Source organism: Ricinus communis, chromosome 7 (assembly GCF_019578655.1).
Source record: "Ricinus communis isolate WT05 ecotype wild-type chromosome 7, ASM1957865v1, whole genome shotgun sequence".
In the NCBI taxonomy this organism is placed as follows: domain Eukaryota; kingdom Viridiplantae; phylum Streptophyta; class Magnoliopsida; order Malpighiales; family Euphorbiaceae; genus Ricinus; species Ricinus communis.
Window position 1 is genome coordinate 15,332,932 of NC_063262.1, and position 72,089 is coordinate 15,405,020.

General features: G+C 36.3%; 1 protein-coding gene and 2 non-coding genes across 3 annotated transcripts; 1 reads left to right on the forward strand and 2 right to left on the reverse strand.

The window, feature by feature from the left end:
* Nucleotides 1-13,328: 13,328 nt before the first annotated feature.
* On the forward strand, nt 13,329-13,434 carry LOC125370752. The gene has a single exon (XR_007216855.1). It is a non-coding gene; the product is annotated as a small nucleolar RNA R71 (small nucleolar RNA).
* Nucleotides 13,435-23,531: 10,097 nt separating this feature from the next.
* LOC8259922 (ferrochelatase-2, chloroplastic) lies at nt 23,532-32,124 on the reverse strand. Its single transcript, XM_002513236.4, has 10 exons — nt 31,643-32,124; nt 31,269-31,551; nt 30,998-31,141; nt 30,704-30,805; nt 29,475-29,578; nt 29,267-29,393; nt 26,651-26,803; nt 26,155-26,255; nt 25,801-26,002; nt 23,532-24,015 (listed from the first exon to the last, which is right to left on the reverse strand). Exons 1-10 carry the CDS (start codon nt 31,732-31,734, stop codon nt 23,791-23,793), a joined length of 1,533 nt encoding a protein of 510 aa, XP_002513282.1. The 5' UTR covers nt 31,735-32,124; the 3' UTR covers nt 23,532-23,790.
* Nucleotides 32,125-44,010: 11,886 nt separating this feature from the next.
* On the reverse strand, nt 44,011-44,117 carry LOC112533874. Its single transcript, XR_003078227.1, has one exon. It is a non-coding gene; the product is annotated as a small nucleolar RNA R71 (small nucleolar RNA).
* Between the last annotated feature and the right edge of the window lie 27,972 nt (nt 44,118-72,089).

The window sequence follows — 72,089 nt, forward strand, 5'->3', positions numbered from 1 at the left end:
GCCTACATACAGGGAGCTAACTTTGTTCAGCACCTTTTGGCTTCAGCCGGCTGTTAGGGATCTTACTTCGCCAAACACGGTTTCCTTCAGGGTGACTGGCAGGACTTACAGGATGTCCCTAGCTGAGTTTGGCATAGTTTTAGGGATATGGACTAGAGCGGAGGTGGACTCCGATTTGTTTGATCAGGCAGTTAGACATTTGGGGACGGATATAGACTCGTATTGGGAGGATATTAGGGTGGTCCGGCACTCTTTCTCTTCGAGCTGGACCAAGGCTTCATGTATTTCAGACAGTTTGAGATACCTCCATAATATATTGGCGGACACATTGGCTGGTAGGGGCGAGAATTGGGGAGCTCTCAACAAGCTTGATGTTGCTTTACTTTGGCATATTCGGCAAAGGACTTATTTGGATTCAGGGTTTCTGATAGCTACACAGATGGATAGGATTCAGAGATCGGTTAGGAAGGAAGTTATTAGTTTTGGACCCTATATGACTACGCTAGCTAGGAATATGGGGGTATTGACTCCACCGGGATTGGGTTCTATCTTTGTTAGGACCTGACGGATGTACAACATGCAGATTGTTACTCGGACTGAGTCTACCTTAGGCGGTTTCGAGTACCACTTGATAGGGTCCACTTCAGCTAGCTAGACGAGTGGCGACGGTGCTGATGAGGGTAATGATGATGATGTTGACATCACCGAGGAGCAGCTTGTACCTCCACCACGTCCTTCATTTAGGCCCACAGATGTTCCTGACCCATCTATGTTCTTTAGTCCATCAGCAGCTGGTGCCTCTTCTTCTTTTTCACCAGGCCCATCAGTAGCATCTAGATTGGATAAGATGGAGGCCCGGATGACCCAGTAGTGGGATCTTACACAGACCTTCCATACCGAGGCTAGGGATTCAGTGAGAGCCTTGTGCGAGATGCTTAAAACACAGTCACATGCGACCCAGCTTCTTCGGGATGACCTTGTGGCCTTGCGCACCGAGATGAGAGAAGACCATAACAGTTCTCATTTTTCTTTACAGGATATCTTTCAGCAGTTGGCTCAGATGCGAGTATCCAGTTCTCATGTGCCACCACATGCGCCTACACCTCGACCACTGTCTGTGCCAGTATCATCCTTTGACCTTGAGGGTTTCTTTGATAGTTTTGGTGATCCCCACTTGTCCATTACTTCTCCTCCACTGCCACCTGCTCCAGCTCCAGTCCCGAGTGTTTCTACCAGCGTTGATGCCCTGATGTCTCCTTAGCTTGATGATCATTTGTTTACTCCGGATTTCACCCAGCAGGACTAGGGTGGCCGGGTTGATCGTGCTGAGGATTGAGGATCCTAGTTTTTTATATTATTGGAAAATTTATTTTCTTTTTGTTTTTGTTATGGATGCTATTAATTCTATTTTAGTCTTAGTTATTGAATGTTATTTTGGACAATGTGGGGTACTATACCTATTTCAAACTGAGGACAGTGTTTTTCTTAAGTGTGGGGTAGGTACCTTAGTTTTGTGCAGCTACTGATTTTGTTATCTCGAACCTCTGTAAGGATGGTATTCTGCTTTTTTTTTATTTTGTTTTCATTTTTCTTATTGATTGAGTCTGTTCATTCTTATTGTCCTTATCTTGAGTTTTGTTTTAATCGAGTAGTTGATGATTTTTCCCTTTTGAATGGATACCCTTACAGCTTTTATCGAATCTTGTTGGAAGAAGGCAATGAACGAATATCTTAATTTCAATCAAGCCAGGTAAAACTAGTGTTTTTCCTTAATTTTTCCATTTTACTTTATCTTGGATATAGAACACTGTTAATATTGATGCTTATTATTATGATTGATTGTTTAAACTTTGATTTGAGAATTCATGTAATTTTAACCCACTCAAATGGTGAAGTTTTTATGCTCCTTTTGTTTTTATTAGTGAGCATTGTACAAAATTTTTATTTCTAGAACTTGCTTTGTGATGACTTTTGAGATTACATGAATTTTTGATAGTCATGAGATGATTTGGGCACTTAGGATTTACACAATTTGGCCAAAAGCCTATCCCTGTTTTTCACTTAGTGAACCAATTTTGAGCCTTAGCCTTTTCTTTCACTGTAATTCACCTTTGACACTCATTTTATCACTTCTATTCATTCTACCATTCTTTCTACCATTGTTGCTGGAAATTATGTAAGTTTATACTGCATTTCATTTTGGATCAATTTGCATTCTTTTTATATATATTCTTAGTTGCTAGATTTTTCGTAGATGCTCTCTTCAATCCAAATGGTACATATCGTTTTACTACTTTTGATTGAGCATTGTATTACTTCATCCTGCGTTATCTGTTATTGCAGGAGTAGTTAAAAAAATTAAATTAAAAAAAATTAAATTTCTTTTAGTTCATTTCGAGCATCATTTTATTATTGGAGCAACTTAGTGTTCATTTTTGGTACAACATTTGATCCTTGGCTATTTTCTTGCATTACCTGCATAATTTTCCAGCAGCTTTTAGCCTACTTTCCATATTTCTCCATACCCTACGTTAACCCCATTACAACTTGGCTCAAGACCCTTTGGTCATGATTATTGATTATTTCACAGTAGTGGAGATTGGATCTATAAGCAAGCTTATGGTAAACACCTTTTTCTGTATTTTTGCGTTGAGAGCTTGGCGATCTTCTTTCACCTATATACACTTGTGTGTTTTGAGTGACATCTTATAAGGCATGGTTCTTAAATTCTCAGTTTGGATGGTTTATCATTTTGATTTTAGCAGCTTTATTAACTTTGTTCTCTTTCTCAAGGATTTAATGATTTGGGGATTTTGAGGAAATTCATTACGGAGTTTTGAGATTTGTTTTGAGCTAACCTCCTGCAATGTATTTGATTGAGTTATTTGTTATCTGTTTGAGGAGTGAGTTGTTGATTGCTTGAGGACAAGCAAACGCTTAAGTATGGGGTAATTTGATATAGATGATTCTATGAATGTTTATTGACTGTGTATCAGTCGTTTATTCATGTATTTGAGTCATATATATTCCTGTTTGATCGCACTTTGGTATGTTTATGAGTTTTTCAGGTTTTCAAACTCCTTGATGGGAAATTGATTGATTTCCAGGCAGAAACCAAGCTATTTGGATGATTTACGCATATTAGATGTTTGTCGAATTTGATTCCTTGTTGGCGCGCATTTCAAGGCTTTTGCATGGGCCGTGGCACTAGCTATGGCACTTTTGCCTATAAGTAGGCACACGCAAAATGAGACAGGGTTCCGCTTCTGACTTCTGGACTTCTCTACGTGCGCAACCCCCCACTTCTACACCTCTGTTCTTGACATTTTGGGAGATCAAACATCATTTCAAAGGATCGATTTGGGAGATTCAAGCAAAAATTGAAGGTTCTAGACGATTGATCGAGACATCCGAGATCCATACTTGAGGCTGGTTTCAGAGTTGGTGCTTGCAACATTTCCACTTCGATTCGAGAGAAGAGGGGTTACATGTTCCATTTCCTTTTCTGTTGTTTATTTCCTTTTGTATTTGTTTCTTTCATTATGAGTAGCTAGGGCTGCCGAACCCATTGGGGTTTAACTTTGTTGATGGATTGTGCTTAGTTATTAGATTTTTATTTTCCATTCTTGTAATCTCCTTGCTATTCAGTAATAAAGTTTGATTCAGTTAATTTGAGACGTTGAATTAATTGTCTTTTGGGTTGTTTCTTGACATTGAGAAATGCTTGTTACAATTGGAATTTGAATAGTAAGAATTAGTAATTAACACTTAGAGATAAGGTTAAGTTATTCGCCGGATTAAGAATTAACAACTCTTAATAGTTCTAAATAACGCTTAATGCTAATCTGTATTAATCTGATAGGAAGAGATTCCATTAGGTTAGTGCAGGTTTAGGAACTGGATGAGCTCGAGAGAGGAATCGAGTTCGATTTAGGATTTAGGCACAGGTAAGCAAGATTGGTAATTTATAAAATCAACCTTAGAACTCCATAACTTAGGTCCCCTTTGGGTTTGTTTCTCTTGTTGCGGTTGTCTTTCGATTGTTAGTTGCTGTTCATTTATTTATTTGCATTCATAGTCATTAATTAGTTAATTTAGACTTCTCACACCCTATTTCAAACTAGATAACATAGAAAATAGTAGTAACTCTAGGTTCATCCGATCTCTAGGGACACGACCTTGATACTCACTAGTGCTAGGCCACATTGATAGGTTCACTGCCTTAGGTGTAGGTTGCATCAGTAGTCCATCACATTTATAATTGCTAATTATCAACACAAACACAACTTGAATATAAGAGGATATATCATTGATAATTAACTAATAGTGAAGAAAGGAAAGAAAAAGATAAAAGCAAAGATATACATTACTTCTCCCCCTTTGGCACCAACAAAAAGCAATAAGGCCAAAATTCAAAAATTCATAACAAATGTTCCCAAAAGCACTAAAGCTATAAACATAAAAGGTTGAAAAAGTGCTTAAAACAAGAATAAGAAATTAAGGAGGACCTAGGAATTGATCTTTGATAAATTTGACATCGGCTTGAAGAGTGTCATATTTTTCTTTCAAACTTTCAAACTGAGCATCAAATTCATCAAGCTTGGCATCAAAATGAGAAGTAATTTGATTAACCTAAGAATCGAAAGAAGAAAATGAATCACTCACTCTATGACTTTGAAGGGACTTCCTAGAGGACTCATCCCGCCCTTGCCATAAATTCTCCAAATCTTACTCTTTCCAAATTGGCTCCCCATTAGTATTGAGAAATCGAAACTCGTTAGGGGCCACCTTCTTAATAACTTCCATCTTCACCAAGCTTGTTAGATCAAAGTAGATGTTGTCTCCAAGTTTGATGAGAGGGAAGGCAATTTTCAAGGTGGAAGCACTCTAGAGAAAGAGCTATTCTTGTCACCAAGCTCCCTATAACAATGTCAACTACCTTCTTTTAAGAGATGGAGGAGAGGTGATCCACCAGCCAACGGCTATAAGCCACTTGATGATTATTCTCCATGCACAAAAGGAAGAATAACTCAGTTTTCCTAACTGAGCCATTGCTCTCATCAGACCACAAATGGAGTAAGAAATTAAACGATGGAGGTATTTATGGATAGGATGAAGAAATGAAGAGGATTTGGTGGTTTTGACGTTCCAATTGCCTCTCGACGTGAGTGATTACCAAGCTTTTCCCAATTGAACTCAACTATCTCTCTTTCATTTAAGGTACCCTCATACGGTAATCCAAAAATCGTGGCAAACTGAGAGGTGGTGAGGGATTTTTCTTGCTCTTCGAGTTGGAAAGTCATATCTCCATTGGGTTTAAGGTCAATAAAGGAAAGGAACTCTAGGATAAGTTCTCTATAGGACTCTTCTTGAATGTTCACAAAGGACATCCACCCATTCTAGTTTGGTTAAAGTGACCCAACAAAAGATGCCTAGTGGAGGTGATGATTCTAAGTTTTAGGTGGGCATACCTTTTCTTATGCTCTATATTGAGGATAAAGGAGACGTACTCACTACTTCTGGGTGACTTTCCTTTCTTGGTGGACCATATTTCATTCTGCTAGCCATGGAGGAGATGAAGTTAGGGATTTGAAGATGAAAAGGGAGAGAGAAAAAGGGATTTATTTGAAATTGGAGAGGTAGAACAATGAATTTTGAAATTTTAAAATGAAATATGTTGATATTGAAGGAGTTTTTAAAATAAAACAATAATGAGAGTTGGATAGTGTTTGGAACGGCTGGTTTGAAGAGGATTAAATGAGTTTTGAACAATTTTGAAAGAGAACCATTAGTTTTTATTTTTGCAGAAAACGCAGCATTCAAGCCCGTGAAAAATAGTTCGCGGCCGTGAAAGCCTTGATCACGCCCGTGAAAATTGAAATCACGGGTGGGACGCCTTCCCGTGACTTCTACTATAAAAAAAGATGATGTTTAGAGTTAAAAACTAGATTCACGGCCGTGAAGGATAGTTCATGGTTATGAAGCTGTCTTTCATGGTTGGAAAGATTTGTTCCTAACTGTGAAACAGATGAAAACAGAGAACTTTTTAAGATTTCGAAATCACATTCCAAACATGTTTAATCATAAATTAGACTTCCTGGGAGTTTAAATTTCCATCAATCATGCAAATTTCCCATTTAATGTAGTTCATATATTCTTCATTAAGGGGCTTGGTAAAAATATCCGCAAGTTGATGTGTTGTATCAAAAAATTCTAATACAACATCACCATTTTGCACTTTGAAAATGATACATGTTAAGGAGTTAAATGGAATAAAAAAGCTTGAGAATCAGGCAATGGAAAGGCATATATATCCAAAGTTCAGTCTAACACGGGAAGCTACACGAGCATGTGACCTTCCCGTGTGAGTTGTGAAAAATGGCAGATTGTATAAAGGGTCCACGTGGGAAGCCCACACGGCCGTGTGCTTCCCGTGTCAACGAAATAGGTGAATTTCAGCATCATACAGATTTGATCGCATTAGCTTTAATGCAATTTTTTGTGATCTTAAAGGTCCAGAATTGAAAAGTGTTCTTCATCAATTCTGTAGAGGGCTTACTAAGCTATAATTTTTATGAATGACTCAACTCCATATTAGATTTCTAAAGATAAGAAAACTTAGGTTGAAGTTAGATATCGTACAGTTTGTTTCTGTTTGGGCTAGCCTCAGTGTTTGGGTCTTATCTCGACCTATAGAGAACTAATCTTCAAGAGCTACAACTTTTATGAAGAATATAAGCCTCAATTTAATTTCTATGATGCCCTAAAATAGCCCGCAATTTAAAGAATGGACGAAGACACATATTCAAGCTACAAAAAGCTAAGGATGTCACATTGCCGTGTGGTGCCCGTGTGGTCCCCATGTCAATCATAAAAATACACTATTTAAAGGAACTTCTAGGATTTTTTTAAGGGAGCTCTGTCATATTTTCCTTTTTTATAGAGACTCACCTAGAAACTTCATTTTTCTTTCATTTTTTGGATTTTGATTGGTCATTTCTCAAGCAAGATCATCAATTCCTTCATTATTATCCAAGATTGAAGATTAAAAATTCAAAATTGAAGATTTTCATCTCTACTGTTCCATGAATAGCTTGAGATTTTCTTTCTCTAATCTTTATTTTTTTATTGTGATGTTTAGGAACTAATTTTCTTGCTATTTGGATTTTGATGAATCCTAATTTGTTATGTATGGATTGATTCAAAGTTGATGCAATTAATATTTTCAATGAGTGTTTTATCCCTTTGGTTGCTTAATTATATATTTCAATTGATAAGTCGACGTATTGATTGGGATTTTTTTTCATAAACTGATTAAAGATCACTTTTTCTGAATTGATCAAATCTTAGGGATTGAGGATTGATTGGGATATTAGAGATAGATCTACAAGATCCTTTGGTTCATTTTTTTTTCTTAATCTTAATGTATGACCTATGTGAGTGGATTTGAGAAGAGATTCCTCTCCATCCTCTTAGGAATTAGGAGTTATATCACTTGAGAAAGATTTAAGCCTAATTGTGTAGAATGTCAACTCAACTCTTAATTTGAATTAATTGCTATTTGTTTCATGGAAGACTTCACTTATTAGGGAGATTCATGATAGGCTACTTCTGCAACCTACACCTAACGTAGTGAACCTATCGATGCGGTCTAGCACTAGTGAATATCAATGTCGTATCCCTAGAGATCGGGTGAATCTAAAGTTACTACTGTTTGTTATGTTATTTAGTCTGAAATAAGGTGTGAGAAGTCTAAACTAATTAATTAATGCTTATGAATGCAAATAAAGGAACAACAGCAATTGACAATCAAAAGACACCCGTAATAAAGAAGCAAACCCAAAGGGGACCTAAGTGATGGAATTCTAAGGTTGATTTTATAAACTACCAATCTTGCTACCCGTGCCTAAATCCTGAATCGAACTCGGCTCCTCTCTCGAGCTCATTAAGTTCCTAAATCTGCACTAACCTAATGAAATCTCTTCCTATCAGATTATTACAGATTAGCGTTAAGCGTGATTTAGAACTATTAAGAGTTGTTAATTCTTAATCCGGCGAGTGAATTAACCTTATCTCTAAGTGTTAACTACCAGTTCTTACTATTTAATTTCTAGTTGTAACAAGCATTTCTCAATGTCAAGAAACAACCCAAAAGACAATTAATTTAACGTCTCAAATTAATTGAATCAAATTTTATTACTAAATAGTAAGAAGATTATAAAAATGGCAGATAAAAATCCAATAATTAAACATAATCCATCAACAAAGGTGAACCCCAATGGGTTCGGCAGTCCTAGCTACTCATAATGAAAGAAACAAATACAAAAGGAAATAAATAACAGAAAAGAACAAGTAGATATGGTCAAACGGAAGAGTTTGTCCTCTTCGATTCTATAAGTCCGAAAAATTAAAATTAACCTAATTATTTTTAAGCAACTATAATAAAGTCAAATGAAAATAATGAAACAATCACAACTAATTAAAAACATGAAAGTATAATCCAAGTCGAATGTACAGAAGTGCTTATTTGCAGAGTCTTAAGCGTGACTCATTCGGATCACCCTTTCTGTGCATACAAAGCCAGGTCAACTCGTTGTTCACTATCCAACGAGTTACAATGATATCGCTTTAGCCGATGGCCGTTCACTTTGAAGTTCCCCTTCTCTGGATGATGCAACTCTACCACTCCATATGGAAAGACTTGTCCGATCTGAAATGGTCCAGACCAACGAGTTTGTAGCTTTTCGGGAAACAGACGAAGGCGAGAGTTGTAAAGCAACACTCGATCCCCAACCTGAAATTCCTTAGGCTCACGAATCCTTTGATCATGCCATTTCTTAGTCCTTGCTTTGTAAGTTGAGGAGTTTTCGTATGCCTGCTGGCGCCACTCATCTAGCTCACTCAGCTGCCATTGTCGCTCCTTACCTGCAGAATCAATATCAAAGTTACAAGTTCTAAGGGCCCAAAGTGCCCTATGCTCTAACTCAACAGGCAAATGACATGACTTTCCATAAACAAGGCGATAGTGCGTAAAACCTATAGATGTCCTAAAAGCAGTCCTAAACGCCCATAATGCATCATCTAACGTTAGAGTCCAGTCCTTCCTATTGGTACTAACGGTTCTCTCTAAAATACGTTTAATACCCCTATTAGTTACCTCAACCTGCCCGCTAGTCTGGGGGTGATAGGGAGTAGAGAACCGATGAGTAACTCCGTACCGCTTAAGTACTTTCTCTAATTGGGTGTTGCAGAAATGTGTTCCTCTATCACTAATAAGCGCCCTAGGTATGCCAAACCTAGCAAACAATCGCTTAAGGAACCTGCAGACAACCCTAGCATCATCAGTGGCTACAGCCTGAGCTTCAGGCCACTTAGAGAAATATTCAACAGCAACCAGAATGTACTTATTACCATATGAAGAGGGAAAGGGTCCCATGAAGTCGATGCCCTAGACATCAAAAATCTCAACGACTTGCACACTGGTTTGGGGCATCTCATCACGAGAAGAGATATTACCTGGGCGCTGGCAAGGGTCACAAACCTTAACAAATTTCCGTGCATCTTGGAAGAGCGTAGGCTAATAGAATCCCGCCTCTAGCACCTTCCCTCGCAGTATGGTTTCTTTGCTTGATGACCTCTAGTGGGTCCCTCATGGCATTGCTTCAATATTTGGAGAGTCTCCTCGCCATATACACAACAAATGAATCACCCGATCCGCACATACTTTAAACAAAAAGGATCTTCCCAAATATAGTATTTCAAATCGTTGAAGAATTTCTTCTTTTCACGATAAGTCATACCCTTTGGTAGAACCCTAGCAACCAAATAGTTAGCGTAATCAGAAAACCAGGGAGTATCAGTGTATACCTGAGTGACATACAAATGTTCTTCTGGAAATCGATCATCTATGGTCATCTCATCAAGTGCATCTAAGTGAGGATTTTCCAATCTCGATAAATGGTCTGCTGCCAAATTCTCTGCGCCCTTCTTATCCTTGATCTCGACATCAAATTCCTGTAACAAAAGAATCCACTGAATCAATCTCGATTTCGCATCATTTTTCAGGAATAAGTACCTCAACGCCGAGTGGTCCGTGAAGACAATGGTTTTGGAGAGAACGAGGTATGATCTAAACTTGTCAAAAGCGTAAACAACAGCCAATAACTCCTTCTCTGTGGTGGTGTAGTGTTCCTGGGCTCCTGTCAAAGTCTTGCTAGTGTAGTAAATGGGTTGGAACTTCTTTTCAATCCTCTGTCCAAGCACAGCTCCAACTGCATAATCACTAGCATCGCACATCAGTTCAGCGGCCCCAATCGTGGGAAACCATGATTGGGGCTGTAGTTAGAAGTTTCTTAAGTAACTCAAAAGGTGCCAAGCATGCATCATCAAAAATAAAAGGTACATCCTTAACTAACAATTGAGTGAGGGGCCTAGCAATCTTAGAAAAATCTCTAATAAATCTCCTATAAAACCCTGCATGGCCCAGAAAACTCCTAATGTATTCTTGAACTAGGAGGGGGTAGCTTAGATATTACTTCTACCTTAGCTCTATCCACCTCCATCCTAGCCTGAGAGATCTTATGCCCTAAAACAATCCCCTCTCTCACCATGAAATGATATTTTTCCTAGTTTAGTACCAAGTTAGCCTCAATACATCTAGCTAACATGCGCTCAAGGTTTGCCAAACAAAGAGAGAAAGAATTACCAAAAATAGAGAAGTCATCCATAAATACCTCCATAGACTCCTCAATCATGTCCTCAAAAATAGCCATCATGCACCGCTGAAATGTAGCCGGTGCATTGCACAGTCTGAATGGCATCCGTCTATAAGCAAACGTCCCATAAGGGCAGGTGAAGGTAGTCTTCTCTTGGTCCTCAGGTGCAATAGGAATCTGAAAGTAACCTGAAAAGCCATCAAGAAAACAATAAAACATATGACCTGCTAAACGTTCAATCATCTGATCAATAAAAGGAAGAGGAAAGTGGTCCTTCCGAGTTGCATCATTAAGCCTACGGTAATCAATGCAAACTCGGAAGCCTGTTACCGTCCGAGTCGGGATCAGCTCATCCTTCTCATTCCTTACCACTGTGATGCCTCCTTTCTTGGGTACAACCTGCACAGGACTAACCCATGAACTGTCAGAAATGGGATATATCAAACCTGCATCAAGAAGTTTAATTACCTCCTTCTTTACCACTTCTTTCATGTTCGGATTGAGTCGTCTTTGAGGCTGAACGACCGGCCTGAAACTGTCCTCCAATGAAATCTTATGAGAGCAGAAACTTGGATTTATGCCCGGGATATCGGCTATATTGAAAGCAAAGGCCTTCTTGTACTTCCTTAGAACTTCCAACAGCATGGCTTGTTCTTCAAGAGTTAGATCGGCTGCTATGATTACTGGTAAGCGCTTCTCTTCATCCAGGAAGGCATAAACCAAGTGGCTCGGTAACTCCTTCAGTTCTAAAACTGGTGGGTCCTCGAATGAAGCCTTTACTTTCCGCACCCCAAACCCTGGCCAAGAAAAGATAGGGATCAGTTGACAAGCTCGGCTCGGAAGCCAATAAAGCCGTGAGTTGCTCCAACACTTGCTCGTTGGACAACTCCTCCTCATCCCTCGGCCTAATGCTACTTGCAAAGGGTCAGAACATAAAATTTCTTGTAAATGGGACTCAACCACATCATCAATCACATCAATAGAACATACAGTATTATCATAGTCCAGTGACTATCTCATGGAAGTGGCCAGGTCAAAGGTAATGGTCTCATCATCAACTCTAAGCTTAAGCTTTCCATCACTTACATCGATAACAGCCCTCGATGTAGCTAGGAAAGGCCTACCCAGGATAAGAGGCACAGTGCTATCACCCTCCATATCCATTACCACAAAATCTATAGGAAAGATAAATTTATCTACCTTTACAAGTACATCTTCAACAATACCTCTAGGAATTTTAACAGTCCTATCTGCTAATTGAACACTCATCCTAGTAGGCTTAGGCTCATGCAACCCTAATTTGGCAAATAAACTAGTGGGCATTAAGTTAATACTAGCTCCTAAATCAGCCAATGCACCACTAATTGATAAATCACCAATCATACAAGGGATAGTAAAACTCCCTGGATCTCGTCGCTTGAGTGGCAGTTTATTCTGGAGAATAGCTGAACATTCCTCATTAAGCACCACCTGACCAAGATCCTCCAACTTCCTCTTGTTGCTCAAAATCTCCTTTAAGAACTTGGCGTATTTCGGCATCTGTGAAATTGCCTCAACAAAAGATAAGTTAATTTTCAGCTGCTTAAATAAGTCAAGAAACTTACTGTATTGCTTGTCCACCTTATCCTGTCTCAACCTTGCAGGATATGGTACCGGGGGCTTATGCTCCCGCACAGGGCTCTTTTGCCTGTCTTCTTTCTTTCTCTCATTCTCTACCACCTCAAGGTCTGGTCCTTCCTTAGCTGGCTCGACCTGCACGATTGTATTATCCTTATCAGCTAAAGGCGAAGAACCAGTCAAATTCTTACCTGAACGCAAGGTGATAGCCTTGCAATGCTCTCTCGGGTTTGACTCTGTAGTGCTAGGGAGCGATCCTGAAGGTCTCTCTGAAAGCATCTTAGAAATTTGGCCAATTTGAGTCTCCAAGTTCTGAATCGAGGCCTGCTGATTCCTAAGTGCACTATCAGTCTGCTGGAATCTTGTTTCTGTAGACGTTACAAACTTCATCACGAGCTCCTCTAAATTTGACTTCTTTTCTTGGGGAGGAGGAGCTTGTGCAAGCCCAGCTGGTTGTTGCTGTGGCTGTTGATGAAGTCTTTGGAAACCTGGCGGACCCTGGGCATTATTGTTCCTTCAACTGAAATTGGGGTGATTGCGCCATCCAGGGTTGTATGTATTGCTGTAGGGGTTATTCTGCTGTCTTGGGGCATTCCCCATATAATCAACCTGTTCAACATCAGAAGATATAGTAGAATTAGATGGAAAACTAATAGAAGATGAAGCAAACATACCTCCGTGCGATTCCTTGTAATGCGGGCCACCACAAAACTCGCGACCAACGTTCATTGCATGAATCGGCATCCGAGTTGGTCGATCTTCTTGGCTAGAAGCTCCACTTGAGCCGCCAAGGCTACTTGTAGAGTCCACTTGGTTGACCACTCCCTGTCTTCCTGGTCGGCTCTAGAGGATTGCCACCGATAGTTGTTCATGGCCATTTCCTCTATCAAGTTCGAGCCCGCTCGAGCGTCTTATTTAGCGCCCCACTGCAGCATCCACCATCTGCCTCGTTGCAAGGTTCAACCCGTAGAAGGTCCGAACTGCATCCACACCGGCAATCCGTGATGTGGGCGGCATCTCAAAAGATTTTTAAATTTCTCCCATGCATCGACATGCTTTCATCATCAAACCGCACAAAAGAAGATATGTCATTTCTAAGTTTAGCAGTTTTAGCGGGAGGAAAATACTTATATAAAAATTTTCAGCCAACGCCTTCCGGTAGTGATCGTCATTGTGGAAGAGATTGCAGCCATCTCTTTGCTCTGTCCCTCAAGGAAAATGGAAACAATCTCAGCCGAATGGCATCATCGGTTGTTCCATTTATTTTGAATGTGTCACAAATCTCTAGAAAGTTGGAGATATGTGCATTGGGATCCTCGCTGGGCAATCCTCCAAACTGCACGCTTTGTTAGATCATCTGGATAACATTGGCCTTTATCTCAAAATTGTTGGCCGCTACAGCAAGTCTGACTATACTAGTTTTCGTCCCATCCAAAGATGGTCGAGCAAACTCGTACATCGTCCTCTGATCCTCATCGGCGTGGGGGTCATGGTTTTCCATCGTGTCTAGTCTATCCACAGGTACCTCAACCTCAATCTCCTCCTCTTCTAATTGCAACCTTTTCCTTAAGAGTCTGAGGGATCGTTCTGGATCATATAGAGGCTCTATAAGATTCGAGTTTGAGCTCCTGGTCATAAACTACCTGAAATCGAAAGTCCACACAACCATCGATCAACAAAAATAATATAATAATAAATAATAATAAAAATAAAGAATAAATGAATAAAACAAATAATGACTAAATTAACACAAAAACAATTCACTCTAGTTCACCGTTACAGTCCCCGGCAATGGCGCCAAAGACTTGATGTGCTCTTTATGTAACCTACACCTAAGGTAGTGAACCTACCGATGCAGCCTAGCACTAGTGAGTATCAAGGTCGTATCCCTGGAGATCGGGTGAACCTAGAGTTACTACTGCTTGCTATGTTATCTAGTCTGAAATAGGGTGTGAAAGTTCTAACATACCAGCTAATGGTTATGAGTGCAATTAAGTAAATGAAGGACAACAATGGACGATTAAAAGACAATTATAAAGAGAGAAACAAATCCAAAAGGGAGCCTAAGTGATGGAATTCTAAAGATGAATTTTATGGATTGCCGATCTTGCTTACCCGTGCCTAAATCCTGAATTGAACCCCGGTTCCTCTCTTGAGCTTACCGGATTCCTAAACCTACACTAACCTAATGGAATCTCTTCCTATCAGATTACTACAAATTAGCATTAAGTATGATATAAGACTATTAAGAGTTGTTAGTTCTTAATCCGGCGAGTAAATCAACCTCATCTCTAAGTGTTAATTACCAGTCCTTACTATTCAAAATCTAGTTGTAACAAGCATTTCTCAATGTCAAGAAACAACCTAATAAACAATTAATCCAACGTCTCAAATTAACTGCATCAAACTTTTATTACTGAATAGCAAGAAGATTGCAAGAATGACAATTATAAAAAAACTAACAATTAAGCATAATCCATCAACAAAGGTGAACCCTAATGGATTCAAAAGATCTAGCTGCTCATGTTCATAGTCAAAGCAATTAAAGAACAAAATAAGGAAAAACAAATTAAAGGCATGTACACCCTTCTCTTTCAAGCTGAATGAGAAACCCTAAATTTGCAAATTCAAAATCTCAAACCCTAGTTGCCTCTTGAATGCTCCCAAAGTTTGTCTTGATCTTCAATTCAATGTTGGAATAGTGTGGAATCCCCCCTTCAATTGATGAAAAATTGATCTCTCCAGGTCTACAATTGAGGTATAGGAAATATTTGATTAAGTGTGTGTCTTGGAATTGAGTCCAAAAATCGTCCCCCCTTAATTAGAATTCAAAATCGCCTATATAGTTGATTCAGCACGGCCGGAGTCTAGGCTGTGCTGAATCTGTGGAGTCTGTTGTGCTGAGCCACCACAGGCCGTGCACAAGCCAGTGCTGATCCAACACAGGCCGTGCTGGAGGCCATGGTGGCTACGGAAGTCATGCTGAAATGGCACAATTGGGGATAGCCTCTTGATAATTCAGCACGGCCGGAGTCCAGGCCGTGCTCAACCCTCGGGGTGCTTGTTCTCACCCAATTTGATGGATTTTGCTCCGTAATCACACGTATTTCCCTCTATTACTGATGGTGTCCTTCGAAAATGACCTGAAACGAAAAAGGAAACAAAAGACAGGTGATTCTAGCATAAAACGGGATAATCATGCATAAAAATGTGAACAATCGGGCATGAAAACATGTGTAGTATGATGCTTATCACCTACCCAGTAACAATGCAAAAGTTACAAGGATGTCTAAGACTGTGAATCCAATCCAGGATTCTATGGGACCCATTTTCACTAGAGCTCAGAACGTCCCTTCCACATCTCTCTTTATCTCATCATGGGCTCTTATGACCATGTCTAAAGCCTTCAGATCTTTCAACTCATTCCCAATTTAGGAAGGATGTGAGTAAGACAAATATTGATAGTTGATCCATCATCCACCATCACACATGGAGTTCTCTTTTCTTTTACTTCAGTTGAGCTGTATAGAGCCTTGTTGTAGTCTCTTTCTTCTAGTGATAGGTTTTCATCTAAGAAAGTGATCATCTCAGAGATCTTGTCCATCATGCTCTTGATCATTTCCTCAAAGGTAGTTGATGTACTTATAGTAATATTGGACAAGGCTTGAATCAAAGCCTTTCTATAGTCTAGCGATTGCATCAGTGAGTCCCAAATATTGGTAGTTTTCTTATTCTTTTTCAACTCTTCCAACAGCTCATTATCCTTCGGACCCTCCTCTTCTAAACTCTTCTCTACCAGTTTCAGATCTTGCGAACTCTTGTCACTGTTCTTGGCTTCTTGCTTGGCTTCTTTATCGAAGTCATTGTCCCCCCAGATGTCTTTGGCAGTATCATCTTGGAGCTCACACTTATTTCTAGAATTGTATCAGATGTCAATGGCCATGATCGAATTTCTTTCCCTTTACTTCTATACTTCCATGATGCAAGAGTCACCAATTAACTACTCATCGCTATCTGAACCCCAACCATGATATAATTTCCTCAATTCGGATGTCAACTGAAGGAGGCTTAGAATTAGCTACATTATTCTGAGAAAGTTGCCCCACTCGCCATTTTTCACAGTCTATCAAGTCTTGAATCTAATGTCTTAGGCGATTGCACTAATTAGTGGCATGCCCAAAAATCTGATGGAACTCACAGTATTGATCATTGAGAGGTGTTGGACTGCATCTCAATATCAGAGGCATCAACTTCCTACTTCTTACCAAATATCGAAACACCATGGATAATGGTGCCCCCAAGTTAGTGAAGGTTTTTTATGGGTAGACGTGGGGTAGGTATTCTGGTTCTAGATTAAGTTCAGATTCAGGTTCAGGTGCATGTGTTTATTCTACTTCAGGTTCAGGTACCTCTTGGAAGGAATTTATGATCTTCTCCTCACTGAAATCAGGGTTGATCATGGGGACCTGGTTCAGTGGTGGTGCATTGTTGTAGTTCAGCAATGGGTTTCTTTTGGTATTGGGATGGTCAGGATTGGGCTTTCCAACATTGATTAGGTCTTGAATTTTGTGTTTAAGGTGGATATAGGTGTCAATATGGTTTTTGCATTAGGCATATGGTTTCTATTATGGTGCATTAGGGTTTGTAGAAACTCAAAGTAGTTGGTTGCAACAGGCCATTTGTACCAGTCTATCAAAGATCTTTGAGAGAGGCTGCTTGAAGTTGGAGAATCTTCTCGGTTGCTGGGTAGCATTCACATTAATAGTTCTACTCCCTCTATCACTGTAATTTCCTCTTCAACCAGTTCAGACATTCTTCCTTTTGTCCATCTCAATTTCCTCGACTTGTAGTCCATCATCGTACAAGTCCATGAAGATCTTCAAGTTTATCATCTGAAGCCTCAACCCAAGACGAAAGCATATTTTGAACCACAAAATGAACTTGGTCCTTTTCAAAAGGCTTATTCTTCATTAACCCATCCTTATTCCTCTATCTAGTTAGAAAGTCAAAGAATGACTAATTAGGTGTTTGCTTAGTGGATTCCAAATCTCTAATGGAAACGTCAAGATATGCATTATAATCATATTGTTTTATAAAAGCATTACACAAATCTCGCCACTCAACTTAATAGCCGTTTCTAAATCATGAAACCAGTTTATAGTAGGTCCTTCCAAGGATAGTACAAATAACTTCACAATTTGAGATTTACTTAGTTAAGTAGTTCCCATGATGGCAACATATTGTTTCAGATGGACTTTGAGATCCCTAGTTCTATTGAACTTGTTCATCTCGAACACCTTAAACTTTGAAGGTAGCTTGTCTTCCCTAGCCAGGATTAGCTCATTAAAATCATAGGTCGGGTCCAAACTCTTGATTTCTAGCATTCCTTGCATCTTATCTAGTCTCGCACTCAGGCCACTCACAATTTCATTAACAATAAGAGCATTTTCTTTCTCGGCCTTATTCAGTATGAACTCATCAAAATCCCAAAATTCCCTGAGCACCCTCTTTTAATAGCATCGTTAGCAGCGGCGGCAGCAGCAATAATAGTTTCAGCAATAACATCAATAATAGGATCCATAATGGGGGAGGATTAGGTGTTGTAGGGGTAACCAACGTAGTTAGAGAAGCTTGGTTTGCAGCCATCCCAACTAGGAGTTGCTGGAGCTCTTTTAGAATCACACCCCTCAGGTCATTAATGACAGCATTCTTAAGGATCTCGAAATCTTGTTCATTGGTCCTTTCATTAGCCATTTCAGTTTCTGTAGTAGTTTCGGTCTCAGTTGCAAATAGCTAACTTCTTTGTCTTTTCAAGTATTCCAGTATTGATATGATTTTTGGTGACAATGGAATTCTCTTCGGCCTACCACTCTATTGTCTTTTCTAACCTAAAAGAGAATCTATATGGCTTCAAAACAGAGAGTTAGTGTGATGCATGGTATGCATGATGCACGTGAAATGCACAATACACAGGTTAGCAAACACAAAAGACAAAGAATATACAAGGTACAATCAATCCTTCCAACCTTATTTATCCTACACCTAGTTCGTGATGAGTCTCTTTTCTAGGATTTTTGGACTGGGCTTACTATCAATAAGGGATAGTATACTGATGTGCATGCCAATGGCTCTCCAAGCAATAAACAAACAAGGTGGTAGTTTCCAATAAAAGGGTAAAGCCTGCATGTTAAGGGCCAAGGTCTTCCAAGATGCGGGTGTCAAACTCTTTTAAGGGAAAATACCTCAAATAGCAATTAATTAGGTACCTAATGGAGATTACTACTATCATTACCATGGTTGAGTCTTGGTAAGGATAAAGGCTCCCATAATAAATACTCTTCCTTTGCTAGTCTTCCCACTCAAGAGACCATGTGACGAAGGAAGCTTACTCGATTGTAAGTAATGGTTAGCCAGTATCGTAATTTAGGTAAGAATGGAGCCAAAGAACTATTAACTAATGCCATAGAGGCTTATAGGGACCAATGTGGACAATGTGTGAAAATGGTGTAATGATGCAAGAATAGACTATTAAGTGATAAAATTAAAGGCAAAAACACATTGGAATCAGTTTCTTTTTATCTTCAATGGAGTCGCCACTATTGGCAGAGGTTTCAGGTGCACACCCAAGTGTATTTAGCGACTATGACACTACTATAAAGCTTTTTAACCTAATTGGGAACACGCTAACCAGTTATAAAGACTAGGGCGGAGAAGAGAGTTGCCACTTGGATAATCACCAGGACACTTCTTTTAAATTTGTGGCATAACTAGAGTCCTTGAGGAAGCATCGCCACATACAAAGATGGATCTAGAAACCAACTTCCTTAATTTTGTATTCCCACCTTTAATTTTATTAATTAATAGCCTATTCCCTCTAAATGCAATAAAATTATTTCTATACATAAGCAATACAACATGTATAGGTCCACCTACTTCTAGCCCATTTTTATTATGTTTGGCCCAATCTTTACCCATTATTTACCCTAATTAGTTGTTCATTTTTCATGGAAAAGACCTGCTTAGTCCAGCCCAATTTGATTTATTAAGTCCAAACTTACTAGTCTTTAATCCTAAATAGGCTGCTTTTTAATTTCCTAAGTCTAAATGGATCAATTTGTTAATTAGGCATAGTAAAGCCCACCTAAGTCTAGTTAGGTTTTATGATTAGGCCCAATTACCATCTTCTTAACCTAATGGGCTACAGATTTTATGCCAATGTCCAATTTTAGGCCTAACTCTATGTGATTTATTTTTAAATTAGCATTCACCCATCAATTAGGTATTTGTCCACTACTTTACAAATTACAAAAATATAAAAAATAGAAAGCAAACAAAGCAGGAAAATAACAAAATTACATTCCTCAGGCTTTAAATAATTAAAAACTAGCTAAAAATAGACGAAATGGGTGAAATCTGTCAAAAACTACAAAAACAAGCAAGCTAGAGATAAACAGTCGATCGGCTGTATGCAGAGCCGATTGGCTTTATGACTCCTTCGAGCAATAACTCGATCGTTATCTCGGATTTTTAGCAAAAGTCGCACTTTGAATCCCCCAAACATCGATTCGAACGTGTAGAAAAATAAAAATCAATTAGAAAGGAATTAAAATTGATGAAATAGGCAATCAAATGGTAAAACAAGGGATTCAAGTCCAAATATGAGAAAATAGAAATTTCAGGCAAAAGTTACTGTGATCTAAATAAAAGCAAGTACAAATGTGAAATCCAATGAATTATCATGCTAAGATCAATTAAAAAAAAATAAAGAGAAACTAATAGACCCTATACATGCTGGCTATTAAGCAAAGATTAGCAGATTCATCAAATAATAAATAAAAAAAAAGAAACTTTCCTAAAAACATGCTCTAATAGAACGACAGTTTCAATTTAATCATATTCATGGCAAATTCTATAAATAATCACCCCTAGCATGAAAATCTAAACAACTAGTCTAAAAGTTATCATATCTAGAACCTAGGCATATAGATTTAATCAAGACAAAGCATAATGTGATTAAGATCATATTTAGAAAGCCAGATCAAAAGCCTAACATATCAAGATTCAAGAACAAATCCTAATCATGATTATTTAGAACAAAAAACCACAAAGAAGAAAGGAAGATGAGAAGATAATTAAATTTTAGAAACTTTCAGGTTGTTACTATATTGTGCAGATCTTTGAGTTTTAGGAGTAGAGGAGAAGGTCGATCCAAAAGCCGGTTAGAAATCCATAATGTTTAGGGTATTTGTGTTTATCTTCAATAACTCAGTGTATTTTCCAAAATTCTTACTGATTGTTCTCTGCCAAGATTTTCCAACCCCCTAGCCTAGGGTTTCCTTTTCTATTCATAGAGAAGGTGGGGGAAACCCTAGAGGTCACGATAAGTACCTCTTTAATTATCGATAATTTCCAAGAATTAAAGATAATTAAAAGGACGTTATCAAAATCTTTTTTTAATGATAAATACAAGCTTTTAAAATAACTTGGGATGATAAGTATCCAAATAATAAAAAAAAACTAGATAATTATTGGTAAAATCCTTCTAGAAAGTCAATTTTGATGGTTATAACTGTTTAAAACATAAAAAAAACGACCACAAAAACCGAGTTTTAAGTCAACCGGTACTGCAGAGCCGACCAACTCTGCGCAAAGCCGATCAACTCTGTGTATAGCCGATCGGCTGTATGCAGAGTCGATTGGCTCCGAAGGTTGGCAGAATTGTGAAAATTTACAATCTAACCCCTGAACTTGGCCATTTGATTGATTTAGACTCAAAATTGAGTATTCTAGTCAGTTTAATTCTATTTTAACCACTTTAATTTCAAAAATTAAAATTTGGATCAATCAAGTGTAACCCTAGTCGAGACCTCGATCTTCGTAGCTCTGTGAGACTCGAAAGAAACAACAATTTTTATCATCGGATTTTTTGTAATTTTCTCTATATCTAGATTTGGAAATTGAGGGCTTACAAGTTCATAAAATGATAAATATTTATCTTATATTTGACGAATCTATAAACAATACTTAATGATCTTGTTTTTTATAACTATATTTAAGTAAATTTTTATGAACTACAACTTATCAAATATGAATATGTGTGACAGTAAAAATTCTATATCATATAAAAGATAAATATGATATTTTTTATAAAAATGTAGAATTATTCTTAAAATTTATTTAAAAAAACTACTCATAAAAATGTTTAGATTTATAAATAAAAGTTACTTTGAAAAATTTTATGCAAAATAAAAATTTAATTATTTATTTTTCCATTGATATTATGATACTAAAATTATTATTAAGAATTGAATTAATACAAAAACTCAACCATTACTGTAATTTTTCTGAGAAAATTAAAAATAATTTTAATCAAAGAAATTAAACAAATAAAAAAAATCAACTATTAATGTAATATTTTTCTTAGAAAAATCAATATAATTTTATTTATTTTATAAATAATAAAATAAAAGTAATATGATCTTAATTACAAGTATTACAAAGAATATAAAAAAAAATTAAAAAATTACTTACAAAACAAGCATATCTTATATTTGTGATTTGGTGTTAAACATTGTCGCATCACCACACTTAAAGAAATGGCAAAAAGCATAATGAAGCCCTTGAATTTTAACATTTTTCTTAATTAAGTCCCTCATATTTGAAACGGTTGATTTGAGCCCCTATACTTAACGATTTCGTGTCATTAAGCCCCTAAGTTAATAGTCATTTGTGCGTCTCTTAAGCTCTACTAAAATCGTGTGCAAATAGTTATTTAATAATAAAATAATAAAAACATGATTTATATTTAGAATGAAACCCACTCATCACTGCCAAACAGTTGATTTGGGCCTTATACTTAATCTTCCATTTTTTCTCCTTATCTCAGTATGAGACCTCCTTATCTCTGCATTAAAAACATCTTTTCACAAATTGAATTTCATTATTCACATCAACAGAGTTTATTTGAGACCAACCCAACCTTATAAGCTTGTTCATTTCTCTTACTTTTTGTAGCAGCATCACACTGCATTCACTGAGCCAATCATCATACCACTAAAGGTGATTACAATGGGACTACAAAGCAAAGAAAAAAAAAACATCAGCAAATATAAGTAAAAACTAATCACTTGAATTTAACTTCTAAATTCAGAACAAGCAATTTTCCAAACTTACAAGTTCACGAGGAGACAACCCTAAAACTTTCTCCTCCTATTGTTTTCTATCCCCGCTATCATCTAACTTCATACGTGTTCCACATGGGCATTTCAAGTTTAAAGAATTCCTTACACTATTACCTTCAATGTAGAGAACTCTAAGTTTTGCTTTAAAAACCCGAATTCCTTACATTACTACCTTCAATGTAGAGAACTCTAAGTTTGGCTTTAAAAACCCTAATGCTTTCTAATTGCGAAGGTAGAGAAGATTGAGAAGCCATTGATGGATTATGTCAGAAATAGAGAGAGACATCCCTTACGATCTTTCTTTCCCAATTCTTATATAAATCTAACCCTAGATCCAAATCTCTATTCAATACCCATTTATATTTTTAATTTTTATTCCTTTTCTTTTCAAAATAACAAAAAATATTTTAAATTATTAATTTAATCAGCATCAATCCAAAAATTTAATTAGAGGCTCATGACACTAAATGGTCAAGTATAAGAGCCCAAATCAACCATTTCAGACATAAGAAGCTTAATTTAAAAAAAGGATTAAAATTAAGCAGCTTAATTATGCTTTTTTCCAAAAAAAAATCTACACAAGTATAATATCCCAATATCCATGCATTGCATTGTATCCCCGGATCAAGGATATAATTTGCAGCAAGGAAACTAGTGTATAATGATGCTTCGAGAATTATGTCAGTGGAAGTAGCTAGTACTTTTCTACTTTGGTGCTGAAACTGTCTTGGTAAATGGTGATCAGTAGACAGTAGTGGCCTTCACTTTGAATTGCAGAATCGTGCATAGCAACATCTTAAACATCAAATGCAATGCAATGAAAGTTGAGTGGCCAATTTTTTTGAATAAACATTGTAATGCTTATGAATTTGGAGGATATTGTAACTGGTGGCCAAGGGTCAGTCGCAGCCTCCAAAAGATTGAAACAAACAATAAGAATAAGGGCCACAAATAAGAAAACAAGAAATCTTGGCCATCCCATTGTTTTCTTATGAACATGATAACTGACACCTTAACGCACGTAAAAGAGAACACTGCGTTGTAACCAGAGGGTAACAAAGTAACATAACATCTATGATACAATCTGCGTTCCATCACCCACAATATTATTATTCAGCCTGTATCTATACTATAACCCCCAAATCCAGCATACTGGGATGATGGACAGTAATGCCTCGATTCTAGTTTACATGCTCTAAGTATGACAATTTAATGCATAAGGGGTATCTTTCAGGAACAAAATTTACATTTGGTGTATGTTATGTACATGCTTTTCGTCAATGAAATAGTGGAAATATACCCCACTGGTGCAAAAACCCCTCCCCGGTGGTGACTTCAAGAACCAATAGAACAAGAACTGCCAGCATAGCTGCTCTTCCATTCCAAGTTTCAGCACTTCTTGTCCAACCCCATTCCCACACAGTCACTGGGGGTGGTAACTCCCTGCGTTTTGAATCATAGGTAGCCAACAGCTCCTCCACACTGCCAAGTGGAACTAAAGACTGCAGAGCATTGAAAACCAAGAATCAGGCAACAAATGATAGAAAATGCAGCAACTTCAGTTACAAACGAAATAAGGGAGAAGGACCTCTGTTACATAACTTCTAGTTAACAGGAAGCACAAAACCACATACATTAAATGTTTTCTCTTTTATTTCTAAAGCTGGTTCCAAAGTCATGGAGGATGAACAGAATTCAGTATATCTAGAGATAAACTAGAAGAGAGATTTAAGCTTTCTGCACTCTTGATAGTTGTTAAAATTGAGCCACAGGCAAACATCAGATGCAGGCACTAGGACTAGCACCTATACATGGTCAAGGTGGCCTACCTGAACATTGTTTTATTGCCAAGGCAAATGCCCGTTTCAAGGTCCAAGATACAAAGGCATAACTCTATTATATTTGACTGCCATCATTTATTTTCTTCTGTTTTATGTTTTTCTTTTTAATCCTTAACTGTTGATGTAAAGATGGTATCAGTTGATGATGTGCTTTTGATACACTCAATTAAAAAAGGAAAGCAGCAAAAGAAAAAAGAACAAGGACAAGTGCTAGATAGGTGGGCAACGTAAAAATAAGCAAAACCAAGAAAAAGGAAAGTAATAAATAATAATAACAATAATAAATAAATAAATAAAACATAAAAAAGATGATGCTCCAAATCGGGTTTCCACAGACAGTCCCCTCTAGTAAGGTTAGTCCTCTTTCTCCTCTCTTATTTATCTCTCCATCCTTCTGAATTCTTCAAAAGAGCCCTCTGCTTTTGGCTTTCCCCTTTCTCTAGTCTCTCCCTCTCATCATTACCGACATCATCATTGTCATCTACTGTTCCTTTCTCTTTTATTCACCTATCTTTTTCCTTTACGTTCATTTTTCCCCCCCTGAATTCTAAGAAAGTCCTGCATATTTTTTACTACGTTCCTAAAAGAGAAGCATCAACATCCTTATTCTGCCTCAAATATGGATTCTATAACTTAATGGTCCTCTTTTTTTGTCTTCCTTTTTCTCTTCTTGCTTTCAGCCCTTCATTTAGATATAAAATATGGATTCAAGTAATTCTAAAAGAAATAATTCTAACAGAAATCTTACATCACCTTAAACATGTAGTATTAGATTTGAATTTTCTAGTAAATTGTGTTTCAATCCTTTTCTCTTTTGTGCCTCAACTCTCAAAGGACTACGCCAACACCTTACATTTAGGATCAAGACCATTTTCTACCCTCCTATGCCCTTGTGCCTTTAAGAAATATGCCTATTCAAAATTCCATTTCACTCATCAGTTTTAATCAGAAGAAAAGTAGCCCCTAATCAAACTTCATCAGAAGCTAAGAACACTTCTTATATAATGTCTACAGAACCACGCAACCATAAGCCTTTTCAAAATGCAGCTTCAGCATCCTTCTATTTCTCCTCCTAGCACCAGTCACGACTTCCATTTTTCCACTTCAAAACAAAAAAAAAAGGTCTCTCTCCTCCTAGTATCATTGATGACTTCCATTCTCCACTTATGAAAGCAGAGAAATGTAAACATGTTGTGAACTCATCTTCAAACTACTCTACCGACCAAATAATAGGGGAAGTACTGGCACCCGAAATATAAGTGCATAAACAGACAAGAAAAGAGACATGTGAGTTTCTTTACTATTCCTTTGCAAAGTTATTGCAGTTGGCTTTGCATGATATATTTCATCAGCAAGTAGAAGGCAGACAGTGGTGTCAAAAAGAGTAAACTTCAAACTTCTCATTATAATTATTAAGAAAAGAATAATAGAAGTTAGCATGAGGACCTGTCGAGCTTCAAGATTTGAAACTGCCATAGCTCCAACATACGGAAGAGACTCGATCACAGCATCTGCCAAGTCTGAAATGAAGGTTGGTTCACATCCTAATGCAGGAACACGTCCCCATTTCTCTATACCAGATTTAAGAGCCAACTCTTTATACTCGACGTCAATTTCTTCTAGAGTTTCAATATGTTCACTAACAAAGCTGTGAATCAGACATCAATATTTCAGAATGGAAGGAGTTTCAGCAACCATATTGAGTTTACAATGAATCAACATTCAGCATGTATACAGCTACCTCAAGAAAGGAATGCACCAGATCATCACACCAACAAAACAGCTGACAAAATAAAATACCTAATAGGGACAGCCAGAAGATTTTTCACCCCTTTTCTTCCAAGTTCAATGATTGTGTCATCAGTGTAGGGCTTTAACCATTCTACAGGTCCTACTCTGCTCTGAAAGAAAACCCAGACTATATCAGGCGACCCCCCACTAAGCAGTCTTGAAAGAGAAAAGACCACACAGAAGGTGGAGGCAAAGAAAAGCATAATTAATGTTCTAGCATTCATTCACATAAATATTTAAACCTCTCAAGGGCTAACTCAATCTGTACAATCAGATTCAATATAAGAAAAAGAAAGAAATACAAGTTTCTGTAGAACCTAACCATCACCTTCCCACCATCAAAATGATTAGAATATTAATAACTTCCCCATTTGGATAGATTTGCAAAGGGAGACGCAACAATACCCATATGGATATGTAGTTTAAAATTTTTCTCAATAGGATCTGGAAAAGAATTGATTACTTGGAATAGGGTGAAATTCAGATGATATTAAGACAGATATACCTGATAGGCAAGAGTGTATGCATTACTGATTTTTCTCTTCTCTAACTCTTCTATTATCAAATCTACGCATTCCTCCATCTCAGCTTTGTATGGGTCACCGGCCTCTTCTACATAAGCAAGTGGCACTCCGTGCGCACTGAAAAATATCACAACCTACAGAACACATTGTCCATTTATCAGCAAAGACACTAGGATGAAAGGAGTTTAGAGCTTAATTGCTATGTAGTAGGAAAGAAGATATCTGAAGCACCAAGAAAGAATTGAAGAAGCATGACTTGCTTCAAAGATGTCTCCTTGTTGCATGTATAACCACATATGTGTATGTAGTGCCACTAAGCCATATTTTTAACATCTGAAGCACAAAATATTTAGTCCTGAATCGTTTCTCAAATCCTGTTTATCTCATTAAATTACCAGCCAGAAAGAAATTCATTAAGCAATTCATAAGTTCTCATTTCCTTTACAATTTTTGTAACATCGAAATGTTGCAAAGATTGCTGTACCTATCTAAGTAGCATACAGTGACAACATCGGTTACTTGGAACTGAGTACAAGTAGCTGATATGGGTATTCTGATATTAGGTCGCATATTTTAAATTTTCCACTAGCTAAAAATATCAAATTTTCATATATATGTCTAAGTATTCTTATATAACATCTATTATATATATAGATTTTAAAGCTGAAACAAAGAGAATGATTTAACCACAACTTGCCACATAGGATTACTATAACACAACATTTGTCAATTCTTTATAAATATTAATTTATAAGAAGTTATTCTTTTCTCTTTTAATCTAAAATTGTAATAATAACTTTTTAAATTTAAATTTTTATATGTCCTTTTCTTGTTATTATTTTAATTTATTTATTTATTTTATTTTATTTGTATATAGTATCTTTTACAATATTACAAAATCTTGCTTTAAACCTATTTATTCAGTTGATAATTTTATTTTTATTTTTATTTTTCTTTATTTACTAATTTGAGTTCATTAATAAATTTTGTATTTTTTTTCTATAGTTTAATTACTTTTATTTTTTGGTTTTACTTATTTAAATTTAAACTTTTGCATTTATCTATAGCTTTTTTTTTTTCCAATGATTTTTTTATTTATTAATTGTAGAAAAAATTCTAAATATTATATAATTTTATAACATTTTATAATTTCTACCTATAAACACCTTAAAGAAGAAAAAGAAAAACTTTATTTCAATAAGAAGATATTGAAGCTATTTATGTTTTTTTTTTTAAACCGCATCAACTTTTTTTTTCTCTCCATATTCTATATTTCAATTTTATTTTATTTTATATTACTAAAATTTAATTAGTAACAAATAATTAATTGTATTTGTTCATACATATGTTATATTGTCAACAAAATTAGAGCTTAAGTATGATTTTTTTTAATTTCTTTTTTACTTTTCATAGATTGTCACATTATTGATTTTAGTTTTCAATATTCAAGTCAATAATTTATAAATTGGATAAATAGAACCGAATTGGTTAAAATATACTAGAATCGGCTCAAAACCAGGAGACTGGTCCAAGATCGATTTCCCCTCGGCTGGAATCGGAACTATCATTCCAATTCCAACTCGTAAAATAAAATAATTCATTTTAATTAAATTTTTTATTTTTTAAAAATTGGTTGGAACCAGCTGGAACCGAAACTGTGAACCGGAACTAGCCAGCTCATTGCCACAATATCTAATTTTTATATATGTTAGGTTAGTTATTATATTTATATTAAATTAATATCAATATGAAATATCTAACATATAGCGCTATTAAGTATGTAGTTTATCTTAGAAATTATAATAATCTAAAAAATTTACTAATATATTTATTATATAAGGTATTTTTAGCTTTAAAATATGACTATAAAATTAATTCATAAATAAAACATATATAATTTATCAATAAAATATTAAATTAAATTCTATGCAAAGCGCGGGTATTAAAATAATTAATACATAAAAGTAAATTGAAGAGTTGATGCAACTATTATAACAATATGCAGAGGATCTATGAAAAATTACCTTCAATAAGTAATAGGTGTTAGTTAAATATCAAGTTTATCAAAATAAGAATACCTATGAGATTAAGAGTAATAAATTCATTAGCAATAATAAGCAAACAAATAAAAAACAGAAAATAGAAAAGAAGTAGAGTTAGAGGACATGCAAATGTAGTCTCTCTTGCTAAAATCTCAAATCAAGTACAATAAGGTCGAAGGTCAAGTCTTTGCTATATTTGCAATTTAAGCACTGCCTCTAGTTCCTCAAGGCTATCTACAATAGACATCATAACTCCACATCTTGGTAATTTTTTCAACTTATTAGAGGTAAATTGAGCAAGGCCTAATCAGAATTGTCCTCCGGTAAATTGCTTCAGTACGCTATTTAATCACCTTCTTTTTTCTCTAATGTTATTTTTCACTTTTATCAAGGAAACAAGAGATTTATTAGAGAATAAAGGCTCAAAAAATCAACATGGAACTTCGCGTCACTTCTTAAAGGAAAAAGGATGATAGCAACAGAACAATAGAGAAAACAAAAGAAAAAAAGCAAATTAAATAAACAAGATAAAAGTACATTTAAAAGAGGTAGTACCTTTTCAGGAGAATCAAATTTTTGTAATTCCTTTTCAATTAAATCTGCCATGGCTTTTATGTATCCTTCACGCTGATACCAGGAAGGTATCACAGTGTGTTGCATATTAACAAGATATTCATCTTCCCTGGTGATACATCAGAAAATATTAATTCAGAGTTATTTTTGAAATGTTGAAGTTTACATGTTGCATATACTGTATTCCCACCTAAATATACTCTCCAAGAGACGAAGGCTTGAACCACTAGTGGATATAGAGAACTGTGGATAAAGCGGAAGCACAACAAGTTTTGTGATCCCATCTCTTTTTATCTAACAACCAAACAGATAACCCATAAGTTAGGTCCACAAATCTTCATTGAAGCCCTGATAATGACAGATTGGCAATAATTAACAGCCTTGATTATCAATACCACCTAATACTATAACTGTTACAATTTTATTTCAAGAATAAGATAACAAAACAAGATAATAAATGTATAAAATATAATGAAATGAAGTAGCATGCAGTCACTCATTAATTCAAAGCTGATGTAATATTATTCAATTATATACAACATGCATATCAATTAAGCCCTTGAAAATTAAACACACATGCAATAAGTTTTAAATGTCAAAACAAGGCAGAAATTTCAATTGATGAAAATCTTCTTTCCATGGGAAAAAGATGCTGCAATATTGATTGGACCACATAAACAATCTAAATACATTAGAATTAAACAAATGAACTAGGAGACTTCCAACAGTTCTACAATACATGTATGCTTATAGCATAAAGGAGTTCAAAAACTATATTCATAAGTCAAGTTAGGACAATCCAATTGAGAGCATAAAATAGGATCCCAAGGCAAAGGGTAATTCAATCACGATGAAGTATATAATTGAACAAAAACTGTTCTAACTGTTCTAATAGGCAGAAGTTCTATGTTACTGTAAAGCCTCAGCCTAACCTATCCTTCGCAGAAATATAAGACACCAAGAGTGGACATGAGAACTTAAGCATGACCCGCCCTGGTAAGAACATATGAAGAAATTGAGCCTGCCCAGGACAGAAATATAGGTATCTTAAATATACATCTGCAAGTTTAAGTAACAGAGGTTGCAGAACATGTTTTGAAAGTGAGCCATAGTTCTGGTACTGATGGATTGCATACAGCATTATTCAATAAGTCTCAAAAATTAGTTATTGCTGCCGCTGTTTTACAAAAGCAATTGAAGATTACAACTGATAATGCGATAACCACTGCACTGATAAATATTATAATACACTTCATAGAATATTGTATTTATTTCATATGTTTACAAAAGGAATCTTTGAAACTTTATCTGCATTTGGCAACAAGTAAAGAGAACAACAAAATTACCACTTGTATATCTTCATGTTTCATTGAGTTTGTAGGAAAGACATCAGAATTGAACAGATGCCAAATAGAATACCTGCTCAATGGCTTCTTCAGTGAATGGGTGCCAGTAGCGCATACCAACATACACCTTTGCAGGAACATTTTTTTCCCAAAGTGATTTCCTCAACTCCTCAGCCTTAATGCAGAAGAAGATAGCGTCATAGCGAAGAAGAAAAATAAATCTTAATAACAAAAGAAAGCATTTTTTAGCAAAATTTGTGCATATGAATTAAGGCCTTCCCATCAGCCAATGCAATATGCTGCCATTCAATTAATTTGAAGCTCCAGATAATGAGAAGTACAACAAGGAGAAATAATAAAGTCATGCCTGTGCATCTGTTATCTGGCGTAATGGTGAACCACCACCAATTGAAGCATAGCCTTCTTTACTCTTAGGTGCCCTTACAACAGATATGAATTGAGCCAAGGGCTTTTGAAGAAAACGAAACAACCTTGGCAATCGTATAATGTCCTGAAACACAATAAGGCATATCAATACAAGCTAAATATACCAATTTTTCCAATGTCTCACAAATAATAACATAAATGGGGTCTACAAGTCAATGCCAAAGAGAAAAGGCAAAGGCATGTATATTTACCGGGTCAGCGAAAAGGTTAAAGAGGAAAGGCTGGACATCATCAAGAGTCTCAGGACCTCCGAGATTGAGCAACAAAACACCTATCTTCTCATCACCAATAAGAGGTGGTGCAGTGGATACAATTTGAGTTTTTGAAGTCACTACAGCTCCCAAAGGATTACTAATACACTTGGTAACCTGTTGCTTTGACCATCCAAATGAATTACTATTATTAACATTATACTTGGATAGATTAGATGAACAGCACATCGTTTGAGATGTACAGATTGTCTGCGGCAACAGCCTGTGAAAGCAAATAACAATCAAATTAAAGACTTTCACATAAACCCCGCACTAAAAAGATCTCATTATGGGCATTTTAAAAGAAGACTTACAGAGGGAACTTGGAATTGCGAGAAGATGAGAGACATGGATTGCCACAAACAGAGGAAGGAGTTGGTCTTGCGTTCATTGCTCCACAGTTCATTTTGTTTTTTTATTGTTAAAAGTAAATACAGAAAGAGAGAGAACTAACTCCAGCAGCTTTTAGCTCTACTACTGAATCCCAAAACCTACCAAACAAAAGAAATAACCTGAGGCCCTTTTTCTACACGTTTTCTTCTTTTTCTTCTTATGAAATTAACAATCCACAATCAAACTAAGCAAAGAAGGGGAAAGACAGATAAAAAAATGAAACTGAAAACGGAAGTAGAAGGAGAAGAAAAATCTTTATTTTATGGGAAGGAGAGAAAACAACAATACTGCAGTCTGCCAATGGAGTGCATTTTGTTGAAGAAAATGAGTAAAAATGAGTGACTTTGTGGGGTAGAGAGCGACTTATCACAAACTGGGAAAGACGACCACTATATTATTTCCACCTCTTCATATCATATCCCATATGCCTCACCTGTCTTTCATTTTCTTCCCTTTGCATTTACTGCCATACCCAACCTTTCTTTTTCTGATTGTTGATATATATTAGTGGTTCATCCGTCCATTTCGTATTTCTTTGTTATTATTTTAAAGCTTAATTGTCAAAAATAATTATATATCATATCTACTATATAATGTTCAAAGTTTCAATTATAGTATAAATTTTAATATTGATTTCGATTTTAATGTCCACTAAAATCAATAAAAATTGACAACATGGTATAAATTCAAACAACAATAATAAAAAAGAAGAATTGAATTAACACATTCACTAATATTATCTTCTAAGCATATAAAATAAAGAAATTCCAAGATTAAAAAAAAATTAATTTATGTATAAATAATAATATTTTAATAATAAAATAAATTAACAACTCTAATATTCACTCAGTTCCTTTTTTTATAATAAATATAAAATTTAGAATTTTTTTGACAATTAAATCTTATTTTAATTATAAAATTAAACTTAATAAAATATTTAATATTTTGTAATTATTTATAATATTCTAAAAGTAATAATAAATTAATTCTCTAATTATTCTTTTAAAAATCTGTAATTTAAGATTTTATTAATATAATAATATAAAACTCTATTTAAAAAATTATTGATTTATTAAAAAATCATATAATTAATACTATAAATATAGATAATATTATCTCTTAGAAAAATTAATATATGATTAAAAACTAACTTATTAATTAATATAATATTAAAAGTATTATTTTGTAAAATTAAAATTATTGTCTTATTAGAAAATTAAGTTGCTACTAATATAATATTAAAAATAAAAATAAAATTATATCTTTAATATTATAATATTGTTTAACTAAAAATATAATTTATTAATTAATAAAATAAAAAACTAAAAGATTACATTCTAATTAAAAAATTTATATATTAAAAATAAGTTTACATATTAAAATAAAAATTCTATTTATCAAGAATAGTAATAGATATTAAAAGAAATTTATGCCTTAGAATATATATATATATATATATATATATATATATATATATATATATATATATATATAAATTTTCCAAAGGTTAATGAAAATATTAAAATCAATTAATGAAAGTGCTGGAATTTGGGTCGGTTCGTCCATACCGGATTAACCTAAACCCATTTAATTTAATTAATTTATATTAGTTATTATTATTTACTGCATTAATATAATAACAATAATTATTAATTGTTTGTGTTGGTAACTTCAAAGCTAACTTTGTAGAAGTTACTAAAACTACAAAACAACACATCGTACATGAAACACAAAAAGGAAAGACTTCTTTTGAATTCTTGACAACAATTAAAATAATTTTAGTATTTAGGTTGTGAACAATAAATATAACTCATTTGTGAATTAGTATTTGTGATATAGTGTTAAACAATACTTTTGTGGAATCATCAAAAAGTAAGTATTTTTTTATTTTTAATTCCGCATAAACTACAATTGTATTAGAACCTAATGATGATTCTCATATTTTGTTTAATTAATTTTTATTTTATGGCATGTAAAATTAAAATTTGAAAATTCTAAAATCATGAAAAACAATATGATGGCAGTACTTTGAAACTATATTCTTATTCGAATTTTCTATGTTTCATACCATAAGAATTATATATTCTTAAAATAGAAAATAAGAGCTTTAAATTGGTATATAGAATATAATATTTGGAGTTCTATGTTAAGAGATAAGAGTATGCAAAATTTGGTATTTAAAACTCAAAATCTGAATTTTTTTGTTTCATGATCAACATGGTAACTTTGACATATTTTTTTATTTACATTTACTGCTTTTTGGATTCAATGATTAATATGTGTTTAAAATAGAGAATGAGATCTTTAATTTGATATAAAGAACACTCAAAACCCATTTGTGTAAAAAAAGTTATGATTTTTTGTTTTTGAAATAGGGATGTTAAGAATTAAATTCTGAAAACTCTTTTTTAATTTTAGGATACTTAAGGTTGAAGATAAAGTGACTCACACTCTTCATCTCCGTGATCTTCTCAAATATATGTTTCTAGGCATCAAAATGCAAAATAAATTGTCCATTGAAATCACAACAAGTAAAAATGGGGTAGAGGGAGGGGGGAGAAAAAATTTTGAGACCTAACTCGCACAACAAGGCAGCGCGTCTATCACACGTGCCACTCACTGTGCATGTGGCACCGTTTGGCGACTGAATACTATGCAGTCAACAATTTCTTCCTTCCCCACTTGCACCTGCTGGTGCATGCGGCGTCTCCAGGAGGTTTTGGATACTGCTGCCTCCATTGGACTCCACATTAATTGTTGATATTCTTGGTAAATTAAAATTAATTTTTTCATATATAAAATATTCTTTTTGATTTTCTTTTATATAGAAAATGAAAAATTAAAATAAAACTATTTTGATGAAAATAAGATCTACAAAAAGATGAGATATATTCTAATTAATATATCTGAGAGTGTTAAGGTCCAATGGAAGAAAATAAATGTTCTGCCTATATTTTTTAATTTGTTTTGATAAATAAGTGATTAAATACAATTTTAATTGAGTTTACTTATAAAATTAATTAAAATTCATAAATATATGTGGAAAGTTATTTTTTTTTATTTTCTAAACATTCCCTATGATATTTTTGTTGTGTATTGAATTTTAGTCATGCCTAATGTTGTATTGACTTTGAGATTTTCTCTTTAACGACCTATTTTCATTCAATTTTTCATTAAAATATGTTTAAGGAATTATGTGTCGTTTGAAGAGAATATGAAAACTCAAAGACTATATGAACGAAAAAATGAATAGATATACTTGTAGTGGAAAATGTTTGAAAACCATTCCTATAGCGATAATGACTCGAGTTGCGAGAGAAAGGTTTAGAAAATTGAAAGAGAATCTCGTCGCTTATAGAATACATCCTCATCATAACATTGTTGAACATGTTAAAATTGTCAATAGCATGCTTCAATACATAACTCACAATGGTTATGTGTTAACTAGTGATGAAAAGTTTCATGCTTTATATGTCACTTTGTCGGACCATCTTAAAGAAAAACTTGAAAGTTTTTTATGAAGGAAAATGAATGAAGATTTTTGGACCAAGCCAAATGATCAAAGACATATGATGAATGGAGAAACTAATATCTATGAGATTTTAGTTTACTTATTTTTTGGATGAATACGCTTGGAAGATTTTAAACAAGTCTATCACTTTAGCATATAGTCCCAGTCTCTGGACTACTAGATTGCATGTTCTTAACTTTTTTTGGCTTAAGAATATGGTCCCCACTATTATGGATAGAGAGGAAGTAGAAGAGTTTATTCCTTAAAGATCTTATTTAAATGTACTTAAGATCCATTAGTATATTTTTTTTATTATTTGCTTAGTTATATTTCTTAATTTATTTGTTGAAGTTATAAACATTGAAAATATTATGAAGGTTGATCAATATTTTTCTTCATATATGGGCATTCTAAGGTTGACAAAAAAATTTTTAAAATAAATTCTCATCTAGAATAATAAAAGATACAATTTAAAATTAAAGTTAAAGAAATTTCTTCATTTGAATTTTGAAGATGATTGAGAACTTGGTAAACTTTCAATTCTAATTCAATTGAAAAAATTTCAATAACTTAATTTTGAAATTGTGACTAAGTGATGTGTATATTGACATAATAAATTGGTTTTATATTTAAAATGTCTTTTGTAGTTTTCTTTTTTGTGATTAACATGGCATCAAAGATCATAGCTAAATTTAACAAGGGTGAGAAACTAAATGGAGATAATTATAACATCTAGTGTCACGACCCGATATGTGGGCCCGTGACCGGTAGGGAATGGGTAGATGTAAGGCCACCGAATCTCGTAGTAAGCCTGACACTCATTAACATAATTAAATCTCATCTGATATTACTGATGCCACAATATACCTTAACCATTAAACTCTACATATTTAATTAGGTTTGCCCGAAGAAATAGGCAAGTCTCGAAACTACAATAATTTACAACTGACAAATCTATTATTTCTACTGTGGAGAATCTAAGATTTTACAAGTTAACATACCAAACCAATTACATCACTTGATGATGAAGGAGTCGGGTTGCTAGATAAGAGCCGCAGGAAGACTAACAATCACAGATCTGAAAAAATAGTAAAATTGAGACTGTCAGTCTCGAGAGTGAGTTAAAATCATATATCCAAGGAAAAACAGTTACAAACACTTCAATAACACATTTATTTAATTTGAAATAATTACTAAGTCATGCAAAAATAAACGTGTCATGTCATGCTTAAATGAAATAATTTTCACACATTACGAGACGGAGTACCTCAGCAGAACCCTAATCCCAACACTGAACATCTCGACTCTCTCTCATTCTAACAGAATTGGCGCCTAGAGAGCGAGGCTCTACTAGGGTCCTTAAATCCAGTTCAAACACTTAATTATCACTAACACTTTTAGCCTTTCGGCTCTCTTACTCTAATAAGACTGGCGCCCAGAGAGCAATGCTCGACCAGGGACCTTTACTTTGGCACACTCACTCTACTCAGCCTAGAGAGCAATGCTCAACTGGGGCAAGTCCTAAACTTATCTTTTTTAAATTTACCATTTTACCCTTTTTCTATCACTCTCGGATTTATACCGATGCACTCATCAAAATAGTATATTCTAGTTCCGTCCCATCCCGAGTCATAAGGCAATAATAAATTTTATGATGAAAAATATGATATATATGAATAGTAATCAAATGAATAATTTAAACTTGCAATCAATTAATCATAATAGCTATTTAAAATTTGTGCATGCCACGTGCGTAACAGATATATGACTTTAACTCACAGCTTTGATGACCTCCTAGCTCTGCTCCGATGCTTCGGGTGGAGTGAGCCGAACTGACGGATTTATCGAGGCGCTTGATCGTTCGGTTGACTCGCCTCCAGCTGCCGGAGTCCGATCGATGATCCTAACACACCAACAGACTCGAAACGACGAGCTGATGATGATCCCCGCTTCCGATCTTCCGATCCGACCCCCGATCATCCGGAGAGATTTATGGACGATCTCGGCCGTCGATTTGCAAACAGAGTCTGATCGCCATGAAATCGGTGCCATCGCAAAGCTTGAGTTGAGAAAAGTTCGTATATGTCCTCCGATTATCCATTCCTCACCGGAGCTTGCCGAAAAAGCTAGAAAACGCAGCTACCAACACCTTGCCGGAACTCCCTCCTCCGACCACCAAAGCCGACGCCGCCACTCCCAAAAGGAAGCCCTCAACTCACCGGTCAAAACAAGACTGACCTCGCCGCCGTTGGACGCCGAAAAAGCCCGGAATGGCGGCAAGAAAGCCGCTGCCTTCTTCCTCTCGCTTGCTGCCATCGCCTCCTGCTGGTGTCGCTGCCGTTGCACTCGCCGACACCAGCCGCTTCATCGGCCAGTGATGAGCATAGTTTTACACATATTTGCTTGCATATTATTGCGTATGTTCTTAGCAATTATTGTGCTTTTATTCCCAGATCACCCGTGTTTTGTGTTCTTTTGCATTTCAGGAACATTTATAGGACCATCATCGGTGTTTAAGCAATTATAGATCAATACGTGCGGAAACGGACGAGAATTCATCAAGATCGGACAAGAGCCCGCATACATCGAGCACGGCCTGGACTCGGCCGTGCTCAACCATTGGCTTTGATTCTTAAAATTTGCACTTTGGGCACGGTTTGTAGCCATACCTTCAAGACGGCCCCGTGGTGGCCAACACGGGGAGAAACACTACCGTGGTGAAACCCTACTTGGTGAGATCCACAGTTTCAACACGGCTGGACTTCGTCTTGACCAGACGGCCTTGAACGTCTTGAAGTTAAATATATAAGAAAAATGAATTTTTCTTAGAAAGGAGAGAGGAAAAAAAGAGTGACATAGAGCCCGCGTACCGGTTTGGTTTCGCATTGAGTGCGAGAGAGTTCGCGGAGTAAGAATCCTGAATCGCAAGGTTCCGAGTGCAAAACCGTAGTGGAAGCAATTCAAGAGGCAGTTTGGGAGATTAATCAAAGTGTAGATCCGGATTTGGAGCTGTTTATCCAATTCGAGAGAAAAGGGTGTACATGTTTTATTTTCATTATTCTTTCATTGTAATTGATTTCCTAGATTGTTTTAAACATGAACATGTTTAGCTAGACCGATTTAATCCATTGGGATTTCTTTACTATGTTGGCTTGATATTATATTGTTGGATTGTTTGAGTTGGTTTTGTATTCTTCTTGTTTTCGGTATTAATAAGATTATGCATTATTCATGAGACATTGTGAATTGTGATGTTTAGATTGCTTTATGAGATTGAGAAATCCGTTTGGCAATTGGAATTTTGAATAACAAGAATCGGTTAATAATCGCTAGAGATAAGGATAATTAACTAGCCGGATTAAGAATTAACAAAGCTTAATAGAGGCGGATTAAAGCTTAATGCTAATTTAAGAATCAATCGTTAGGAAGAGATTCCAACTTTAGGTTATTAGGTTTAGGAATTCGGTTATCTCGAGAGAGAAACCGAATTCAGTTAAGAATTAAATCCACGGGTAGCATAATTAGACTCACCGATCCTTTATCTTTTATTCGGTTGCCAACTAGTTTAGATTCCCTTTGGGTTTGTCTTCTTGTCTTGATTATTTCATTTATCAATTACTCCTGCATCTCCTTCAGAACTTAGCTTGTAGTTAATAGTTAGTTTAGAAATTATCATCATCCATTTTAGGTTAATATAACAAAGAACAAAGAAGTAACTCTGGGCTTTCGCTTTCCTGAGGAATACGACCTTGATACTCACCATTAGTGCTAGACTGCATCGATAGGTACACTGCCTTAGATTGTAGCTAACACGAGTAGCAGCCATCAGCCAGCGTGTCGCGCCCCGGCGGTCGGCCACCGACGATCGCAGCTCCGAGTTTCCTTCTCCTCCCGCGCCTTCTCTCTCTCCATGAACTCTTTCCTTTTTCTTTCTTCTCTATAACGACATTTGGTCCCTAAACTTTTCATCTTTACCATTTAGTCCCTCAACTTTTTTAATTACAACAATTTCATCCTGCAAAATTTCCAATTAACCCTTAAACTTTTCTTTAGCTTTTCAATTAAGCCCCTAACTATTTAATTTGGGCCAAATTAGAATTATTGAAAACACACAATTACATATTTACCCTAGGTTTTAAATATAAAATTACCAAAAAGCCCTTGCCGACATATTTAATTATAAAAATACCAAATATACAAATTTTCATTAAAACCCCATATTAATAAAATTATACATTTAATCCTTATTCCAAATTAATTTTCCAATTTAATCCTAACACACAATTAATTTAATTAATCAATTTGCTAAATATTTTTCAATTAAAATTTAATACCATTAGCTAATTAAAATGCCATTTTTTTTCAATAATTCTTTTATAAAATATCCTTTACAAATTCTTCTGTAATTCTCAAATATAGAATTTAATTTATATATATTCATTTGGGGGAAAATTTTGAATAACTAAAAATATAATTTATTTCTCAAATAATTTACTTAATTAATTCTTAAAAATCAAACTAATTGGATATGGAAAATAACTCCTTTATTTGTCTTGCATTAAAATTTCCATTAAATCATTCAAAATTAAACCAAATAAAAATAAAGAAAAATTAATTTAAATAAAAACTCATTTATCAATTATTATTAAAATTATCATTATTAAAAGAAAATTCCGGGTATACATCTAGCATCTGAAAACGCAATAGGTGAGAAACTGAATGGAGATAATTGTAACATCTAGCATCTGAAAATGCACTATGTCCTTGAGGAGCAAGAGATTCTGGAGGCCATCAATAATATTATGGATGAGCCTAAATCTGATAAGGAAAATGTTAATCAAGCGCAACATAGGTGTGACATGGCTGCTTATACCTCATGGAAGAAGAAGGATTCCACCGCAAGAGGAATCTTGTTAAGTTCCATGAACAATGATCTTGTATATGAATATCGACAGTATCCAATTGCTTATGCCATATGGGTCGCACTGTGAGAGAAGTTTGGAAGGACTACTGCTTCTAAGCTTAGACAATTGACCATCAAGTTCGACACTTTCAAGAAGGTCCCCAACAAATCGATGAAACAACATTTGAGGGACAATGTCGAACATGATAACAGAGTTGAAGTCAGCTGGACATGTACTCATAGATGAGTAGAAAGTTCAAGCTATTATATGGTCTCTGCCTAATAATTAGGAGCACATGAAAGTGAATATGACCCACAATGAGAATATCAAGACCTTTACTGACATTAAGCGCCATTTGGAGCTTAAGGATGAGCGCCTTGAGGCTGCAAAACCTAATGCTCAAGCTTATGTAGCTGAAAGCTCCAAGCAAGCTTGTGGGCATAAGCGCAAGAAGTTTGACAAAACTAGAAAGGCAAGAGCAAGATGCATGAGGCTGGTCCGAGACTAAAGAAAGGAAACAAGTAGCACAAGCGCAAAAAAGAAAAGCACGAAGGGAAAAATAATAAGACAAAAGCGACCTGCTATAATTGTGGCAAGCATGGTCTTTTTGCTCACGAGTGCACTGAGCTTTAAAGGGTAATTTCTTATCTCAATTCCTCATATGAGTGTATTGTCTATTCTATTTTATTTTTGTAATTTGGATAAGAATGAGTGAAATACCCATTTTTCAAAATAAAAAAAGGGTTTAAATCTTTTTTTTCGACATGAGTGTTCTATACCGAAAACAATTTCCAAATGATAGAAAATTCATTTATAATAGATAAACATAATACTATCTGGTGTATCATAAGGGACTTACCTTTTTTATTGATTCCTACAGATTGGATCAAAAATAATTCTGAAAGAAAATTTTCAATTAAATTGAAATTTTCTTTTTTTATTTATTTTTTTACCATCTTCCGCATATCTTGCTCATCCGACATGGCATGAATCACCGAACCTTTTTTAAATTTTTATTTCTAGTATTGTTTTGCTCACTGAATCTCATTAATGTGGACTATAGACTCAAGAGCCACAAACCATATAGCTAGAGGCAGAAATGTGTTTGTGAAATTTTGTCAAATTCCAAGATGAACAAAATGGATCTATGTAGGCAACGATGCATGAGCCGAAGTGAAAGGGATTGGCACTTGCAAATTAGAATTGCAAGAGGGTCGAATTCCATTCCTAAATGATGTCCTTTATGCTCCTAATATTTGACGAATTTGGTCTCAGTGGTTGCTCTTCTACATTTAAGATATGGTTTGTTGTTCAAGGATAATTCTGTTAGCATTTTTCCGATACAATTTACTGTGGATGTGGATTTCTTATGGATGGTTTTATAGTTTTGAACACTATGTATTGAGCCTCCTATTGACGCTGCTCCTGCTGATCCACCAGCTCCTGCATGTGATACTACTTCCGATCCTCAGAGAGCAGCCACTCCTCCACCACGGACCAAAGCACGATATACTGCCGATGCACCTCTTTTCACTCCGGAGCCATAGTCAGGGCAGTATTAGTTTCTTTTTCCTTTTTCATTTCTTATATTTTGTACATTGAGGACAACGTGTCCTTCAAGTGTGGGGTGGTGATATTTATATACACTTATTTTCGTGTTTTTATTGTTTTGTATATGAAATTCAAATCCTTTTCTAGTGTATACATCGCATTTCATTTATCCCATCTGATAAGCATCATACTACACATGTTTTCATGCCTGACTGTTTACATTTTTATGCATGATTATCCCGTTTTATGCTAGAATCACCTGTCTTTTATTTCCTTTATCGTTTCAGGTCATTTTCGAAGGACACCATCAACAATCGAGGGAAATACGTGTGATTACGGACCAAAATCCATCAAATTGGGCGAGGACTAGCAGCCCAAGGGTTGAGCACGGCTTGGACTCCAGCCGTGCTGAATTGCCAAGAAGCTATCCCCAATTGTGCCATTTCAGCACGGCTTCCGAAGCCACCACGGCCTCCAGCACGGCCTGTGGTGGCTCAGCACCGGCTTGGGCATGGCTTGGAAGGAGTTAGCATAATAGACTCCACAGATTTCGACCTCGGACTCGTGGTCTTGAATCATCATGACTGGACTCGGCCATCTTGAATCAACTATATAGGCAATTTTGAGTTCTTTTGGAAAGGACACGAATTTTAGACTCAATTCCAAGACACACACTTAATCAATTGTTTCCTATACCTCAATTGTAGACCTTGAGAGATAAAATTCATCAATTGAAGGAGGGATTTCACTTGTTCCAACATCGAATTGAAGATCAAAACAAACTTTGGGAGCATTCAAGAGGCAATAGGGTTTGAGATTTTGAATTTGCAAATTTAGGGTTTCTCATTCAACTTGAAAGAGAAGGGTGTACATGCCCTTTAATTTTCTTTTCCTTTTTTTGTTCCTTAATTGCTTTAACCATGAACATGAGTAGCTAGATCTTTTGAACCCATTGGGGTTCACCTTTGTTGATGGATTATGCTTAATTGTTAGATTTGTAATTGTCATTCTTGCAATCTTCTTGCTTTTTAGTAATAAAAGTTTGATTCAGTTAATTTGAGACATTGAATTAATTGTTTATGAGTTGTTTCTTGACATTGAGAAATGCTTGTTACAACTGGACATTGAATAGTAAGAACTGGTAGTTAACACTTAGAGATAAGGTTGATTTACTTGCCGGATTAAGAATTAATAACTCTTAATAGTTTTAAATCATGCTTAATGCTAATCTATAGTAATCCGATAGGAAGAGATTCCATTAGGTTAGTGCAGGTTTACAAACTCGATAAGCTCGAGAGAGGAACCGGGTTCAACTCAGGATTTAGGCACGGGTAAGCAACATCGGCAATCCATAAAATCCATCTTTAGAATTCCATCACTTAGGCCCCTTTTTGGGTTTGTTTCTCTCTTTGCAATTGTTTTCTTTGATTGTTCGTTGTCCTTCATTTACTTATTTGCACTCATAACCATTAGCTGGTAACGTTAGAACTTTCACACCCTATTTCAGACTAGATAACATAGCAAACAGTAGTAACTCTAAGTTCACCCGATCTCCAGGGATACGACCTTGATACTCACTAGTGCTAGGCTGCATCAGTAGGTTCACTGCTTTAGGTGTAGGTTGCATAAATAGACCATCAAGTTTTTGGCGCCATTGTCGAGGAACAGTAACGGTGAACTAGAGTGAATTATTTTTATGTTAATTTAGTAATTATTTGTTTATTCATTTATTCTTTATTTTTTTATATTATTTTTGATTGATTGGTGGTTGTTTGGTTGTCGGTTTCAGGTAGTATATGACCAACCCTGATTCCATAGCACCCTTATCTGACCCGGAGTGCTCTCTAGATTATTAAGACGACGTTTGCAGGCAGTTAAGAAGGAGGACGGAGTTACAGTTCAGGTTCAAGGAACTGACGCGATGGAGAACCTCAACCCCCAAGCCGATGAGGATTAGAGGACGATGTACGAGTTTGCTCGACCATCTTTGGATGGGACGAAAACTAGTATAGTCAGACCTGCTGTAGCGGCCAACAATTTTGAAATAAAAGCCAACGTGATCCAGATGATCCAGCAGAGTGTGTAGTTTGGAGGATTGCCCAGCGAGGATCCCAATGCACATATCTCTAATTTTTTAGAGATTTGTGACACATTCAAGATAAATGAAATAACCGATGACGCCATTCGGCTGAGATTGTTTCCATTTTCCTTGAGGGACAAAGCTAAGAGATGGTTGCAATCCCTTCCACAGCAAACGATTACTACCTGGAGGGCGTTGGCTGAAAAAATTTTATATAAGTATTTTCCTCCTGCTAAAACTGCTAAACTTAGAAATGACATATCTTCTTTTGTGCAGTTTGATGATGAAAGCATGTACGATGCATGGGAGAGGTTTAAAGATCTTTTGAGATGCTGCCCACATCACAGATTGCCAGTTTGGATGCAGGGTCAGACCTTCTACAGCGGGTTGAACCTTGCAACGAGGTAGATGGTGGATGTTGCAGCAGGTGGGGCGCTAAACAAGAGACGCCCGAGCGTGCTCGAACTGATAGAGGAAATGGCCATGAACAACTATCAGTGGCAATCCTCTAGGAGCCGACCAAGAAGACAGGGAGTGGTCAATCAAGTGGACTCTACAGCAGCCTTGGCAGCTCAGGTGGAGCTTCTAGCCAAGAAGATTGACCAACTCCATATGCCAGTTCATGCAGCAAACGTTGGTCATGAGTTTTATGGTGGCCCGCATTACGGTCGTATCATGCGGGAGGTATGTTTGCTTCATCCTCTACTACTTTTCCATCTAATTCGCTATGTCTTCCGATTTTGAGCGGGTTGACTATATGGGGAATGCCTTAAGGCGTGAGAACGATCCTTACAAAGAATACATACAACCCTCGGGTGGCGCAATCATCCCAACTTCTATTGGAGGAACAATAACGCTCGTGGTCGAGCATTTTATCAGCACCGCAAGAATATCTGGGCTCGCACAAGCTCCTCCTCTACCAGAAAAGAAGTCAAATTTAGAGGAGCTTATGATAAAGTTTGTGACGTCTATGGAGATGAGATTCTAGCAAACTGATAGTGCACTTAGGAACCAGCAGGCCTCGATTCAGAACTTGGAGACCCAGATTGGCCAAATCTCTAAGATGTTGTCTGAGAGGCAGCAAGGAGCGCTCCCGAGCACCACTGAGTCTAACCCGAGGGAGCACGTGAACGCCATCACTTTGCGTTCAGGTAAGTTAGTTTCAGCTCCTTCTAAGCCTGTTTTTGATGACGCCACTATTGATGTGCAAGTTGAGGTGAGCAGTAAGGATAGGGAACCTGAGGGACAAAAGGTGAAATCAATTCCAGTCAGGGAATATCAACCTAAGATTCCTTATCCTGCTAGAGCTAAACAAGTAGAGGCGAAAGAGCAGTTCACTAAGTTTTTAGATATTTTTAGATAACTGCATATTAACTTGCCTTTTATTGATGCATTGGAGCAGATGCCAAAGTATGCTAAGTTCTTAAAGGACATACTTAGCAGAAAAAGGAAGTTGGAGGAGGTCGCCTATGTTCAGCTTAACAAGGAGTGCTCAGCAGTGTTTCAGAGCAAGTTGCCAGAGAAACGTCACGATCTAGGGAGTTTCACTATTCCCTACACTTTAGGTAATTTGTGTGTTGATGATGCATTAGCTGATTTGGGGGCTAGCATAAATGTCATGCCCACTAGTTTGTTCAATAAGCTAGGTTTGGGGTTGGCAAAATCCACTAGGATGTGCATTCAATTAGCTGACCGTTTTAGTAAGCTTCCTAAGGGAATTATGGAAAATGTGCTAGTTAAGGTAGATAAGTTCATATTTTCTGTGGACTTCGTGGTTTTGGATATGGACAATGAGCATGGTGTACCATTAATTTTGGGGAGACCTTTCCTTGCCATAGCTAGAGCTAAAATAGATGTATTTGAGGGGAAGTTAGAACTTAATGTAGGGGATGACTGTGTCACTTTTAGTTTATCCTCATTTGATAGTTCTTCCACCGACCATGTTCATGCCATTTGTAGTATTGATGGAATTGATCTTGCATGTAATACACAACCACAAGATGTACAAATAGATTATGCTATAGATGTTTCTTCCCCTATTAGTATGTGTTATTCATCTGAGAAAAACAACTTGTATCAATATGAGACTTTGTGCTATGATAGACCCGAGAAGGGTAGTTGCAAGTTTGTTTTTGACAAGTCACTTAGCCAGAATACGGAGTGGATGAATGGACATCCCAAATCGGTCCAGAGAGCGCCTCCTTGGTCATCTACCGCACACATCAGACCTTCTCATTGCGCTTATATGCCTCGAGCCCCAACTTATATTGAGCCTACCTTTTTAATTTGCCCGCGATGCAGGAATGCTTATGCAGAGTCCAGCTAGACGACTCGAACAAAAAGAAGCGCCTTCGGGAGGCATTCCCGAATCTATTTTTGCCTTCTGAATTTTTGGACATTTTTTTATTTTATTTTATGTAGTTATTTGTAGTTAGATATTTCAGTTTGTTTTTAGTGAGTTTGATTTTGAGGACATGCTATCTTATTGAACCTTTTACTAGATGTTGCTTGGGATGTGTTTATTCTTGAGTTTTGTAGGAGTTAGCCTACTTGATGCTCGTACGTAATTTCGAGGACTAACATATTTTAAAGCGTTAAAGTACACATCAAGGGCAGTACTAGTAGACTTTCTAGTTTTTATCTTTTTTTTTCGTCTTGTTTTTCTCTTAGTTTTCCAATTTCTTTTATGGACTCCCATAATTAGTTTCATTTTACATATTTTATTCCTTTTATTTTGGAGTGCCTACCTTGTTCACACTGAGGACAGTGTTTTTCACAAGTGTGGGGTAGGTACTGTAGATTTGTGCAAGTACCAATTTTGTCTTTGCTGTTTTTATCTTGTTTTAATTTTCCTTATTGATTGAGTCCGTTCATTATTACTGTCCTTATCTTGAGTTTTGTTTTAATCGAGTAGTTAATGATTTTCTTTCTTTTGAATGGACCCTTATTGCTTATATCGAATCTTTGTGGGAAGAAGGCAATGATTTTCTTTCTTTTGAATGGACCCTTATTGATTGAGTCCGTTCATAATTTTCCTTAGTTTCAATCAAGCCAGGTAAAACTGGTGTTTTTCCTTAATCCTTTCATTTTACTTTATCTTAGATATAGAACACTGTTAATATTGTTGCTTATTATTGTGATTGACTGTTTAAACTTTGGTTTGAGAATTCATGCAATCTTAACCCACTCAAATGGTGAGATTTTGAGCTAATTTGTGCATCACTATTTTTTTGCTCCCTTTTGTTTCATTAGTGAGCATTGTACATAATCTTTGTTTCTAGAACTTGCTTTACGATGTTTTTTGAGATTACATGAATTGTCGATAATCGTGAGATGATTTGGGCACTTAGGATTTACACAATTTGGCCAAAAGCCTAACCATGTTTTTCCCTTAGTGAACCAATTTTGAGCCTTAGCCTTTCCTTTCGTGATAATAATAACAGTGACACTCATTTTATCACTTCTATTCATTTTACCATTCTTTCTACCATTGTTGCTGGAAATTATGTAAGTTTATGCTGCATTTCATTTTGGATCAATCTGCATTCATATATTTCACTAAGTTGCTAGATTTTTCATAGATGCTCCTTTCAATTAAAAAAAAAAATGGATATTCAGTCTTATTATATGTGTCAATAACCAACAACCCCTACATAAGCTGTTGTAATATATATACATAGTATATAAATTGAAAAAAAAGAGTATTAATTTAGTTCATTTCGAGCATCATCTTATTTTTAGAGCAACTTAGTGTTCATTTTGGTACAGCACTTGATCGTTCGTTACTTTCTTGCATTACCTGCTTAATTTCCAGCAACTTGTAGCCTACTTTCCATATTTATCCGTACCCTACCTTAACCCCATTACAACCTGGCTCAAGACCCTTTGATCATGATTATTGATTATTTCGTAGTAGTGGAGATTGGATCTATAAGCAAGCCTATGGTAAGCACTTTTTTTGTATTTTTGCATTGAGAGCTTGGCGATCTTCTTTCACCTATATACACTTGTGTGTTTTGAGTGACATCTTATGAGGCATGGTTCTCAATTTCTCAATTTAGATGGTTTATCATTTTAACTTTAGCAACTTTATTAAGTTTGTTCTCTCTCTTAAGGATTTAGTTATTTGGGGATTTTGGAGAAAATCATTACGGAGTTTTGAAATTTATTTTGAGCTAACCTCCTGCAATGCATTTGATTGAGTTATTTGGTATCTATTTGAGGAGTGAGTTGTTAATTGCTTGAGGACAAGCAAAAGTTTAAGTATGGGGTAATTTGATAAGCATCGTACTACACATGTTTTCATGCCCGATTCTTTACATTTTTATGTATGATTATCCCGTTTTATGCTAGAATCACCTGTCTTTTGTTTCCTTTATCGTTTTAGGTCATTTTCGAAGGACACCATCAATAATCGAGGGAAATACGTATGATTACGGACCAAAATCCATCAAATTGGGCGAGGACTAGCACCCGAAGGGTTGAGCACGGCCTGTGGTGGCTCAAGCACCGCTTGGAAGGAGTCAAGCAGTTTAGCATCGCTCGACTCGGTACCGGTCAATCATCACAACCTGGACTCCAGCCATGCTGAATCAACTATATAGGCAATTTTAAGTTCTTTTGGAAAGGACACAAATTTTGGACTCAATTCCAAGACACACACTTAATCAATTATTTCCTATACCTCAATTGTAGACCTTGAGAGATAAAATTCATCAATTGAAGGAGGGATTTCACTTGTTCCAACATCGAATTGAAGATCAAGACAAACTTTGGGAGCATTCAAGAGGCAAATAGGGTTTGAAATTTTGAATTTGCAAATTTAGGGTTTCTCATTCAACTTGAAAGAGAAGGGTGTACATGCCCTTTAATTTTCTTTTCCTTATTTTGTTCCTTAATTGCTTTAACCATGAACATGAGTAGCTAGATCTTTTGAACCTATTGGGGTTCACCTTTGTTGATGGATTATGCTTAATTGTTAGATTTGTAATTGTCATTCTTGCAATCTTCTTACTTTTTAGTAATAAAAGTTTGATTCAGTTAATTTAAGATGTTAAATTAATTGTTTGTGGGTTGTTTCTTGACATTGAGAAATGCTTGTTACAACTGGACATTGAATAGTAAGAACTGGCAGTTAACACTTAGAGATAAGGTTGATTTACTCGCCGGATTAAGAATTAATAACTCTTAATAGTTTTAAATCATGCTTAATGCTAATCTGTAGTAATCCGATAGGAAGAGATTCCATTAGGTTAGTGCAGGTTTAGGAACTCGGTAAGCTCGAGAGAGGAACCGGGTTCAATTCAGGATTTAGGCACGGGTAAGCAAGATCGGCAATCCATAAAATCCATCTTTAGAATGCCATCACTTAGGCCCCGTTTTGGGTTTGTTTCTCTCTTTGCAATTGTTTTCTTTGATTGTTCGTTGTCCTTCATTTACTTATTTGCACTCATAACCATTAGCTGATAACGTTAGAACTTTCACACCCTATTTCAGACTAGATAACATAGCAAACAGTAGTAACTCTAGGTTCACCCGATCTCCAGGGATACGACCTTGATACTCACTAGTGCTAGGCTGCATCGGTAGGTTCACTGCGTTAGGTGTAGGTTGCATAAATAGACCATCACCATCTCAGTTATTTGTTTATTCTTTATGCAATTTTTTGTAAAATTTTAAAATTTTTTCTCTTTATTTCAATGCTCTTACTATTGACTTGATTTTGAAATCCTGTTTATGTCCATGTGATCGGGTAAAACCGATAGTGTTGAATTTTGCGGAAGAATGTAAAATAATTAGTTTGAGTTTTGCACTAAGTTGCTTTGGTTTATTTAATTCTGTTTTGATGATTTTTGTTTGGAACCTACTCAAAAGCACACTTGTGAGAAATTGAGTCTAAATTGTAAGCATACACTTTATATGCTTGTATTTATTTCTTGTTGAGAGTGCCAATTACTGTCTTTACTTTTAGAACTTGCTCGGTAATGCTTGTGAGGGCCACAAGGAGAGTTTAACACTTTGGTATGATAGAGGCACTTAGGTTTTTTATTCTAGCCAAATAGCCTTCATTCGTTTATTGATTCTATAGATAACCCCTTCTTTCACCATTTTTTTTATCATATTCCATTACCACTTAGTTTTATTCTGCTTTGGGTTATGATTTTGCATATGAGTTTTTTTTTATTGGGAATTTTTGTCTTGGAAATTTTTGTCTTGGGAATAGTGTGGAATCTTATAGTAGCTTTCTTCGATCCAAAAGAAATTCACTCTATTATGTGAATGTCCTTCCCTTATGAAAAATAAAAAAGAAAACAAAAAAAAAGAAAAAAAGAATTAAATAGAAGAATAAGAGGGAAAGGTGATGAAAAGAAAGAAAGTAAGTGAGCTAAACATTTTGACTTCCTATTTCCTACCTTGGACTACTGTCCATTGTTTACCCTCTGTGATCATTGTGGCTTGTGTGCAGGTCATATATTTCATTGCAGAACACCATAGGTTCAACTCTTACCAAATTTACCTACCCCTACCTAATCCCCATTACAACCCTTATAAAGACCTCTTGACATGGTTGTTGACTCTCCATAAGTGGTAGGAGTAGGATTTAAGAGCAAGCATATAGTAAGTAAGGCAGTAGTTGATGCATTGAGCGATTAAACACTACCCTTTAAACACTTTGAGTGATTTAGAGTGAATTTGGTGAGGAGTTGGTTCTGAATAATTTTGTTGAGATAGTATTGTGCGAATTATTGGCATCTTGGTTGTGATACTTGAATTGATTGCTTCGTTTCTTTTTGTTTGACTTACGCTTGTTAAGGATATGTGCAGGAGCTCTCTAGTTTGTTTATCAGTTTAAGTGTTGTTCCTTAGTGGTTTATTTTCCTTATATTACTTTTGATTGCTTGAGGACAAGCAATGAGCTAAGTGTGGGGTTATTTGATGTGTGTAAAATACACACATCTAAATGGGATTTTTAAGATTGATTTTATGGACATTTGGATGTGAACTGGTCCCAACACTCACCCTATGCATTTGTTTGTGTGCATTAGGTCTAAAAGAATTCAAAGGATGATAAAGGGAAGAATTGGAGCATAATTGGATGCCGAAGCTGCCAAAACAAGCTAAGTACGAGCATGAGGAAGCTGAACATGGCCGTGTTGGTTTCAACACTGGCCGTGTTCCCAACACGGGCACCAACACGGTCGTGTTGGGTGCATCAAACATCAAAGAAAAAGTAGTTCTTAGGGAGCACGACCACAGAAAGTAACACGGTCAGGAACACCAAACCGTGTCCCCAACACGGCCAGGAACACGGCCGTGTTGGCGGCGACAGGGGGAATTAATTAAAAGAACAAAGAGAGGAAAGAAAGAAAGAGAGCGAGGGAGAACGTCCCAAACCCTAATTTTTCTCTCCTTAAGGGTTTTCTGAGCTGAAACCAAAGGAAAAGGAGACTTGGATCAAGGTTTCAATCAGATTCCCTTCAAAGATTGAAGATTGGGCGAGGTTCGTTGATTGGTTTTCGAATCGAGCAAGAGGAACAAGAATCAATTCAATTCGAGCAAGAGGAATTGGGGCTGTTTACTCTCATCCAAGGGTGTAATCAGGTTTTCTCTACCTTTACTCATTGTTATAATTGAATTCTTATGTACTTTGATAATGAACATGATTAGTTAGATTGATTAAATCCATTGGGATTTCTTTACTATGTTGGCTTAGTATTATATTATTGGATTGTTTAGGTTAGTTTTGTATTCTTCTTGCATTCAGTATTAATAAGATAATGCATCATTCATGAGACGTTGTGAATTGTGTGTTTAGATTGCTTTGTGTGATTGAGAAGTCCATTTGGCAATTGGAATTTTGAATAGCAAGAACTAGTTAATAATCGCTTAAAGATAAGGATAATTAACTAGCCGGATTAAGAATTAACAAAGCTTGATAGAGGCGGATTAAAGCTTAATGCTAATTTAAGAATCAATCGTTAGGAAGAGATTCCAACTTTAGGTTATTAGGTTTAGAAATTCGGTTATCTCGAGAGAGAAACCGAATTCGGTTAAGAATTCATCCACGGGTAGCATAATTAGACTCACCAATCCTTTATCTTTTGTTTGATTGCTAACTAGTTTAGGTCCCCTTTGGGTTTGCTTTCTTGTCTTGGTTATTTTAGTTATCAATTACTCCTGCATATCCCTTAGAATTTAGCTTGTAGCTATTAGTTAGTTTAGAAATTATTCATCATTTATGTTAGGTTAATATAACAAAGAACAAAGGAGTAACTCTAGGCTTTCACTTTCCTGAGGAATACGACCTTGATACTCGCCATTAGTGCTAGACTGCATCGATAGGTACACTGCCTTAGATTGTAGCTAACACAAGTAGTACACATCAATGCCAAAGTATGCGAAGTTTTTAAAGGAGATTCTAATCAACAAGAGGAAGTTAGAGGATTTGGGATTGTAGCTATTAGTTAGTTTAGAAATTATTCATCATTTATGTTAGGTTAATATAACAAAGAACAAAGGAGTAACTCTAGGCTTTCACTTTCCCGAGGAATACGACCTTGATACTCGCCATTAGTGCTAGGATCGCATCGATAGGTACAACGCCTTAGATTGTAGCTAACACAAGTAGTACACATCAATGCCAAAGTATGCGAAGTTTTTAAAGGAGATTCTAATCAACAAGAGGGAAGTTAGAGGATTTGGGATTGTAGCTATTAGTTAGTTTAGAAATTATTCATCATTTATGTTAGGTTAATATAACAAAGAACAAAGGAGTAACTCTAGGCTTTCACTTTCCCGAGGAATACGACCTTGATACTCGCCATTAGTGCTAGACTGCATCGATAGGTACACTGCCTTAGATTGTAGCTAACACAAGTAGTACACATCAATGCCAAAGTATGCGAAGTTTTTAAAGGAGATTCTAATCAACAAGAGGAAGTTAGAGGATTTGGGATTGGTGACCTTGAATGCAGAATGCTCAGCAGTGTTTCAGAGTAAGATTCCAGTCAAACGACGTGACCCAAGGAGTTTTACTATACCTTATTTGATTGGGGATAAATTGAAATTGCTGGCATTAGCTGATTTGGGAGCTAGCATCAATTTGATGCCTAGCTCATTGTTTGAGGAGTTAGGACTAAGCACTTCTAAGCTAACTCCTACTAAGATGAGTATACAACAAGCAGACATAACTATTAAGTACCCGAAAGGGATTATAGAGGTTATGCTAGTTAAAGTTGACAAATTTATATTTCCTGTGGATTTTGTTATCACGGACATGGATGGTGAGAGTGATGTTCCATTGATTCTAGGTAGACCATTTTAAGCTACATCTAGAGCTTTGATAGATGTTAGTAGTGGAAAGTTGGAACTTAGGGTAGATGATGAGAGCATTACGTTTGATTTGACTAAATCCTTGAGACACCCATATGAGCACGATGGTACTGTTTGTTCGGTTGATGTTATTGATGATATTGTGGAGTCTCAATTGCAGGAAATGTTGATTGATGATCCTTTGCAAGTGGCAATGCAAGAAAATGAGGATAATTTGTCCAATGAACAAGTGTTGGAGCAACCAGAGCACTAATTAGCTGCTGATTTTAGTGATGAAAAGACTGATGGTTTTGTTGATCTTGACAGGTCAGGAGTAAAGAAGCTGAAGCCTTCTTTGGAGGAGCCGCCCGTTCTTGAGTTGAAAGAGTTGCCAGCGCACTTAATGTATGCCTACTTAGATGAAGTAAAGCGCTTACCGGTCATTATTTTCGCTCATCTCACACCTGAGGAGAGGGAGATGGTGCTGTGTATTTTGAGAAGGTATGCAAAGGCATTTGCGTATAAGACGGCTGACATACCAGGGATAAACCCGAGTTACTGCCTTCATAAGATTTTAATGGAGGATGAGTTCAAACCGGTGGTGCAGCCACAAAGGCGGTTGAACCCTCATATGAAGGAGGTGGTTAAAAAGAAGGTAATTAAACTTCTTGATGCAGGTTTACTTTATCCTATTTTTGACAGTTCTTGGGTGAGTCCTGTGTAGGTGGTTCCCAAGAAAGGGGGCATGACTATGGTGAAAAATGAAAAGGAGGAGCTGATTCCTACACGAACGGTAACGAGCTTTCGGGTTTGCATAGACTACCGACGCTTGAATGACGCAACCGAAAAGGACCACTTTCCCCTTCCTTTTGTTGATCAAAAGCTTAAGAGGCTTTCAGGCCATATGTATTACTGTTTCCTTGACGGTTTTTCTGGTTACTTTCAGATTCCCATAGCACTAGAAGACCAAGAGAAGATGACATTCACTTGTCCTTATGGCACTTTTGCCTATAGGAGGATGCCGTTTGGCTTGTAATGCATACCGCAACCCTTCAAAGAACAGATGATGGCCATTTTCCATGACATGATAGAGGAGTCGATGGAGGTCTTCATGGATGACTTCTCTGTATTTGGTAACTCTTTTTCCCATTGTTTGCATAATTTAGAAAGGATGTTAGCTAGGTGTGTTGAAGCTAACCTTGTGTTGAATTGGGAAAAATGTCATTTTATGGTCTAAGAGGGTATAGTGTTAGGACATAAAGTGTCACATGCAGGGATGGAAGTAGATCGAGCTAAAGTGGAAGTTATAAGTAAGCTACCTCCCCCTACTTCGGTGAGGGCTGTTAGAAGTTTCTTAGGGCATGCAGGGTTTTATAGAAGGTTCATTAAGGAATTTTCTAAGATTGCTAGGCCTTTAACTCAATTGCTAGTAAAAGATGTGCCTTTTGTATTTGATGAGGATTGTTTAGCAGCTTTTGAGTTATTAAAGGGAAAACTAACCACGGCTCCCATCATGGTTTGTCCTGATTAGAGCTGCCCTTTGAGCTTATGTGCGATGCTAGTGATTCTGCAGTTGGAGCTGTTTTAGGCCAGCGGAGGGAGAAGAAGTTCCAACCTATTTACTACGCTAACAAGACGCTTACGGATGCCCAAGAACACTATACCACCATAGAGAAGGAGCTCCTAGCTATCGTGTTCGCCTTTGATAAATTCTGTTCTTACCTTGTGTTGTCAAAGACAATCATTTACACGGATCATTCTGCTTTAAGGTATTTATTTTCAAAGCATGATTCTAAGCCTAGATTGATTCGTTGGGTTCTTTTATTGCAGGAATTTGACTTGGAAATTAAGGACAAATGAGGAGCTGAAAATCTTGCAGTAGACCATCTTTCTCGATTGGAGAACCCACACTTGGAGGAGCTTAATGAGCAAGCGATCGATAACTTCTTTCCAAATGAGCACTTATGCTCAATGCAGGTAACTAATGCTATTCCTTAGTTTTTTTATTATGCTAATTATTTGGCTGCAAGGGTACTCCTAAAAAGTATGATGAGCCAGCAAAAGAAGAAATTCTTTGCTGACTTGAAGTACTACATTTGGGACGACCCCTTTTTGTTTAGAATTTGTGCAGATCAAATTATCAGGAGGTATGTATATGGGGAGGAGGTCATTCAAATTCTCAAACATTGTCATGAGAGACTGGTTGGTGGACACCAAGCCGCAAACCATGCAGCCAGGAAGGTTTTGGATGCTGGTTTTTATTGGTCGACTATTTTCCAGGATGCATGAGCATATGTCCAGGTTTGTGATGCATGCCAATGGTCAAGTAACATTTCTGCCCGAGATGAAATGCCCCAACATAGTATACAAGTGTTGGAAATTTTTGATGTTTGGGGCATTGACTTTATGGGTCCTTTTCCTTCTTCATATGGATGCAAGTATATATTGGTTACTGTTGAATATTTTTCGAAATGGCCTGAGGCACAAGCCTTGCCTACTAATGATGCTAGGGTAGTTGTGAGGTTCCTTAAGAAACTATTCTCTAGGTTTGGAACACCTCGAGTGTTAATTAGTGATAGGGGAACCCATTTTTATAATTCTCAACTTGAGAAAGTGCTTAAAAGATATGGAGTATCTCAACAATTCTCCATGGCTTATCACCCACAAACGAGTGGGCAAGTAGAGGTTACTAATAGGAGGCTTAAACGCATTTTAGAGAAGACTGTAGTAGCCAGTAGAAAAGATTGGGCCACAAAGCTAGATGATGCTTTATAGGCATTGAGAACTGCCTATAGGGCTTCTACAGGGTTCACTCCCTTTAGGGTTGTGTATGGGAAAGGTTGCCATTTACCTGTTGAGCTAGAACATAAAGCATTATGGGCACTTAAATCTTGTAATTTTGATTTAGATAGCGCAGGTAGATAGAGGTAGTGGCAACTAAATGAACTACAGGAGTGGCATCAACAAGCTTATGAAAATTTGACAATCTATAAGGTGAAGACCAAACAGTGGCATGACAAGCGATTGAAAGGTTTAAAGGAGTTTAACGTAGGAGATAGTGTGTGTTGTTATTTAACTCTCGTCTCCGTTTATTTCCAGGAAAGCTGAAGAGTCGCTGGTCGGGGCCATTTACAGTGAAGCAAGTCTTCCCTTATGGTGCGGTTGAATTGCATCATATGGAAAAGGGAAATTTCAAGGTTAATGGGCAGAGGTTGAAGCATTATCTTGGAGGGTCACTGGATTTGGAGGAGCGTATGAATTTGGCGCTCCATTTCTGATTCGAAAAGGATTGATGTCCAGCTTATGACTTTAAAGAAGCTTGTTTCTTTTAATTTTTCCATTTTTGGTATTGATTTTGGTTTGAATTATGTGTGAACTTAGTTTGATTAGGTTTTACAATTTTTTTTATTTAGTTTTATGTATGTTGAGTGTAATGAGTTGAGGACTTATTGGTTGTGCAGGTGAGAAAGATTGAGAAAGTGCTGAAAATCTCAAGTTTTGTAGTTTCTAGAGTTCAACACGGGCGTGTCCAAGGCCGTGTTGGTAACACGGCCAGTTATGCTGACCGTGTTAATCAACACGGATCATGTTCTATTTACAGAAAAATAAATTTTAAGGGGACACATTCACAGAAGGTAACACGACCAGTTATGCTGGACCGTGTTCAATTTACAAAAGATTAAATTAAAGATGGACACGTGCACCGAAGGTAACACGAGCTTTTATGCCAGACTGTGTTGGCAACACGGCCCTGTGTTGCCTCAACACGGGCGTTTTCATCAAACTGGTACCATGTCTAATGAGAAGGATCAAGAGTTTACAAGACGAGGCGGACCAATGGTTCCTCTTCCTCTCGATCCTCAGGCGCTGCAGCGACTAGTTCAGGCCCAGTTAGACCACCTCAGCGCCATAGATTCCTACTTTTCCACGGGCAGCCCACCTTTGAGTAGAGATACCAATCGATGAGGCACAAAGATTTGGGAAAGGGGCATAGGATAGACTGGCCAACAATAGAGACCGTCGTACTTGCAGCTGCAGTCTGCCGATACCTTGAGACGCCCCCATTTCAGCCTTTCTTTGAGATAGTTGAGCCAACGTATAGGGAGTTGACTGTGGAGTTTGCTAGCACTTTCTTTCTGCAGAGCCAGTTGCGGGACTTTTAGCAGCCGGATGCTATTAGTTTTAGACTAGCAGAGCAGACTTTAATAATAAGTGTACAGTAGTTTGGGGTACACTTGGGTTTATGGACTGAGGAGGATGTAGTTAGGGAGGTATATAGTGGCTGTATACACATGCCTGGTGTGTCATATCTGTAGATGTGGGCTGAGATTTATGATGATGCTGAGGGGTACAGTACCAGCCAGTCCAAAGCGTCTAACTTGCCTGAGGGACTGCGGTACTTGCATGCATTGCTGACTAGGACCATCATTGGCAGGGGAGACAGTGGTGGTGTAGTGACCCAGCCGGATCGGTTTATACTGTACAACATGCACTAGAGCCAGTCAGTCGACATGGGATACTTATTGGCCAGACAGATTAGTACCTTTTGCAACAACTCAAAGAAGGTATTTTTTTTGTTTTGGGACTTACATTACTCGGTTGGCTAGGAGCTTAGGGGTTTTGGAGGAGGCAGTACCACATTTGACAGAGCTGGGGGTGATGGAGACTTTGGAACTTCCTCAGTTGGTTAGTATGGGGATGGTGACTCATAGGCAGGTCCGCTAGGACTAGAGTATAGACTAAGGAGTACTCTCTTAGCAACACGCAGAGAGGAGCGACCTGCCCTACGAGCCCCTGGTACACAGGATGTTCCACCTCCTTCTTCTGATATTCCAGAGTCTTCCTCCAGACCGTCTACTTCAGCTCCTTCTGGGTCTTCTTTAGCTGTTTTAGGAGTCTCCCCTATTGGGTTTAGAGAGCTGCAGCTTAGAGTGCAAAGGTTGGCAGAGGAGCAGCAGCAGCACTTCATTCGAGTAGAGGCTTTTCAACAGGAGCTTTTACAGCGTCAGGCTGAGTTTCAGAGCCAGATGATGGCTCAGTTTGAGAGGCAGAGGGCTATGCTTTAGGCCTTGATTGAGCAAGGAGGTAGGTTAGAGGCTTTTATTGATATTTTTGCTATAGATTATGCCCCTGCCAGTCCGCGGAGCCGGGTTCCAGTATAAAGCCATTTTGCCATCCCTATAGCGGATGATCCAGCTGACCCTTCCTCTCTGACTGAGCATCCTTCACCATAGCAGCCTGACGAGCCTCCTACCGATGTTGTTCCTGCTGACCCACCAACTTTTGCAGGTGACACTACTTCCGACCCTCAGTGAGCAGCCACTCCTCCACCACAGACTAGCCAACGCCCTAATATCCCTGATGATGCACCTCTTTTCCTTCCGGAGCCATAGTCAGGGCAGTATTAGTTCTTTTTCCTTTTTCATTTCTTATATTGTTTTTTTTGTACACTAGGGATAGTGTGTCCTTCAAGTGTGGGGTGGGTGATATTTATGTACACTTGTTTTCTTGTATTTTGTTTATCTTTTAGCTTTACTTATCTTGTGTGTTTTTTTATTTTGTTTTTATTGTTCTTGTATATAAAATTTGGATCCTTTTCTAGTGTATATATCGCATTTCATTTATCCCACCTCAGTTATTTGTTTATTCTTTGTGCAATGTTTTGTAAAATTTTGAAAATTTTTCACTTTGTTTCGATGCTCTTACTGTTGACTTGCTTTTGAAATCCTGTTTATGTCCATGTGATCGGGTAAAACCAATAGTGTTGAGTCTTGCGAAAGAATGTAAGTTAATTAGTTTGAGTTTTTCACTAAGTTGCTTTGGTTTATTTAATTCTTTTTTATTATTTTTTGTTTGGAACCTACTCAAAAAGCACACTTATGAGAAATTGAGCCTCAATTGTAAGCATACACTTTATATGCTTTTATTTATTTCTTGTTGAGAGTGCCAATTACTGTCTTTACTTTTAGAACTTGCTCGGTAATACTTATGAGGGCCACAAGGAGAGTTTAACACTTTGATATGATAGAGGCACTTAGGTTTTTCATTCTAGCCAAATAGCCTTCATTTTTTTATTGATTCAGTATATAACCCCTTCTTTCATCATTTCTATCATATTTCATTACCACTTAGTTTTATTCTGCTTTGGGTTATGATTTTGCATGAGTTGTTTTTATTGGGAATTTTTGTCTTGGGAATAGCGTTGGAAACTTGTAGTAGCTTCCATCAATCCAAAAGAAATTCAGTCTATTATGTGAATGTTTCTTCCCTTATATATATATATATATATATATATATATAAAGAAAAAAAGAAAAGAAAAGAAAATATATAATAAGAAGAATAAGAGGGAAGGGTGATGAAAAGAAAGTAAGTGAGCTAATTGTTTAATTGCTTTTGGGAGTTTACATTTTGACTTGATTCCTATTTCCCACCTTGGACTACTGTTCATTGTTTATCCCTTGTGATTATTGTGGCTTGTGTGCAGGTCATTTATCTCATTGCAGAACACCATAGGTTCAACTCTTACCAAATCTACCTACCCCTACCTAATCCCCATTACAACCCTTATAAAGACCTCTTGACATGGTTGTTGAGTCTCCATAAATGGTAGGAGTAGGATTTAAGAGCAAGCATATAGTAAGTAATGCAGTATTTGATGCATTGAGCGATTAAACACTACCCTTTAAAGACTTTGAGTGATTTAGAGTGAATCTTTTGAGGAGTTTTGAGGAGTTGGTTCTGAATAATTTTGTTGAGATAGTATTTTGTGAATCATTAGCATCTTGGTTGTGATATTTGAATTGATTGCTTCGTTTCTTTTTGCTTGACTTATGCTTGTTAAGGATATGTGCAGGGGCTCTTTAGCTTATTTATCAGTTTAAGTGTTGTTCCTTAGTGGTTTATTTTCCTTATTTTACTTTTGATTGCTTGAGGACAAGCAATGAGCTAAGTGTGGGGTGATTTGATGTGCATAGAATACACACATCTAAATGGGGTTTTTAAGGCTGATTTTATGTACATTTGGATGTGAATTGGTCCCAACATCACCCTATGTGTCTGTTTGTGTGCATTAGGTCCAAAAGAAGTCAAAGAGTGATAAAGGGAAGAATTGGAGCAGAATTGGACGTCAAAGTTGCCGAAACAACTCAAGTTCATGCATGAGAAAGCTGAACACGACCGTGTTGGTTTTAACACTGATCGTATTCTCAACACGTTCTGAAGAGCAAGCCGTGTTCCTAACAAGGGCACCAAAACGGGCCATGTTCGCGGCAGCTGGACGAATTAATTAAAAGAAAGAAAAGAGGGAAACACGAAAAAAGAAGGGAGGACGTCCCAAACTCTATTCTTTCTATCTCTAAGGGTTTTCTGAGCTGGAACTAAGGAAAAAGGAGACTTGGACCAAGGTTTCAATTGGATTCTCTTCGAAGATTGAAGATTGGGCGAGGTTCGTTGATTGGTTTCAATTCGAGCAAGAGGAACAAGAATCAATTCAAGATTGGGCAAGAGGAATTGGAGCTGTTTACTCTCATCCAAGGGTGTATTCGGGTTTCTTTACTTTTACTCATTGTTGTAATTGAATTCTTGTGGGTTTTGATAATGAACATGATTAGCTAAACTTGTTAATCCATTAGGGTTCTTTATCTAGGGATTTTTGTACTTAACTTTTGAATTGAATGTATTAATTTTCAATATTGGTTTGCAATGGAAGTGCTTATTGATTTGTTCTTCATATCTTGTTGAATGATTATTGGAATTTGAATGTTCTTGCAAAAGACGTTCAGGTTTGGATTGTCCTTTGCAACCTAAAACTGAATTCGCCTAGAGATAAAGTGTTCATTCTACCGGATTGAGAATTAACAACTTTCGATAGTGTTAAATGGTACATAATGCTAATTTGGATAATTAGAGTTAGGAAGAGATTTCAACCTAATTAATCTAAGTTAAGATGTTAGTGTCCTTGAGAAAGGCGTTAATTGCGTAGAGATTTTCCCACAGAAATTGAATTCAATCAATCAATTCCATCTTTAGTTTCCATTCCCTAGAGACAAGAATTCCCAAGGGGTTATTCCTTAACTTGAATTAATCCTTCCCTAGTAGCCGTAGTTAGATAACAATTAGAGTAGCTTTAGTTCATTTCGTATTTAGCATTCAACGCCAATTTTAAGATTAGATAACAGAGAAGATTGAGTAGGTTTAGGTTCATACGTTCTTTGGGGAATACGACACTTTGTACTCGTTGTTAGCTATACTCCACCGACAGGTACACTGCCTTAGATCGTAGTCTTGCTTTAGGATTTACCGCTATTAGAATCTCTTCTCAAACACACTCACTTAGGTCATGCATTAAGATTAAAGAACTATTGAACCAAAGGATCTTGTAGATCTATCTCTAGTATCATAATCAATTTTCAATCCCTAAGATGTGATCAATTCATAAAAAGTTATCTCTAATCAGTTTATGAAAATAAATCATAATCAATACGTCGACTTATCAATTGAAATAGATAATTAAGTAATCAAAGGGATAACAAAACTCATAAAAAATATTAATTGCATTGACTTTGAATCAATCCATATAAAACAAATTATGGTTCATCAAAACCCAAAATAGCAAGATGATTGTTCCTAGACATTACAATAAAAAAGTAAAGATTAGGGAAAGAAGATTTCAAACTAGTTATAGAAGAGTAGAAATGAAAATCTTCAATCTTCAATCTTGACAAGCATTAAAGGAAATGATGTTCTTCCTTGAGAAATACCAATCAAAACCCTAGAAATGAAAGAAAGATGAAGTTTCTAAGTGTCTCTCTCTCTAAAAATGACAATATGAAGGAACTCCCTCAAAAAAACTCTAAAAGTTCCTTTAAATTGTGTATTTCTATGATTGACATGGGAACCATATGGGCACCACACGGCCGTGTGGCGTCCTTAGCTTTTTGTAGCTTGAATATGTATCTCTTTCCATTCTTTACTTTCTGGGCTATTTTAGGACATCTTAGAAATCGATTTGAGGCTTACGTTCTGCATCAAAGTTGTAGCTATTGAATATTAGTTCATTTTTAGAATTTTGAATCACCTCAATCAGACCTCTATAACTCTAGATAAGGTCCAAACACTGAGGCTAACCCAAATAGAAACGGACTACACAACATCTGACTTCGACTCAAGTTTTCTCATCCTTAGAAACCTAATATGGAGTTGAGCCATCATAATAATTATAGGTTAGGAATTCCTCTACAAAGTTTATGAAGACCACTTTTTAATTCTGGACCTGTAAGATCACGAAAAATTATATTGAAGCTAATGCGTTCAAATCTACGTAATGCTGAAATTTGCCTGTCAGTCTGACATAGTAAGCATACGCCCGTGTGGACCTTTCATAAAATCTGCCATTTTTCACAACTCACACGGGAAGGCCACATGCTCGTGTGGCTTCTTGTGTCAAACAAAACTTTGGATAAATATGTCTTTCCTTTGTCCAATTCTCATGCTTTTCGATTCCATTTGACTCCTTAACATGTATTATCCTCAGAATGCCTAAAAGAACTGAAAATCAAGCTTGAAAAAATAAATCGAAGTCAATTGAAGGTAAAATTAATATAAAATAAATCTTAAAAGTAAGTGCCTTTAGCACTTATCAAGGACACATTGGGCAAATAGAATGAATAAAGTAGCCCGTGATGGTCTATAGGGATCAAATGCAAAATTTACATTACCCACTTGTGAGTTTTTCATATAAGGAAATGCCACCAGAAAACCATTTGGAAAAGGCACTCGAGCTAATTTTCCTTTACAACTTATACACTCAAATATTTGTGGACCAGTGAATGTTAAAACGAGGCATGAAGCTTCATATTTTATCACTTTTATAGATGATTTCACTTGATATGGTCATGTTTACTTGATCTCCCATAAGTCTAAAGCATTAGATTGCTTTAAAAGATATTTAAATGACATTGAGAATCAACTAGATAAGAAACTAAAAGCTTTAAGGATCGATCGAGGGAGAGAGTATCTGTTTGACCAATTCAAGAAAGTTTATCATGAAAAGGGTATTATAAGGAAATTAACAACCCCGAGAAATCCATAACAAAGTGGTGTTACCAAGTGAAGGAATAGAACCTTGCTAGAAATGGTTAGGTCCATGATGGCTCAAGCTAATCTACCAGTACAATATTATGGCGATGCTTTATAAACAGCAACCTATGTACCTAACCGTGTACTTTCAAAATCGGTCTCCTCAACAACTTATAAGTTATGGACAAAAGAAAACCTAATTTGAATGAGTTGCATTCTTGGGGATCCGCAGCATACATTCTTGACTCTTCTCATAAATTTGGTAAATTAGGACCAAAAGGGAAGAAATGTATCTTTATAAGATACTTTAAAAACTCAAAATATTATATATTTATTAGCGAGGATTCTAATGGGCAGATTACAGAAACTGAGTCCCGAGATTTCACTTTTCTTGAGAATAATTCTCCTAAAAAGGAAGATGTGAATAAGGACTATCACCTATGTGAGATGGAAGAAGAAGGTGAAACTAGTATAATTCAATAAAGAATTATCCATCGAGAAAAGAAATCTAGCCCTATTCTTGACAGTGAGAATGCTCCAGAACTACTTCACCCGTCTCAATTGAGTGGGAGAGTTGAGGTTAAGTCCGAGTCAATTTCAATTGGTGAAGACAATAATCCTTAATTATGAAGGAGTACACATTCTAAAACTCCTAAAAGGCATTTTCAAATGGTAACATGTTTAACGTCCAATGGCACCTTGCTCCGACCTGAGCTATGCAACAACGAGATGCCCCTTGATCCTTGCTGGATATGCTTTACAGTCCCTCATAATACACTCGCTTGGGGACTTCTTACTCCAGTTGTTCCAAGAGTCTTTGCTAGTTGAACCCTGTCCAGTAGACTCCCTGTTTCACTCATTCCTTTCATCAGCCATTTGATCGGGATACTATTACATAGGTTCCTAAACTTGGAATGGATGGTGGAGTGTAGGTGGTAAAATGAAGCCTACATTATCACTCCTCATGACGATGAAGAACCTAGAATGGTTAAAAAAGCACTTGAATTCCTACAAAGAAAAGTGAAAAGTTGCATTGGAAGAAGAAATGGAATCTATAAAAGTCAACCAAGTTTGGAACATAGTTGACCTACCGCTATGACACAAAGCCATTGGAAACAAATGGATTCTTAAGATAAAATGTAAGGCGGATGATTCCATTGATAGAGACAAAGCTCGCCTAGTGGCGAAAGGATATACCTAACAAGAAGGTATAGACTTATGAGGAAAATTTTTCATCAATTGTCAGATTTTTTCCTCCATTTGCTTAATTCTAGCTATTGTTGCACATTTGGATTTAGAATTGCATTAAATGGATGTAAAAAACTACTTTTCTCAATAGAGAGCTAGATGAAGAAATCTACATAGCACAACCTATAGGTTTTATTGTTAAAGGCTAAGAATGCAAAGTATGCAAGCTCCAAAGATCAATATATGGTCTAAAACAATCATCAAGGCAGTGGTACCTTAGATTTCATAAAACCATTTTAATTTATGACTTTAAGATGATTAACAATGACCATTATGTTTATTTCAAGAGATCAAATGACAGATTTGCAATCCTATCTCTCCATGTTGATGACATTTTAATAGCTAGCAATGACAAGGAGTATGTGATGGATATCAAAAGATGGTTATTTGCACATTTTGACATGAAAGACATGGGTGAGGCTAACTACATATTACAAGTTGAAATTAAAAGAAATCGTTCGAAGAAACTTTTGGCTTTATCACAACAGAATTATATCCAAAAATTTTAAAACATTTCCATATAAATAGTTGTAAGCCTAGCGATACTCCCATGTCAAAAGGTGAGGTTTTGAGTCTTAATATGTATCCTAAAAATCCACAAGAATAAAAGAAAATGTCTATTGTACCATATGATAGTGTTGTGGGAAGTCTTATATATGCCATGATGTGCACTCGTCTGGATATATGTTTCGCTGTTAGGCTAGTTAGTTGGTATCAATCAAATCCTGTTCGATAGCATTAGAAAGCTATAGAAAGGATATTGAATATCTTAAAGGCACTATGATAGGAAATCATGATCTTAGCAACCACACACCCCAATAACTAATGAGTTATGATCCATGTGGAATGCAAGAAAACACCCTCCAATCAAGATGATTCCAAAACCCAAGGACCTCCTCAAGTGAAGTTAGGAAAAACTAGTTCCAACAATGAAACTAGCACTTGAATTCAACTCCAAACGCCACAAACCAAGTATGATTTGATAAGTTATGAATCAAACACAAGATTTTGGTTAGAGAACGCCACAAACTAAAAATAGTTTGATAAGTTCAAAGTTCATGCAAGAACTTAAGCAAAAACACTCACAAATAGCAAATAAAGATTATCATTCAAAATTCTATGTTTACAAATGGATTTGGCTTTGATATTTATAGCCAAAACAAGAAAAAGAAACCTAAATGGATGTCTTTTGAGCTTCCCCACATTTTTCCCTTTAATTCCCCTTAAAACTTATTAAAAGTGGCTATTTTTACATTGATGTCACTCATTTTGTAACTCCCAAATGACAACTAATTATGTGCATCCATTTTGTAACTCCAAATTATGACTAATTATGTGCATCTATTTTGTAACTCTAAAAGACAACTAATCACACTATAACTTAAGAAAAACCTAATAAAATGAAAATAAAAAAAGGCTTCAAATGAATCTTATTGGACCTATGAGTTCAGCCCAAACTTATTGCACTAAATTGACGATTTTGGATCCTTTTTGCAATCCTAAATCTTGGGCTGAGCCTTGTTGTGTTTGAACACTCCAAATGTCTTTAATTAAGCCCAACAAAGCTTCTTGCATCCTTTTGGACTTGGATCTTGTCAATGGACCTCCTTGAAAGCTTAAAGGATCATTTGTAATTCTTGTCTTTATTGCATCATTAAAAAATAAAAAATATTGCTAAGATGATGAGTTCAAAATTCACACTGACCATGAGTCCTTGAAGTATCTCAAAGAACAAGGAAAGCTCAACAAGAGACATACAAAATGGGTGGAATTCATTGAATCCTTTTCGTACATCATTAAGTACAAGCAATGGAAAGAAAATGTGGTGGCCGATGCATTATCAAGAAGGTATGCCTTGATCTCTAAACTTGATGCAAAATTATTAGGATTTGAATATATAAAAGATCTTTATTCTAATGATCCTGATTTTGCTAATGTTTATGGGGTATGTGAGAAAGGGGGTTTTGATAAGTTCTATAAGTTTGATGGTTTTCTTTTTCGGGAAAACAAATTGTGTGTGCCACAAAGTTCTTTGAGAGAGTTACTTGTGAGAGAGGCACATAGTGGAGGTTTAATGGGACATTTTGGGATTAAGAAAACTTTGGATGTGTTGGGTGACCATTTCTTTTGGCCACACATGAAAAAGGATATTGAGAGAATTTATGAGAAATGCATTACTTGCAAACAAGCCAAATCCAAAGCAATGCCTCATGGTTTGTATACACCTCTTCCCATACCAAATGAACCTTGGGTAGACATTTCTATGGACTTTGTTTTAGGATTACCTAGGTCCAAGGGAGGGAGAGATTTCTTTTGGAGTATGATTGAATTTGATATATGAATTATAACTTTGTTTGAGTTTTATTGTGAGGAATTTTGTCTTTAATTTCTTGCTTGAACTTTGTGACTTATCAAGCTTTATTCTAGCTTGTGGTGCCAAAAGGTGAGATGAGTGAACCTAAAAATTCCAATTCTCTTGACCAAAATGGGAAACACAGGGTGAGAGAAAACAAGGAAGGTTCAAATGAAAGAAAAATGAGTGTTTATGCAAAAATGAGTGATGTGAAGGAAGCTATGCTTTTGAGGCAACACATGCTTGTACTTATGTACAAGGAGATTTTGCATATTTTTAACGAAATAACCAATTATTTGCCTAGTGTAGTTGTTAATCTTTTGCAGGTTTATGAAGATTTATTTTTGGAAGAAATTCCAAATGGTTTGCCACCTAAAAGAGGCATTGAGCACCAAATTGATTTCATACCCGGAGCAAGCATTCCAAATAGACTAGCATATAGATGTAATCCGGAGGAGACCAAGGAAATCGAAAAGCAAGTGAGTGAGCTTATGGAGAAGGGTTATGTTCGTGAAAGCATGAGTCCATGTGTCGTACCCGTCTTGTTAGTGCCTAAGAAAGATGGAACTTGGAGGATGTGTGTTGATTGTCGTGCCATCAATAAGATCACGGTGAAGTATAGACATCCCATTCCTAGGCTAGATGACATGTTGGATGAATTGCATGGTTCATATTTGTTTTCAAAAATTGATTTGAAATCTGGTTATCATCAAATTAGAATGAGAGAAGGTGATGAATGGAAAATAGCTTTTAAAACTAAACATGGTTTATATGAGTGGTTAGTAATGCCTTTTGGTTTAACTAATGCACCAAGCACTTTCATGAGATTGATGAATCATGTTTTAAGAGCATTCATAGGCAAATTTGTTATTGTCTATTTTGATGATATCTTGGTTTATAACAAGAATTTAGATGAGCATGTACAACATTTGACTTGTGTTTTTGATGTCCTTAGAGAAGAGAAGTTGTATGCTAATCTAAAAAAATATTGTTTCGCACTAATGAAATTACTTTTCTTGGATATATTATCAATGACAAGGGCATTCATGTTGATCAAGAAAAGGTAAAAGTAATTAGAGAATGGCCAACACCCACAAGTGTAAGTGATGTAAGAAGCTTTCATGGTTTAGCTAGCTTTTATAGAAGGTTCATTAAGAATTTTTCTACCATAGCTGAACCTTTAACTGAATGCGTCAAAAAGAATGTTGGTTTTAAGTGGGGAATTGAACAAGATGAGGATTTTAACTTGCTAAAAGATAAATTAAGTTCTGCACCCTTGTTATCTTTGCCAAATTTTACTAAACCTTTTGAGATTGAGTGTGATGCAAGTGGCATAGGTATTGGAGGAGTTTTGATGCAAGAAGGCAAGCCTATAGCATTCTTTAGCAAAAAGCTAAGTGGAGCAAGTCTAAACTACCCTACATATGACAAGGAGTTCTATGCATTGGTGAGGGTTCTAAAGACATGGCAGCATTACCTTGGCTAAAAAGAATTCATAATTCACACTAACCATGAGTCCTTGAAGTATCTTAAAGGACAAGGAAAGCTCAACAAGAGACATGCAAAATAGGTGGAATTCATTGAATCCTTTCCGTAGATCATTAAGTACAAGCAAGGGAAAGAAAATGTGGTGGCCGATGCATTGTCAAGAAGGTATGCCTTGATATTTAAACTTGATGCAAAATTATTAGGATTTGAATATATAAAAGATCTTTATTCTAATGATCCTGATTTTGCTAATGTTTTTGGGGTATGTGAGAAAGGGGGTTTTGATAAGTTCTATAAGTTTGATGGTTTTCTTTTTCGGGAAAACAAATTGTGTGTGCCACAAAGTTCTTTGAGAGAGTTACTTGTGAGAGAGGCACATAATGGAGGTTTAATGGGACATTTTAGGTATAAGAAAACTTTGGATGTGTTGGGTGACCATTTCTTTTGGCCACACATGAAAAGGGATGTTGAGAGAATTTATGAGAAATGCATTACTTGCAAACAAGCCAAATCCAAAGCAATGCCTCATGGTTTGTATACACCTTTTCCTATACTAAATGAACCTTGGGTAGAAATTTCTATGGACTTTGTTTTAGGATTTCTTAGGTCCAAGGGAGGGAGAGATTCTATTTTTGTTGTTGTGGACAGGTTTAGCAAAATGGCACATTTCATTCCATGTCACAGGACGGATGATGCAACCCATATTGCGAATCTATTCTTCAAGGAGATTGTAAGGCTACATGGAGTGCCAAGGACCATTGTGAGTGATAGGGATGTCAAATTCCTAAGTCACTTTTGGAAGACTCTTTGGGGAAAGATGGGGAGAAAGCTTTTGTATTCTACAACTTGTCATCCGCAAACGGATGGACAAACAGAGGTGGTCAATAGGACACTTGCAACACTTTTGAGGGCTGTCATCCAAAGAAATCTGAAGAATTAGGAAGAATGTTTGCCACATGTGGAATTTGCTTAAAATAGGAGTGTGCATAGTTCAACAAATTGCTCACCCTTTGAAGTTGTGTATGGATTCAATCCATTGACTCCATTAGATTTGCTACCATTGCCATTGGGCAAAGCTAATTTAGAGGGGAAACAAAAAGCTGAATTCATCAAGACTTTGCATGAGAAGGTGCATGCAAACATTGAGAAAAAGACACTCCAATATGAAAAGCAACACAACAAAGGGAGGAAGCAAGTCATTTTTGAGCCCGGAGATTGGGTGTGGGTGCACTTGAGGAAGGAAAGATTTTCTAGCCAAAGGAAATCAAAGCTTATGCCAAGAGGAGATGGTCCTTTTAGAGTGCTTCAACGCATCAACAACAATGCCTACAAGCTAGAACTTCCAAGTGAGTATGGCAATGTTAGTGCTACTTTCAATGTTAGTGACTTGTCTTTGTTTGATGTAGGTGATGAAGATGATGGAGCTGATTTGTGGACAAATCCTTTTGAAGAAAGGGGGAATGATGTGAATCCAAGTTTAAAGCTTAAAGAGATCTAAGATCCATTAATAGTACAAGAAGGCCCAATCACAAGGTCCAAATCCAAGAAGCTTCAACAAGCCATATTGCGTTTAATTAGGGACATTTGGAAAGCCCAAGAATTTCAACCCAATAAGGCATCCATGGAGGCCCAAAGAATAATATTTAACTTGTTTTTGTGTTAATAACAATTAGGGTTACATATAGCCACCATATACAAGTTAATGGGGTAATCAATACCAAGTAATGGCTATCAATGTGGGTAGTGGTTATTAAGAGCCACCATATACAAGTTAATGGGGTAATTAATACCAAGTAATGACTATTAGTGTGGGTAGTGGCTACTAAGGCCATTTAAGAGTAAAAGTAATCCTATGTGTGTGAGTCTATTTTAGTAGTGTGTGCATGGACTTGTACTCTATATAAACAAGTCCTTTTCTTTCTTTTGGAGTATGATTGAATTTGATATATGAATTATAACTTTGTTTGAGTTTTATTGTGAGGAATTTTGTCTTTAATTTCTTGCTTGAACTTTGTGACTTATCAAGCTTTATTCTAGCTTGTGGTGTTAAAATCTAAATCTTTGTTTTCTTGTTATTTATCAAACTTTCTTGTTTGTGGCATAAGAGGAGATTCAAAGTCTATCTTAGTATCTTTATCCTTGTTGGTAAAGGGGTTAAATAGCATCCATCTTCTTACTTCAATCTTTGAATTATCTGAATTTGTGGATTAAATTGGTAATTTCTAGTTTTCTTCTAATTCAACTTATCATAGTATTTTTGCTATTAGGGAGTTAATTGATGAAACCTACAATTCCTATCATTTGGTATCAGAGCTTGCTTCAAGTTGAGGTTTGCTTATCTTTGAGTTCTGTGTGTTATTGAGGTTTCTCATCTTCTTCACTTTTTCTTTATTTGTGCTGAATTCTTTTTGTTTCAATTTTTTGTCCTTCTAAGTACTCTTTCTTTTCAAAGTTTACACCTTTGTGTTTATAAAGTAAAATTTCGTTGTCCCTTGCTAAAAAAAAATTGTGTTGTTCATAATTTCTTTTCACTTGTATTATTATCATTAAAAAATAAAAATCAAAAATCAAAAGATCAAACAAGAAGAAAGTTTGGACAGCATAGAAGTCCTATTCTATTATTTTATTTTATTGCTTTCTTGTGTCTAGCTACTTTAAATTTGACCTTACCTAACAACTTGATCTAGACCAACCTTTTTTCTTCACTCCATTGAATTGCCAAAATCTGATTTGGTTTATTTAGGTGATTAGTTCATCTAAGAACCTAAAGCAAAAGCAAGAGAGGTAAAAGGCAATAGTGGTGAGACTAGCATCGAGAAAAGCCAAAACTTTGAGTGAAACACGAGTGGTGTGACATTTTAATTGAGAGAAACACGTGAAGGAGTGTTTTTATGAGGCTATCCTAACTTATTTTTTAGGTTTTTGTGCAATGTCAAAAGAACAAGTTTCAAGTAGTGTTGGAGCATCCATTGAGCAAACTTTGCAAGCAATGCAAAAGGAGTTTGAAAGAATGTATAGGCAGATGAATGATGTTGTTGAAAGTGTGAAAAGGCAAGGTAAAACTATTACAAGGATTCAAAACGAGCCTAGAAGAGAAAGGCAACTAGCCTTTGAACAAGAGGATTATGACGCTGAAGATGACTTGGAGGATGACCAAGCAACCACTTTTGGTGGAGATGACCATCCTAGGAGACACAATAGAAGATCAAGGCAAGATGGTGTAGATCGCAACCTAGGCAACATCAAAATGAAAATTCCTTCTTTTCAAGGAAAGAATGATCCTGATATCTACTTGGAATGGGAGCAAAAGGTGGAGATGATCTTCGAATGCCATAACTATTCGGAGGAGAAAAAGGTAAAACTTGCTGCCGTTGAGTTTTATGATTACGCTAGTGTTTGGTGGCATCAATTGTGTAGGGAAAGGAGACGAAATGGAGAAAGACCCATAGGGTCATGGATGGAGATGAAACACATCATGAGGAAGAGGTTCATTCCTAACTATTACTATAGAGATTTGCATCAACGATTGCAAACTCTAAGGCAAGGAACGATGAGTGTCGAGGAGTACCACAAAGAAATGGAAATGGCTATGATTAAAGCAGATATGGAGGAGGATAGAGAGGCCACCATGGCAAGATTCTTGAATGGTCTAAACAAGAATATTGTTGATCTTGTGGAGTTGCATCATTATGTGGAGCTTGAGGACATGGTGAATGTGGCCATGAAAATTGAAAGGCAACTCAAGAAAAAAGGTGCAAGTAAGTTTGATTCTAAACTTAATTCGATTTCTAGTTCTTCTAATTGGAAATCAAATTGGAGTAAAAAGGATGATAAATTCGCTAA

Excerpts from the sequence above, each read along its gene's own strand:
- LOC8259922 (XM_002513236.4), bottom strand. The coding sequence starts at position 31,734 with ATGAACTGTGGAGCAATGAACGCAAGACCAACTCCTTCCTCTGTTTGT. Across the intron at positions 31,142-31,268 it reads TTAACCTTTTCGCTGACCCG|GACATTATACGATTGCCAAG; the intron begins GTAAATATACAT and ends ATTGTGTTTCAG. Across the intron at positions 26,256-26,650 it reads CATACACTCTTGCCTATCAG|AGCAGAGTAGGACCTGTAGA; the intron begins GTATATCTGTCT and ends GTTTTCTTTCAG.